This window comes from Psammomys obesus, unplaced genomic scaffold, assembly GCF_907164565.1.
Source record: "Psammomys obesus unplaced genomic scaffold, mPsaObe1.curated_primary_1811, whole genome shotgun sequence".
Classification (NCBI taxonomy): Eukaryota; Metazoa; Chordata; class Mammalia; order Rodentia; family Muridae; genus Psammomys; species Psammomys obesus.
The window spans coordinates 441,381-494,698 of record NW_026596433.1 but is presented as its reverse complement, the minus strand read 5'-3'; the positions used below and the strand labels follow the sequence as shown (position 1 = coordinate 494,698).

At 37.3% G+C, this 53,318-nt stretch overlaps 1 pseudogene; it reads right to left on the bottom strand.

Annotated features, from left to right (window-relative positions):
* Positions 1-8,262: 8,262 nt before the first annotated feature.
* Positions 8,263-49,727, bottom strand: LOC129669595 (40S ribosomal protein SA-like; annotated as a pseudogene).
* Between the last annotated feature and the right edge of the window lie 3,591 nt (positions 49,728-53,318).

Here is a 53,318-nt window from a genome sequence, read left to right as displayed (position 1 = left end):
GAAGGAAGGAAGGAAGGAAGGAAGGAAGGAAGGAAGGAAGGAAGGAAAGAAGAAAGGAAGGGAGAGAAAGATGATTATATTTTATTTGTATGAGTGTTGTCTATATGCCCATGGAGGTCAGAGGTGGTGTGAGATCCCTTGGAACTAGATTTATAGCCTCCTAAAGTGGGTGATGGGATGTGTACTCATGTAATCTAATAAAGTGTTCTCAACTGCTGAGCCATCTCTCCAGCTCCTTTCCTAAAGTTTTCATATCAGTTTTCATAAATATCTTTAGAATACAATGAGTCATTTTTAAAATTTTGTGACAAGAATTAATGCTGCATGAGTGACTCACTGCCTCATACAAAAACTGTGTATATTCTCCCCAGATATTTGTGAAACCAGCTCTTGCACCCATACATACATATATGGTATTAATCAGCTCCTTATGATTGTTCCATAATACCCAAGATAAACAACTGAACAGAAAGAGGACGACCTTTACAGTTTTCAGTTTATGATCACTGGGCCAGTTGGGGCCAATGGTGATACAGTACATCCAGGAAGAACCCTGAGGTAAAGGTCACCACTTGCTTCTTGACAACTCTGAAACAAAGACAGTAAAATGAACAGGCCAGGATCCCGACAGATATGCATTCCACAGGCAATCACCCATTGACCAGACTCTCCCCATTAGTCCTTATTCCTCAAGAATCCAGTCCATCCCAATTGTATCTTAACTGCAAACAAAGCCTGTTATATGATCTTTTTTGCACACTTCAGATGAACTCTGTGGCACCTGTGAAATATCTAAGCCTTTTATCCTGTTTCATTGCTACATTAGCCTTTAATACCCTATTGTAAGATAATGATCAATTCATTAAGAAGCTTTAACGGAATTTGTCTCCTATTCTCCTGCTGTGCTTTCAGAATTTTCTCAATTGTTTAGGCAATGCATTTCCCATATGAAATTGAGGAAACAGTCAAAAACAAATATCTTAAGATCTTGGGTAGAATTGCATTAACCCTGTAAATTAACTCATAAGTAGTTACCTGTATGTTTAAAAGAAGAGTTTTTGTTTTGTTCTTGTGTTTATGAGACATGTTGAATTGGTTCTTACTGCCATTCAACAAAAGAAACAAATTTTCTCTTCAGGAAGTCGGATTGTGATGTGTTGTGTCATGTTAGGTCATGTGTATTATGTTGTGTCATGTTGTGTTTCATATGCTGTGTTGTGTTTTCTGTGTTGTGTTGTTCATACATTCAAGTTCTGGTACTGCAAGTATGAGTTTGTGTATGTTCCATTTTTGTTGCTTTGATAAAATTCCTAAAAATCTTAACATAGAACACAAGCACTGCTGGAAGAAATATCAATTGTATAATTTTTAATGAAAATACTTTATTATATTTTATCTCCATAACTTTACTTAAAAGTTATGGCAGAAACTTAATGCTATAGCATTTTGATTTATAAAAGGAATCATCCCCTTAAAAAGTTTCTATTTTTTCATTGATTGTTTGAATTGTTTTATTTGTTTCTAATTTATTGATTTCACCCTGAGTTTGATTATTTCTTGTTTTTAAATTAAATTTTATTTTTTTCTTATCAGTTACATTTTATTAACTCTGTATCCCAGCCATGTCCCGCTCCCTCATTCCCTCTCAATCCCACCCTCCCTCCCTCATCTCCACCATGCCCCTTTCCAAGTCCACTGATAGGGGGGGACCTCCTCCCCATTCATCAGATCCTGTTTTATCAGGTATCTTCAGGACTGGCTGCAAAGCCCTCCTCTGTGGCCTAACAGGACTGCTCCGTAGTTTCTTATAACTAACTTCTTTTTATAAATTTGGAATCAAAGTGATACCAACCTCACGTTATGAACTGACAGCCACAGTTCTGTTTCTAGTTACTCAGATAATTTGTATATCTATGTGAATTTTTCTTAAGCAATAGGCAGAGGGTGTTGTAAATTTGTCTGGGCATGATAGTCAACCTAAGGACAGACATCTTCTCTGTATAGTAGTCTATATTTTCTCTGCTTCCAAAGCCTCCACAAATACAGAAAGGGAGAAGGAAGAATTATTACTGCTAGATTTTTTTCCTGGGATTTTTCAGAGGATCCTTTGATGAATTGCTAGATACAAACTCAAGACTTAAGTATTTATCCCTAGATACTGGAAAGGTTGTTAACTGAAAGGCTTTAATTGTCAGGCTTCTTGGCTGAAACGCTGCCTCATCCATATCTAAAGCACTTCCTATAGTTATTCAGCATACAAACAGTGGTCAGAGTATCGCTGACCTACCTCCACACAGGTTGGAACATTTTCAAATGCTTACTCTAGCATGAGCTCTTTGAGTTTCTTTGAGACCTTCTCTGAGCCCTTGTTTTTTCAGTATCTTCTTCAGTCTAACTGTGCTTCCTTTTTCTTCCCTTTTATAAATGATTTCCCTGATCAATATCTTCCATGTTAGCCATCATTGTACAGTCTTCCTTCAGACTACAACAGCAGATACTGATATGAGTACACAGAAAGGTAATGCTCTTTTAAGAATGGAGATTTCAAATTGGCTATGAAGGAAAAATAAGACTGAGGTCTAGGACACAATCCTGAGAGTTAACAGAATGACTGAGAAAGAGCAAGTTTCCTAAGCCAAGCTTACCAGCTGTGATAAGGTCTGTTCCACCTTGGGAAATAATGGGATGCTAGTACATAGAATGAAGAAATGAATGTGTCTTCCTATAAATCAGGAACCTACTGATTTCTTTATAGTCTGTGTCTGAAGGAGTCTACTCACCAATTTAAAGAATCATGTCCTTCACATATATCAGGATGGTACAGTGCTTCTTTCTTGATAGAAATTATTTATCAATAAACATCTGCCCTTATTGCCCTTTCTAGTAATTAAACTAACAGGTGATGTAAGTTCTTCCATAAATTGGACCAAGTCGGTTCTAAACAGAAAACAAGATACTGTATTCAAAAGAATCTGTAAAACCTGTCTTTAAAAAAATTCCTGTAGAAAAACTGAGAGTATTCAAAGATTTAATTCTATAAGCAAACCATGAACTGGTTTAAAGGAGATCAAGGTATATCACTGTCCCAAAAAACATGATGCAAAATCTTTAAGGAGACAAAATAAGATAATACAAATGACCTACTGGCCATTTATTACTATATATTATATGTAATACAAATAGTATAATGCACAATGTATAAGATATTTTATTTAGCATACAAAGTAAAAGGTTTCCTTGTAACACACATAACATTTTTACCCATGGAATGATTTGTCTGTCCTAACCCCCATGCAATTACCCCCTTCTTCGATTGTACACTTTTTCTTCAGTTTTCTCGCTTAATTTAATTTTTTATTCCATGTGGTCTTTTGCCTTTTCTTCACCCATTTCCTTAAAGAAAACTGGAAAACACTATATTGATACAGGTCCAGAAAGACAAATACATATGCTGAAAACAGTATGAGAATCCTAGCCTTTAAGCTTCTAGTATGTGTGTCTAGGTGAAAGTAAATTTAGAAAGAGCCAAAAAGACTAGAAATGATTATATGTTAGAACAGCATTGATACAACTTCATTTACACTTTTAAATAATATGTTAATTACATGAAAAGAATGTTCAAGAAAAGGAACTTTGAATAGCAAAGTGGTCAAGACAAATATTCTTAACATCCAGCCATCTACACTATTAAAATATTTATTTAAATATTATCATTCTTATGGTGTCTATGCAAAAAATAGTCAGCGTCCTCTGTCATCATTTATTTGCCATGAAAGAATAAGCACTGAGAATGAAAAGAGATATTCTTTAAAACCATTTAAATATACTTTAAATATCTCAAGGAATTTTCTGCTGAGGTATACTGTATATGGTCATATTTCAGTTAAACATGCAGAAGATTCTCATGAATCATTTTAAAAACCACTTCAAATGTGCACACTCATTTTACTTCTTCAATACAGTAGCACATCAAGGAACAAAAACCTCCTTGAAATAACAGCAGCGTCTAACACTTTCAGGGGTTGCTGCTTCTGAAGTCTCCATAAACACTAAAATGCACAGAACAGTAATAAGCAAGGACAATGTTGATTTTCTTTTTTATTATTTCAAAAGTAGCTTTCTATCCTTGTATCCTATCTCCCAAAGGGAGAGGTTCAGAATCCTTCAGTATCTGAATGGGGCTTAGATTCCTGTAAAATTGTACATATTACAATACAGAGAATGAAGGTGTATTTCAGAAAAACAACTGGTCAATGTACTGTGGTAAGAATGTGCCCCTGTGATAGCACAGTACACATCAAGTTTCCTCAGAGGAAGACTTAGTGTTTTCAACATTCCAATATGAAAGGACTACTGAAGGGCAGTGAACACTAATACTGAATTTGTGCTCTACTGTTTGTGTTCAGGACATCTAGAATGTCATGAAAGAAAGTGAAAACCAGACCTTGAGTAGTTTGTTAGGTCATCTCAAAAATAAAAACAGTCACACATACATCAAATTATGACCTTTCCTGCTATCATGAATCACACTCTTATGTCATACCTAAAATCATGTTAACAAGTATGCACACACACACACACACACACACACACACACACACACACACACACAGAAGCTCTCACTACTGAAACAACTTTCATTCATTTACAGAAAGTCAGGTTATTTTTCTTAACGTTTTCTTTCTACTTTGGTTTAGACCTGGAGTTGGTGACCTTCAGGCCCATTTAGAAATACACAGTATATATGTAATATTTGAAAATATGTGTACACCCCATTTGCCTTTCTAAATGAGGATTGGTCATCTTACCCAGGGTCCTCCTTCTTGCTTAGCTTCTTTAGGTGTACAGATTTTAGTACGTTTATCTTATATTATATGCCTAGTATCCACTTATAAGTGAGTATATGCCCTGTGTGTCTTTCTGCTTCTGGGATACCTCACTCAGGATGATCTTTTCTAGTTCCCACCATTTGCCTGCAAATTTCATGACTGCCTTGTTTTTAATTGCTGAATAGTATTCCATTGTGTAAGTGTACCACAATTTCTGCATCCATTCTTCAGATGAGGGAGAAACAGACAACAGGACAGGAGCCTACCTCAGAGCTGCTCTGAAAGACTCTACCCAGCAGTGTATCAAAGCAGGTGCTGGCCAAACTTTAGGCAGAGTGCAGGGAATCTTATGAAAGAAGAGGAAGATAGTAAGAACTGGAGGGGACAGGAGCTCCACAAGGAGAGCAACAGAACCAAAAAATGTGGCCCCAAGGGTCTTTTCTGAGACTGATACTCCTACCAAGGACCATGCATGGGGATAACCTAGAACCCCTGCACAGATGAAGCCCATGGCAGCTCAGTATCCAAGTGTGTTCACTAGTAAGGGTTCATGTCTCTGACATGAACTTAGTGGCCGGCTCTTTGAATCCCCCCCACACACACACAAGGGGAGCAGTCTTACAGACCACAGAGGAAGACAAAGCAGCCAGTCCTGATGAGACCTGATAGTCTAGGTCAGATGGACAGGGAGGAGGACCTCCTTTATCAGTGGACTTGGGGTGGGGCATGGGAGGAAAAGAGAGAGGGAGGGTGGGATTGTGAGCAGATGAGGATGGGGGCTACAGCTGGGATACAAAGTGAATAAATTACAATTAATAAAAAAATTTTTTTAAAGAACATATGTGTACATCAATACTTACGTCAACACTAAATAAAATATATAACCTACATTGATACTTACCAGCCCATGTTATGAACTTTTCATGTAAAAAACCATTGATACATTTAAAGGTAAAATTGCATAGCCAATGATAACACACTGATTAAATAGTTCAGCATAATTAAACACAGGCTTATGAGGAGTGGCTCAAGACATCTGGCCAACTATCAGTGCACAAATTAAAAAAAAATAATTTAAACTGAACCCAGTTTTCTGTACTGAAAAACAATTTGATACTGGCAAGGCAAATTTTCTAGGCTCAAAGGAAAGGGTCCATAATTATCAGAAATCTCTCCTAAAATACTGGAAAGGAATAAGAAACAAAAATAATATGACTTAAAATACCCAGAGGTATATTCCCTAAAGGGGAAGGCAGTTTTCTAAGTATGTTTGAAGTTTTGCTACACACAGAATACCTCAACATGAAATTGTATTTGCCAAACTCAAAACTCTTCCAGGTTCCCAAGGCTTAACACATAGGCATTTGTATTCTTTCTTTCACTACCCAGGCAGCAGTGAAAACAGCTTTCCAAAAACATGACGGGTATTTCTAGAGACTGACATTTCAAGTCAAATACAAGATATCAACAATTTGAGCTCTGAAGCTGAAGTGGCAATTTGGTAGGATTACTGATGATTGAATCCTGCTTCTTAATAAAAAACAAACAAACAAACAAACAAACAAACAAACAAACAAACACTAATAAGCCATATATCTCCCATTCCAACAGAGCTCATCTTCCCTCTTAGACCATAAACATGGCTCATTTGACTTGACTTTTTCCCCCCCTTTGGGAGAGACCCACTGCTTCCATGTTCATTATAACCCTTAAATGGAGCCCTCAAATGAAAAAATGAGAAAGAAAATGGTCTTCATTCCCAAGAGAATAAAGATTGAACATGAAACTGATAGCTTTTGCCTTAGTCACTTGTCTGTGACTGTTAATATTCTCACACTGGGTGGTATGACTTAGAAATTGGTACTGAGCTCAGAGGTAAAATTTGGAACTGACTGACCTAGAAGCAGTTTGTTTACAAGAATTTCAGTTCTTTGCATACACACTGGGGGGGTTACTCATGTAACTTCTCTTTGTGGGAAAAAATGCTCAAAACAGACTCATAAATTTATATCTATGCTTTTCATTTAGATGTGCTCCTGCAGAAATAAAAATTCTTGTCCCAGGAACAGAATCCCAAAACTAACAGAGCTTTGCCCTAAGAAAGTGTGTTCTGAGTTCTCTGTGAAACTGCTCCACCCCTTTACAGATAAGATAGCTAAAATCCAGAGATATAAGGAAACTTGTCTCAGAGAGAAAGAGGTGAAATTCAACACAGGAAGTTTACAGTCATGGAATAACTTTCAGATCATGTTCATGAGGGAACCACCCTCATTATAATCACCTAACAGACTTTCCAATATAAAATCTGTTTGTTACATTTAAAATGTATTTACTTTTCAGAGATACCTAAATGTCCTTGCCATTGGTTTACCCTTCTCAATGCCGATTTAGTGTGAATCATTAAATTTTGCCAAGTCTCCCTTGCCCCACCCCTCCTGTGTTTCATCTGTTCTAACACTCCTTTCAACATGACATAAGGACTCTCAGCTCCTCCTGGCTGAACTAAGCAGTACCTATCACGTTGGCCTCTAGAATCACTCCCTACCAGAGATATCTTTCAGGAACATGCTTGGTATTGCTGAGAAGAAGAAAAAAACAAAACAAATCAAACACACACTTCTGTCTTCACTGATCTACTTCTCAAAGCGTGAACCTTGGACAACATAGTTATCAGAAAAATTGTTGACCCCATAACCCAATACCAGTTTACTGGAATGTACTCTGGGAAGCTAGAGACATGCGTGCATTTATTTTTATTAATAAGTTGGGTTATTCCTGCAGGCATAACAGCAGAGAAATACTCCCTGCACTTGCGCACACACATCTACACATGGATGCATGCACGCATGCACACACACATGTACTCACACTCCTAGACGTCTGAGTCTTTCCTGTGCCTTACTCTTCTCAGCCTTCTCACTGCCCTATGACCTGAGCTTTGCTATAGATTCCTTTCATTTTTGGACCTAAGAAGTCCAAACCCACAGTTTTCATGGTGACTCAGGCACATATTGAAAGCTTGAGAGAGGGGGCCTTGCACACCAACTTCTGGGATGTGGGTACGGGAGAAGAGTGCAGTGCACATGTGCCTGCAGTCAGAAAGAGTACACAGCATTCTGAGGTGGCTCACGGCAGGAAGTCATTGCTAACTACAGTTGCACACATCTGCGTTGACCTGAACAACACTGCCTTTCTGCTCTGGGTAATTTTTTCTAATAACAATTGCCTCCACAGTCCCTGCCCACTGCTTTTGCAGTTCTCAGATACAACAAGATATGGGTCAATAAAACTAATAAGTGAGTTTATTAAGTATGTTATACAAAGAACTGGCAGAATTTGAAAGGCATAAAATGACCTGCTTAACACAGGGCTTGATGACAAAGGCCTGTGAAGTTCTTGAATTTGCACTTACTATAGGATTTGAACCTCTGTTCTAGGGTGTTGAAATAGCCACAAATCTAACTTCAGGCTCATTGTATTGATAAAATCTTCTACGAACAGTCTTGATAGGTGGAGTTCTTGTTAAAGTAAATATCTCATCAAAAGTCATACAACCATTTCTACAAAGAAATACAACTTGACCAATCATTCAGTTATAGACTTCAATTATTCTAATTTGCAAAACAAAGCTAAAGATAAAATATAACTTCAGAAATCGGAATAACTTGAGCATAACGAGATTTCTACATCAACATAATGAAGGAAATTAAATGCTCAGGTTATGCAATGATAATTGGAATAGACACATTTTTTTTTGATTATGCCTTTAGAGTCTCATTAAAATATACACTACAACCCCTGGAGGTAAAAATTACAACACATGAGGAGGATGAAAACATAAAATGACTCACAAGAGTCACAACTCATGAGCTTCAAGATGGGACCAGAGCTGAGACCTGTGGGATAATATTCAAGCCAGTGCTCTTGTCTTGATTGTGCCTGACCATGAACACACACGCATACACATACTCACACACACCTATACTCCCTCATGCATACACATACATGTTCTAGAGTTTCAACACCCTAGTTCATGTATATCACCGTATTGCTTTCTTAACAGCCTATTCATGATTAACCTCACAACTTGCTGGTTAAACAAAACTTGCTCTATGCAATAAACAACAAACTTAGTAGGATGCAACTATTCTTATACAAACAGCTGGGGAGACCAGTTACTTTCCCAAAATTTTGAAATTTAAAAAATAAAATAAATAAAATGATGAATCAAATTAGCCTCAGAAAAATGTGAGCCACTAAATCCCAGAACATAATTAAACCCAGTCTAATTCCAGAGCCCAAATATTTAGCTATGATTACTTTTCTAATATCTTTCTCTTAAAATGTTAATTCGTTTTAGTATACATACCAAGGCATACCTCGCCACTAAGTGGAAAATTATAATGTTCCCTGCAGGCTCTGAGCCTTGACCATTTGTCCCTCGGCTGGTGTGGCTGTTGAGGAAGTCTGTGTGGGACCTTCAGTATGTGTCCCCTAAGTAGAGGAAGTAAGTTATGAGGGCGGCAGGGCGTGGAAGATGGGGATTAACCAAGCCCTGAATCTTGTTCGTGTCTTCTTCAGTGGTGAATGCATTGGGACAAGTCAGTTTCTTCCTCTTGCGTGCTGCCATGACTTTCCCACCACCACGATGGACTGTTTCCCTCTTGAACTGGAAGCTAAAATAAACTGTCCAAGAAATCATTTTTTTTTCAGACTACCCCATCATAGCAACAAGAAAGTAGCTACAATATACTCTGCCATATTCAGATTGACATCTTGGCATAGAACATGATGCCCTAAAGAGACTCAGGAGGAGTTAATACAACTTTAGCAAAGATGTATTTTAAGCAGGATGTGCTCTTATATCTGCTGATGTTTTTAACAGTGTGCTGATAGACAGGCATGACCATTAGGTTCATTCTGAACCTAAGCAGAGTTACCATGAATCTGCGAACCAGTGAGGCGCTGCCATGGAGACACTCTCCTACCTGGGATGCACACACAGCCTTATCTACTGGACTTACACCATACTCCTCATGGTCCATGAATAAATAGACCTGAGAGCCTTTCAGATTTCCAGTGATCTCTGTGTTTCTGGATTGTTGTTGTTCATTTATTGTTCTTCCGACATCAGTGCCAATATTTTAACAATTGCAGAATAGATACTCAATTGTCCTTGGGCTATGAGGGAAGTATTTCCCCACCCACCCCGGTCAGAGAAAGAAAATATAAAACATGACAACATAAGGGAGTGAAAACACAAGCTCACAGAGAAAGCACGGTGTTTATGGCACACTCTTCATCTAGAATATGTCTTTATAATCTCACTAAATAATCTGAGCTCGACATTTTTTTCATTTGTGATGACCATGGATTCATGTTTCTGCTTCCAGCTCCCAAGTGCTGAGGTTCTCTTTCTGCCTCCTAAATCACGAGATAGAAGTTTTGTGACGCCATACCTTGCTTAGAACCATGGCTCTTACCTCCTTGATACTTAGGTTCATCAATCCCCTTCTTTTGTTGTTACACTTTGCTTAGGTAGGTTTTCCCCTCAATATTATTATTAAGTTCACTGTCCCTATTTCCCAAAATATCAAAATATCTTTAGAGGGAGTTAACTTGTTCAATATAAATGTATTATTCTTCTACTCTTCTCAATTGTACAAATATTCTGACTATTTCAGACGAATAGTTACATTGAATCTTATATAAATATTCTTACAATTCTCATCTTTCCATATCCATTGCCACTCCCCATTTTTACTGCAAATTTCTTGTGGCTCTTTGAAGATTTCTTATTCAAATACAAAATGAGTGAATATTGTAAAGAAACTAGTCATTACTTGTGAAATTGAATAATGATTTCAAATAAAAGATAAGAAAAATTCTATTTGAAAGTCAAAACAATTGTTTAAGTTAGGAATCCCAGGCACTGGAGTAATATTTGAGATAGATAAATTAGCCGAATACTAAGGGTTAATAGCAAAATTATCTTCAAGAAAAGTAAAAATTTGAGAAAATATCATCTCCATTTCAAGTGTTTTTCTCCAGGATTCCTTTTTCTCCACAGACCCTTATATTTTCCATTATAATTGATTTCAGTTATAAAAATCACTTCTCTTCAGTAACATTTTTCCTCCATAAAAGTTGCAAAAAGATAAAAATCAAGAGAAATTGTGTTCTACTATTAAAGTATCCAAATAGCACTCTTTGTCTAAACCAACCAACCAAACAAAAACCCCAATAGTTGTGTATAAAATTCTCAAAAGAAAACCATAAAAAATTGAATTAAAAAAAGAAACTATTATCTCTTTGTGTCTAAATTATTACAAGGAAGAAAAGGAGGGTCAGTCTGAAAGGTGTTTTAAGGAGGACTAAATACCACTGCAGTCAACATCTCTGCAAATGAGAAGCAACAACAAGCCAGCGGGATGCAGCAGCATGAGGTGGTGTATAAATAGATGCTCCATGGAGGGAGCACAGCCTGGAGAGGCAGGTAGAAGCTTGCTTCTGGTGCTGCATTGCTGGCAAAGCCTACCAGACTCCAGATGGAGAAGGAAAGCATGGGGAACCCAAGTGTGTGGGTCCATCTGGCAGGACCTCACGGCTCCTGAAAACTGCGTGATGGGTAAAAAAGCTGTTCTGAACAAATGACAATTAGAAAAAAAGGAATATGTTTACTCTCTAGATCTGCCCCCCCACCCCACACACACTTAATCTTCTGACAGTCAAAGCCACTCTGCAGTGTCCTGGCGAATGTCATTCTTTCTTTCTTCATGGTTCTAGGGCAACATGCAGTCATGCATTATTTTTCTTTGTAGTCACCAGTATTGATGCAAAGAAAAGCCTCTCTCTTTAAGGCTGACAAACATTCTGCTTTATTTTTTAATACATACACATTTAAAATCTTTACTATCTGGCCATTTTCATGGTCCTTCATTAAAAAAAAAAAAAAGCAAAAAAGAAATCTGGTAGCTTCAAGGTCATAAACTCCTTAACAATATTTGAAAACTCAGGCTTTAATGCCTTGCCTATTTCTCCTCCTATGTACATGAATTATTAAAAAAACTTACCAGTTAATGCAAAACTGAGTATTCACTCTCAAACAAGTTTTCAAACCTAGAACAGTTCCTTGAAATATTCCAACTAACTTCTTTAGATCTGAAAGAAACTTACAGTCGGCTATACTTGGTATATAAGACATTACAACTATACTAGGCCAAAACCACAGATGAAAAATAACCTATTAAAATATTACAGAAACTCAGTACAGTAATGTAGAACTTTTCTAATCTAGTGCCAGATCATTTCACATTTTTCTTGACCTGGAAAGAATTGTAGGGCTTTTGAGAATAGTTTAATGAGCAGGAAACTCTTCCTTTTAAATCACATGAAAACTATTTGTACCACAGGTTTTATGTGTAACTTCAGAAATAATCAGGCTTTATCCTTAACTGTTGAGAATGAACTACACACAAAATATGACAAATGAATTCTTCCATAACAAAAGTGTAACAATGAGAACACTACCCAAAGCTGGGCGTTTCATGTCTACCATTAACCTCTTATTTTATACAATTGATATATTTACATATGTTAATATATTTATTTTGGAATGAATTTAACAAATTTAGTTAGTAAAAATGTTTGAAAGGAAAGTTCCATGTGTATGGAATGTACAAGGACATTTTTCCCTAACAAGAACAATAGATGCAACTCTAACAACAGAAAGGTAACAGTCCCTTAGGTTACATGCAAACACAAGGCTTTCTTTCATTCTTCCTTTTTCCTTCTTTTCTTTCTTTCATTCTTTCTTTTCTTTTCCTTTTCTTCCCTCCCTCTTCCTTCCTTCCTTCCTTCTTTCCTTCCTTTCTCTTTCTTTCCTTCCTTCCTTCCTTTTTCCAGCTTTTAGGAATTTTATTTTCCTCCCACCTTTTTTTTTTCCTTTGCTCAGGTGTCTGCAGAGGAGCTCCAGACCATTCAGGGTGGCTCCAACCCACTCAGCTGCCTGCACTGTGGGAGCTGCTGACCAGTGGCTGGCTGAGCACTCCAGTCTTCAGTAGGGACTTCTGGATGGTCATAGAGGGCATCTGCTTACCCTCAGACCAATTTGTCACCTCTGGCTGAGCAACAGTGAATGCAGGAGGTGGTGTAGTCCACATTTGCCTTGGAATGCCTCCTTGGTCACGGCCTTCTCAGCAGCAGCCTGCTCCTCTTTCTCAATCTACTTCTGTGTCTCTGTAGAAGTAAAGACCAGGTGTAACATCCCGTGGGTGCTCACGGGAGATAGTGCCATGCAGGCAGAGTACTTCCAGGTCAGCATCCACATCAGACCCACTGAGTGAGTTCCCTTGTTGTTGCTTGGGATGGCAATGTCCACACAGCGCAGAGGAGAATCTGTGGTGCACAGAGCAATGGTGGGCAGGTTGACATAAGATGCCTCCGTGAGGGGCTGGTGGTCAGCCCTGGGATCAGTCACCACTAGAAGCTGTGGCTCCCCAAAAGCTGCCTGGATCTGATTAGTGAAGGTCCCAGATGTGAAGTGGCCAGCAATTGGAGTGGCTCCAGTGGCAGCTGCAAACTTAAGCACAGTTCGCTGGCCAGGGTTCCTGGAGGAGATGCTTCTGCCATCAGCAGGGTTCTCAATTGCAACAATAGCCTGAGCTGCAAGCAACAGCTTCTCCCCAGGTCCTATTCTGATTTATGATGTAGATTCCATCATTTCTTTTTGTAGACATATTGCTCCATCTCAAAGTCAAGGTTGGTGTCACCTAAGTGGATTCCTGCGGCAAGGAATTTGAGGATAGCCTCCTTCTTCATCTGCAGGACATCAAGGGCTCTAGACTTTGGGTAAGTTTCCCTTTAAGTTAGACTCAAGAAAGACGCCTTATGGACCCATCAAGGCTTTTTTATGTAACGAACTTTAGGATCACAAATTTTATGTTGTCTGTTGGGGGCAGAAAAGTTCTGAAATCAATTTCTTGAGGATACCAAGAGGCAATTTTATGTACAAAGTACAAAATAGCTTTGGGATACTCAGACACTAGGTTTTTGAGGGTTTTATTTTGTTGTTGTTTTAGATTTATTTTACGTGTATGAATGTTTTGCCTACATTTTTGTAATGTGTAGCACTGGCAAGCCTAATACTTACAGAAAAATAGGGCTTTTGACCACCTATATCTGGAATTTCTGGTGGTTGTAAGCCACCGTATGAGTGCTGTGAATTGAATCTGGGTCTCTAAAAGATCAGCAAGTACTGTTAACCAATGAGGCATTAACTGTCTAGTTTTATGTCAACTTGACACAAGCTGGAATCACAATTGAGAAAATGCCTCCATAGGATCAGTCTGGAGCCAAGCCTACAGGGTACTTCTTAATTAGTGATTGATGTTGGTGGACCAAGCCCATTTGGGGTGGTACCTCCCTGGGCAAGTAGTTCTGAGCTTACAGAGCAAGCAGCACCTCCTCATGGCTTCTGATCAGCTCCTGCCTCCAAGCTCCTATTCAGTCTGAGTTCCTGCCTTGTCTTTCGTCAGTGAACTGTGTGACCCAGGACATGTAAGCCAAGTACACCCTTTCTTCACCAAGTTGCTTTTGGTCATGGTGTTTTCACAACAGCATTAGTAAACCTAATTGAAAAAAGCCAACCCTTACTTGGCTTTTATTTCCTGTTTGTTTGTTTTTAAAGATCAACAAAATGTCAATAAAAAGAGAGAAAACAGATCATCAGCAGCAATCAGCTGGCCTAGCTGGATGTGGTAGCACACGCTTTTAATCCCAACACTCAGAGGCAGAGGCAGGTGGATCTCTAAGAGTTCTGGCCAGCCTGGAGCTGCTAATAAAGTCCAGGACAACCAGAGCTATACAGAGAAGAAAAGAAAAAAAAAAAAAAAAAAAAAAAAAAGGAATTAGTTGACCTGAAGAAACAGACCATTGTTTACAATACCATGCAAACTCTGGATTCCAGCAAGATGCCTCTTCTGGCCACCAATGTCATCTAAGATCTGCTTATGGAATTTAAAGTGTAACTCAGCATGAGGAGAGTCTTTGCTATTTATCACCAACTCCTAAAACTTCATGCACATTTGGTAAAGTCTGCCACAAACCTGTTGTTTCACTAGGGTGAGTCATGTAGTACAGTCTTTTTTTTTTTTTTCCTCTGGAGACTGAGCTTTCTTAAAATAGCCTCTGCCTAGTCTTACCTTGTAAGGTACAAGGAGTCACATTAGAAATATAAACTGGCATTAACTATACAGGAGCCAACCAAGACAAGCACAGACCGGGGTCAGGAATGTGTTCCCTTCCTGCCCCCACTCGGGTGCCTCTTCATCTACTACCTATGTCTCTTTCCCTTTATTTTGTTATTTCAATCCTGTAATTCCCAGTCCTCTCCCATCTTTCTTTCTTGAAATATGTTACCGGTAACTTTATTTCGTTAATAAGTGTAGGCTATTTAGATTATTATTTCTTCTTAGATGAGATTATAAAATAGTTTGTGAATGTTCAAGGATTTGGTCCGTTTATCAAAGCTTCCATATTTATTCCAGAACTTTTGTAGCATTCCCATTTCATGATTCTGAAATCAGAAATGACACCCTCAATTTTCATTTCTGGTGTCCATGTTGTGTGTGTGTGTGTGTGTGTGTGTGTGTGTGTGTGTGTGTCGCCTTAGTCTCTCTGTCTAGAATTTTATTGATTTTTATGCCCAATGAGCCAGCTTTTAGTTCCATTGATTTTTTTCTGTCTGCATCTTTTAAATTTAAACTACTTCTGTGCTGATCTTTATGATCTTTATTCCTTTTGGTAGCTTTAGATTTTTTTTTTTTCCACATCTGAAGGTAAATTCTCAAATTATTAACCTTAGAATATTCTCAGTAAGATCATGTGTTACAAATTATACCAAATTTACTTGAAAATGTTAAAATTTTTATATTTAGCATACTTTCTTTTTTCTTCCTTCTTTTTTAATTTATTCACTTTACATTTCAATTATAGGCCCTCTCTTGTGTCCTCTGGTTCCATGTTCCTCCTTCTTCCCCTGTCCCCTTCCCCTACTCCTCAGAAAGGGGAGCCCTCCTCCTCTACCAACTGACCCCAGCCCATCAAGTCTTATCAGGACTGTCTGCATCCTCTTCTTCTGTGACTTGGAAAGCCCACCCTAACAGAAGGAAGTAATCAAGGAGCATTCAGCAGAGTCCATGTCAGAGAGAGTCCCTGCTCCCCTTACTTGGGATCCCACATGGAGACTGAGCTTCCATGGGCTATACCTGAGCAGGGGGCCTAGATACTCTCCATGCTTGGGCCTTGGTTGGTGCATCAGTCTCTACCGGCACCTCCTTGGTCCAGATTTGTTGGCTCTATTGGTCTTCATACTTTCTTTCAGTTTAAATATAACTTAATTCTCTCTAACATTTCTTTTGTGACCAGCGAATTACTTATTGGTGAGTTATCTACAACACCTACTGTTTCCAAATATTTTATTATTTTCATTTTACCCTTCTGCTATTAATTCCTGCTTTAATTGTTTTATAATCAAAGAAAATGCTTCAAAATTTAATGAAATTGTGTTATGACTCCCAGTGTAGTCTATCCATATTCTGGGTATGGTTAAAAAGAATATCCTCTGTGTATTGTTAGGAAAATGTTCTAAACTGTGTGCTTTCTATTGTTGACTTATGACATGTAGTATACACTAAAAAAAGCCTGTATACATTTTTATGTTTTATAATGAGTTGACTTTTATCATAATAATGTCCTCTTTGTCTTTGGCAATGTCCTGTTGTCTGAAGTCTACTTTATCATAAATTACTATTACCACTCCAGCAAGAGGCATTCATAACACCAACAGAAATGAAACTCCTTGCCTCTATTATTGTTAAATTACTAAATATACAGAACAAAAACATACCATCAACAGTATTTCTTATTTATGAATCCTGTAGATTACAATATTGTGTGACTCTGTTAAGGTTAAATGAAGTTGTAAGAATGGGATAAGCTCTGATTGAATTAATGTCTTTAAAAGAAAGAAAGACTAAGTAAAATAGCAGACTGAAAACTATGTCAGGGAAGGTAGCAAATTACAGTTTGGTAATTAAGGGATCAGAAACATATATGATAAAACCCTGTCAGCTAATATAAAATATGTCCATGGATACTATAATGGCATGAATGTAATAGGGACAACTTGCTGATTTCTGACTAGATTTAAGGCCTGACCCATAGGAAGACACACATGTATGGTCCTAAAAATTTTTTCAAGAACCTGTGGTTGGGGAGCTCACAGGCTCCAGGGTGAGCCTACTACTACTATTCTATTAAATTGGCACAGTGCTCTGTGCATTTCTACAAGTGTATATTATTATAGCTCTCAAGCCTCATCATAGTAATTTTCTTTTGTGGCAGTGGCCTCTTAGCAAAGAGATACATTATTTAAATTAAGACATGCATGGTAGAAATGAAACACCTAAGTAAATGTACCAACAGCATTTAAACAAAGAAATGTAAAGTTTCTATAATAAGGTTAGAGATACTATAATATTTTAAAGAGCAGATAAGAAATAAATAAGCAGATATCTGAAGGTCAAATTAGGAGGCAGGATAATTATTATTACATGGAACATACGCTTTCTAAACAAGAGAATGACAAAACTTGATACATAAAAATGATATTAATAAAATATACTTTAGAACCTCTCCCCTTGTAATGTAGCTCAGAATCAACTGTTGAGGTCAACAAAAGAACATCTCAAAATACAAAATGAGCCTCCAAAGAAGTATTTAAATCTTTTTTTACGTAGATATATTAGAAGGCAGCTTATTCCCAGAAAGCTGAATCCATGAACACTGAAGCAAATATTTATTTGAAACAGCTAAACTATGAATGGACACGTACACAAAGGGTGAGTCCCCAAGAGAAATGGAAGCTAGCTGGCCTTAATAATGTGATGGGCAGAAGCCAACATAGGTGGACCCATTCAACAGCAATAAAACATTTCTAACTGACAATGTGCTATTACAAATAAAATATATGGAAAAGTTCAGAAATTAAAAGTTTGTTTGCAGTTTGTTTGCAGCCTTATTTATATGGCATATGCATTTTCCCATAGCTTTAAATAGTGGAGTGAGTAATAAATAATTTGCTTCACTTTTTCCAAAGAGTAAATGTGGCTTACAAAGACTAGAAGAAACAATTTCCAAGAAACCCCAGCCAGAATTCATATCCATAATCAACTTAATACTTCTGGACATGAGTATTTTAAAGATGGAATTTTTAAGGCAATAAGCAGTTTCATTTCAAAAAGCCTGTACAAGAATTTAATCTACTCTTAAGAAAAGCTACAATAGGAAAATAAAACAATGAAATCTGAACTGTCACCAAGAGAGAAGAATTGGTGAGCTTTTAAAATTTGGCACACTCAAACTCTATGGAGCTTTCTAGAATCATAAAGAAAACTAATGTTATGGTATATGCTATTAATGAGCATTTTCTTCCTTATCAAAGACATAACTCCTAAGAAACTTGACAAATATATTTTCATTATGGTAGCTTAAATTTCTTGTTTAGAACATTAGTTTTTAAAGTTGCTAAATAGATTATAGAAGAAAATAATGATTTTAAGCAATTGCATGAGCTAGCAAATCATTTTGTATATGCTGAGTATAGTCAATGAATAATGCAGCTAATCTTTGGAGTGCAATTCATTTTTATTTCAGGAACCCAGATAAATAATACAGGGAACTTGGATGTCCTAGCAACCTTTAATGATGAGACAATTATTTTTCTGTTATTTTTAACCTTTAAATGAAATAATCAGACAGTAAAAATACCTTCCCCAAATGAAATTACTGTAGAAGAAAATTAAGTAATGAGCTTTACATCTTGATTCCCTGATAAAACCTACACAGTAGAGGAGAAATCTAAGCTACTAAAGAAATGAAAACACAACTCATTCACTCAGTAAGCTGCTGACAGTGTAAATATGTTTATAACAAATTGTGCTCCAATAATAAAACTATATTGAACTCTACCTAGATTTATTATAGAAAACATACATATTCATTCAGTTTTCAAACTATTAAGTTTATAATTATATATATTTGCAATCACTGCCCTATTTAACATGGAAAGTTGCCCAGCTAGATTATGTTCTGTGACACAAAGATAGGCTGTAACTTGTGCCTCAGGGTAATCATGAAGATCAACAAATCAGGTATATAACTATTATAAAATAGAGTTCATAAAACAAAAATATATCAATAAGAACAGTTTAAGTGATGATAAGAGTTACTAGGAAAAGAGTTACTCGACAATAAGAATTACTAGGAAAAGGAGAGGGGCTAAAGGGAGGCCCTGCAGAAAAGTGCTAAGTGAAAATACAGACATGTGAAGTGGCTGGATTTCTTTCCATAGTTGCCAGTGCCAAGGTTATCAGGACCACGAGACTTGTGGGGAGATAACTGAAAAAAAAAAAAAAAAAAAAAAAAAAAAAAGGAAAGACACTGGCAGGCATTTCTAGTGGAGAAACAGAACTTAACTGCTCTTGAGAAAGTGACTATAGTCATCTGTAAAATGGATTAACAATATCTGCGATCTCAAAACCCCTAAATGATTCAATTACTCTAAGTTAAATGAAAATAGGCCAAGCTTTATATATATTCAGTTATGTGTGTTTTGTGCTCATTAGAAGAAGAAAGAAAGAAAGAAAGAAAGAAAGAAAGAAAGAAAGAAAGAAAGAAAGATGGAAGGAAAGACAGGATGTTGATCGTACATTGTGCTCTGTGCTCTGTCTAGGACCTAAACTAACACTGCAGAAATAAATGTAGGCAAACATATCATATTATCTAGAAAAACACAAGGAACTAAGTATTTAATTATTAATATAGGTGGGTGCTGGTTTAAAAATTGTATCTTTAATTACTTAAACTATATTTTAGCACATTTTTATATTAACATTTACCTACAAAAATCTTAATAATTTGTTAGGTGAAATTCGAGAGGGATAGGGAGGAAGTAGGAGGGAGGGTTGGACCAGTAGGAGATGAGAGAGAGGGCTTCAACCAGTATACAAAGTGAATAAATTAAAAAATATATATTATATGTAATAAATAAAATACTTTAGCAACAATAAATTACAAAATAAATCTTTTCCTTCATTCAGTAGCCTTAACTTGGGTTTTGTACTTGTGAATTGTAAGCCTTGCTGTAACTGTTTGTACTTTAGCTTCATAATTCATGTTACCTGATACCTTTGTGCTTCAAAACAATATTTACTCTTCATTTCAGCTCTCTTCTTTCCTAATTTCAAAATCTTGGTTTTTTAATATGACAATACCAATTTTTGCAGAAAAGCATCAGAAGCCCCTTCAAGAGTGTCTTTATCAATAACAATAGCGCCTGCTTCAGTTTATCAAAGTGCAAAATCTCACTGAATGAATGTCATGTGTTTAGAAGAAAGTAGACTACTAGTCATAAGAAACAAATTGATCACATTTTTCAAACTAAAGGACAAAGAGAACATTTATTTTCACTTTTATGTAACCTGGACATAATTACAAAGAGCTAAAGGTTTAATATATATATATATATATATATATATATATATATATATATATATGTATACATATACTGAATATGTACCTTCTCAGATGTAAATGTTATAAAGTGATCTTGAATCTCTCATAACGAAATCATGTCAAGTCTGAGTTAACATGTGCACAGAGTTAATAAAACAAGCATTCCTAAGAAACAGGATTGAGCAAACTATGACATTTTAGCTGAATAGCAGGATATACAACACCAGGAAGATGACCCCAAAATGGTGATAGCTGAAAGAACGTAAGCAAGCTTTCCCTTGCTCAATACTGTTCTTGGTCGGGAAACTAGATAACAAAGGTTGGCCATGTGCATTTTGCTCTTTAGTAAAATAGACAGCATAAGAGAACGAAAAGGTCACATGTCCACTCCTGTCTTTCCTAACCAAAACACAGGCAGGAACAACTCAGAGAGGAAGGGGAATCTCATGGTATTTTGCTTGGAACTATGTCTACTTTGCACATTTTAATGTTAGTGACCAACTTTATTTCTTGGAACAATGTAAGAAACCTACTTTTTTTATATCACAAACTCAGTCACCATAAAATTACCAATTTCAGCTGAGTTTATGCTTCCATGGCATAAGCTTGCATTTATATGTCTATGAATATTGTATTGTGTATATACAGAAATTATAATTCCTAATATTTTGACAAAAATAATGTAGAAAATACACTAGACACATTGATAAAAATATATAATTATACACAATTTTACATTACTAAAATTTCAAGTTGTTTAACTAGACAAAATAGTTCACCTGGATTCTTGCCAGGGAAAAGTAATCATTGAATAAAATCACCCACAATTTTGAAGAAAACCTAACTTATTGACCTAAGTGCCAATTAAGCACATATTCTGTAGCAAATGGTAATTCTAAAAGATACAGTTTGAACAGGACAGCTATAGTGTCATGAAAATAAATGAAAGCAAAGAGAAGCTGACTTTGGTGAGGAATATAGCTTTTCTTTTATGATCTGTGCTTCATGGACATGAAAACAACACATAAATGGGAGGGAAGGCTATCAAGAAGATGTATACATGAAGCTGCAGCTGGTCCAAGCCGCATGCTGCACTTGGTACAGCCATGGTTAGAAGGGCAGTAGAGAGAGACCAATAAACCCCTGACAGTACCATGGATGAATTCAGCAGGGGAAGAAGAAAAGAAACCACTATGGGCCTTAAAGAAAAAGAAACTCTAGCATACAGCTAAAGTGACGATAACAGCACTAGATCATATTTGATGACTGGAACAAAACTTTAGCACTTTCTTTGACAGTTAGGATTGTGATATTTGAAAGTAGGAAAAGTAAACACATCTAGGTGGAAGTAAAGTTCCATAATTCACTAAGTGCAGTGAAACATAGTTGGCTGTAACATGTCACAGACACATTGTTGCAGAGAACAAGCTATGAAACCTACACAAATCAACACAGTGAAACCTCAGAAATAAATAAATAAATAGATAGATAAATAAATAAATAAATAAATAAATAAATAAATAAATAAGATGAATTTCTAATTGTTTTGACTGGATTTAGACACATTAAATATAAAAATCACTCAATTCTTTTTAAATTTTTATTTATTATTTATTACAGTTTATTCATTTTGTATCCTGGTTGCAGCCCCCTTCCTCATCCCCTCCCAATCCCACTCACCCTCCCTGTTCTCCCCATATGCCCCTCCCTTAGTTCGCTAATGGGGGGGTCCTCCTCCCTTTTATCTTACCCTAGTCTATCAGGTCTCATCAGGACTGGCTTCATTGTCTTCCTCTGTGGCCTGGCAAGGCTGCACCACCCAGAGGGAGGTGATCTTAATGGTACTTAAAAATACTAATTTGGAGGCTGGAGAGATGGTTCAGCAGTTAAAGAAATAGTGTGGTTTCAAGCACCCATGTTGGGCAACTCACAAATGCCTGTAAATCCAGCTCCAAGAGATCTGAAGCTATTTTCTGGCGTACCCCAGCACCTACATGCCCACAAACAAAGATGCACATAACAGACAATAAAAATATTAAAAATAAAAAAACAATCTGTCACTTTTTAACAATGACAGTTAATGAAACTGTTACTTTTTAAATTATGAGATAAAAAAATAATCACTTCTCTTGTTTTCCAACATGAAGTTTTCCTCAGGAGAACCAAATAGTAGAAGTTGTAAAATATCTAGGTAAAATTATGTAACATAAATTAAAATCAATGATGGAATATCATTTCCCAATACTCATTGGATTAATCATTTAAACATTAAGCACAAGTAGCTGTAAATGTTTTTTTTAATGCTAAAACTAGACATTATGTATGTTCTGTCTAAATGGCTCACCACCACCCAAGAAGTACTGAAGTCTAATGATAGTCTAATGATACAGCCTGCATCTAAATGTTCACTGAAAAAGCCACAGAAGGGAGAGGGATATGGCAAGTGCACCAAACACCCAGATCAGAAAACCGTGGACTGGGATGAATTTCACCATTTGAAGACAGATTCGAATCTCTCCTTTGGATAGATTATAAAGAAATAGACTGGGGAGGAGGCTTTGGACTTAAAATTTTTAAGACTGGATTTTTTTTAAATGAGCCAAGCTATCTGTAGTATCTAGGACACTAGAACAAAGAGAAGTTATTTTTTAAAAAATCAAGACAGTAGGAACATGTGGGAGGATTGGAGAAACCACTGACCAGTACAGGGTTTAAGGGCCCCTTTTGAACCAGCATAAAGTTTTATTGCTGGAAACTGAAATTAGTGGCTCATGCATACTAGACAAGCACTCTCTCACTGAGCTATAGTGTTAGCTATGTAAATACTCTTGATTTGGGCCATGGTTATACAGTTATTCAGCTTACAACTAACTGAGATGATTTATTTGATTTCCCGAATCTGATCCTCAGATTTATCATCTACATGTTAAAATTTAACTGAATAAACACAGATCCTCAACAGTAAGTTAATATTCCATTAAATTTCTATACGGCCACGTCACAAAGACAGATGCCAGACAAACAGCATTCACTCTTTTAGCACAGCTTTTCCAGTGTGTTCCTACAGTAACTAAGCATTAAACAATTTGTATTTATGATATGATTTCGGTACCACGGTACTTCTAACATGATCTATTTAGTAAATCTAATTTGAAAGGCGTGTGCATAGACCTGAGACAAGATTAAATTCTAATCCCAACTCCACTTCTTTTAGTTTTAAGATTTGCCATTCTGATTCTGTCTCAAAAACAGAAAGCACAGCTGGATAGTATTGCTTTTATAACAGGCAATATTTTATGTAAAATGTCTAGGAATAGGTTAGGCAACCAGAAACCATTACCTGTGATTTTATTGAATAAAAGAATTTTTAAATTCTAAGAATCACTTCACCAAAATAAAACCCATGACTGATTATCCCCAGAAGTAACCAAGCTACAGTAAAGAAAACAAGTCTCTTGACATTTTCTACTTTCTTCTGTTGGTTTACATGCATTCAAAACTAATATGAAGTTATAATCAGCTCCTCAACACAGGAACCTCGACCATGTTGACAACCATGTTGAAGTGACAACTTGAGAACCATGTTGAAGTGCACCAGAGGCCACTAACAGAAAAGGCCAAAGGGAAATGAGCCAGTGGTGGCCCGAGAATCTGTTGAAGGAAACCAAAAAGGTACAAGGGTAAACACAGGGCACTGTAATATGGGAAACCCTTAATTAGCTCTGATGTTTGCCATCAAAGGGACTTCTCTCTTTCTCCACTGCTCTCAGGCCACCTGGACATTCTCTGGACCCTGGATATGAGTTCTTTGTGTCTTCTCTATAATACTGTACACTGTACTTTGATGAGGCATTAGAACGGTGACTTGACACAGAAGGTCCTTCCTTTACTGTTTATTTGCCAGGATGGAGCCATTATAAGTCACAGGTCAGAGGATACTATTTCCCAGTAGTCCTCTGCACTTAGAAAAGGAAGGTGACTCTACTGTAAGAAGGAGGGGGATGTGACACACAGGAATTTCCAATAATATATCAAAACAATGAAAGATGCCCACTGCAGCAGCAAAGATATGAGGAGCAGGAAAAGAGTCAAGTGTCTCTATTCCCACACTGAATGTTGAAAGTGTTAATGGTTTGGGGGCAAGGAAGTTGTTGAGATATAGCAACAAAAAAAAAAAAAAAAAGAAGAAGAAGAAGAAGAAGAAGAAGAAAGGATAAAGTAACAGGGTAGGCAGAACTATGAACTGTTGGGGGGGGTAGAGTGCCTTTGGAGGAGATCTGCTTTATTGGGGTGTTGCTACCTCGGACTTAATAGCACCCAGTTCTAGTTATATGGAAATTCATATTAACACTTCTAAGCCAAGCATATCTAAACTCATGAATCAGAAAACACACTCAATAACTTGCCTATGACCAATGAAGGATTGCAGATGGTAGCTGGCAGAGCTGGGCAATATCCACAAGGAATCACTGCAATAGTGGCAAAAGCTGTGTGACATTTAGACCAGAAACATTCCTTCTTTCACGTTATTTCAGCAGTTACACTTTAAAGGATTATCCTGAGTATTGCAAAGCAAATGTAGTAACAATATTTTTTTTTTAAGATGAAGAGATTTGCAGGGGATGGATAAATGATAGAAGTTGTTGATAATAATGAAGATAGATAGATACACAGATAGATACATAGATAAACGATAGATATGTAGCTAGGTAGGTAGATGGATGGATAGATAGATAGATAGATAGATAGATAGATAGATAGATAGATAGATACATGCATACATACATGCATACATACATACATACATACAGACAGACAGACAGACAGACACAGATAGATACATAAGTGATAGGTATCTTTCCAGCTTTTTTTTTTTTTTGCAATTATTAAATGGTCAGTTTGCCACAAAGAGTCAGAAACTAAATGGAATGAATGAGTTCAGCAGTGTTTCAGTAATTTATTTTTCTGCGTAAAGTAATTTTCTCTCTCTTTTTATCACTTTGAGAGCAAAATCTAATAGGTAATCAAAAAAAAAAAATGTTTGGCCCTATTACATAAAAACCTATCCTTAGAAAATCAATACTAAAGTCTCACATATCACGAGTAAAACGGCTTATCCATTAATCTTCATTATAGTTCTACTGTTGCTGTGTATTTTCACAACAGAGGGGAAAATGGTAGCCTTGAATGCAATTAGTCGCCACTCTCTTCTCTCCCTCAGAGATAGCTGAGCTTCAGAGATTTCTGGGAGAATGCATCCAGGCTGTGATTTCTAACATCACCCTCTTAGCTCATTTCAGATTAAAATAGTGCTGGCTTCATTTTGAAGCCAAATTCGGGAAGCTGCACCAATTCAGCTCCAGCCAAATCTGCTCTTTTCTAGGGTATTTACCAAGATAAGTAAAGTTGTGACAAACGCATAATGAGCGGTTAATGAGGAAATATTACTTTTTGGTCAAAGAAAAACTCAGGTTGCCAAGTGTCAAACCACTCAGAATTTAATCATGTAAATGGAAAAACTGCTGTTCATGGTCAAAGAAGGTTTTCTTGTGTGCTACACACACTTTTTCTTCTTACACACTTTGAAGACATTACTTCATATGTCCTGAGCAAAGAATAGTAGGTATTCTTAGATTTATTTCTAAGAAGAGTTCAGACATCAAAAAATGGAGTGTCACGGTAATTCAGCTGCTTGGCCGGGAATAGAGTATAGATTTATTAAACTCTCCTGAAGCCATTGTGATAGGTGTTATATAATTTCTTATGGTATCTGGATATTTCCAAAGGTAAACCACACAAAGCCAGGTCTTACATAAACTCTCTTCTCTTGATGACCATCAGGGGGACTAAGGGGAAATTCATACAACATTTATCTACTTCTTTGTAGACAACAGAAAAGTAATTTCCTTCTGAAGACTCTTCCTTCTGTGGCACACAATGAGGGAAGATTCTTATTTTTAGCTACAAAAGAAATCTGAGTATAGTCATGTAGGTTCTGACCATTGTCGATTTATCACACAAGTTTTAGTACTATTTCTGCTGTCAGATTCTCTATTTTAGAAAGTATATATTGTGTGATATCACTCTTGGTTCATATCAACTTTGAATTAATCAGTAACTTTTAATGACAACTCTTTTGTTTCAAAGGGGTTATTAAAATTCATAATTATTTCAATGGGAATTTCATAAGGAAAATATCAGTCACTTTTTTCCTAAATTGGATTTGCTGTACTTGAGTTCTCAAAGTAAGTCCCAGTATTAACAATGGAATAGTCCATTAAGCAAAGGTTTAGGCAAACAAGAAAGAAGTGACAGAGCTAAGGGGACCTGGGATAGTAGCTAAAGCTGGATGCTCCTGAGGCATACACTCAAAGTGAGTGTCAAAACTGGTTTGTCGTGGCTTTAAGCATTTTTTAATATGTTAATAATCTAAGGAAATACAAGAAGAGAATTGTTTTGAGTAAAGACCTTATGTAGACCAGTGTCCTAGGCCATGAAGCTAAGGATGACCTTGAATTGCTTCTAGCTGCAAAGTGCTGAGCAAGCATTCTACCAGCTGTAATTATATCCCCAACCCGCTAAGGGAGTATTTTTATTCAATACTTTTCACGTCTCCAACATACTAAACATATTCAACATTACTAAGCATTGCCTGTGTTCTTCCTATGGCCATTGCTTTCCTTCCCATCTGAAAAGCCCACACTGCCTTTTGTTATACAATTCTACTCTTTCTTCAAAACCCAAACCACATCTGTGTTTTTCCAGAGTACTTACCCAACACACCTTGAGACAGCAATGGCTGACCTCTCTCTGTACTCAAGAACTACAGTCATGCTTTTGTGGAATGCTCATCAGGGTACATGGTCCTTTCTGCTCTGACTCCCCAGCTAAACTCTAAGAAACCAGAAACAAGAACTACAACCTTATTATCCTGTTACTCTTGGCTCATGGTCTGACCCAGAGACGCTGGAGTTGGGTAGAATCAATGATATTGTGATTGTCTTGACTGTATTTGTACTAAAAGAAACATTAGATCTTTTCTAACAGTAAAAGAACGAAAGACAGAATGACATGACCAAACCATACAGCTGCAATGTAAACCTCAACTGTGTTTTCGCTCTATGCCACATCACAGCTTGAAAAATGGCTCTGAAAATACCACATTAAGCACAAAACAGAGCCACTTGCTCATCACCACACCAAGTGGCACAAACTTCTCAGGAAAGAAAACGAAGGGAATGTAGATTGAAAGATGTTAGAAGCCAAACTATGTGTTCTCCTTGTTGTCTCAACTTTAAAACAATTGATATTGTAGGTGAGATAATTCTTTGTTGTGGAGAATTTTCCAGAGTGTTGTGAGATGGCTACATCTTTAGCCTCTGTTCACTAGATGCTAATAGCAAACATTCCGCTTCTAGTAAATACAGTTTAAAATGTCTTAAAGCATTGACCTGTGATCCCTGAGTGTAAGACTGTTTCTAAGAACTACAGACCCTGCTGAACCTTCACAGCTGAGGCAATCTCCCGCATTACTTCAAACAACCCATCAATCAATTAGCATGTATAGCACACTGGCTCCAAACCAATATTCTTTTATTAAATGTAGAAGCCAAACCCTGAAAGGCTTAATCCTCTTACATTTTTATTAATCCTTTTAATTAAAAACAATGATGTTGTCACTTGGCCTGTGGCTACATATGCAATAGTCAGAGGGGGAAAAAAAGAAAACCTAACTGTAACTCTTCCAGTTCTGAGGGAAATAAAACACACTTAATAAGTTTTAGATATAAGGTTATTTGTTTTTTTACTTAGCTTTACTTTGGACTTGATTAAAGCTTCTTTATGAACATCAAATATAAGAATCACAAGTGTTGGGTTGACTGTAAAAAAAAAATTATAGCATAAGCAAATAACTTTCCTTGACTTCGACAGATACATTACAAAGCCTGTTTTCTTCTTTGGCATGGCATACCAATGTTTCTAAGGGAAATTTTTACATGTTTCCTTGCTTTGGAATTTGGGACTGTCCCCCTTCTTTCTCTTAACCCTGATTTATATTTAATTAATTCTGTTACTGTTTGCTTTCAATTTGTTTCTATACTTTTTAGTTCTGGTATTCACTTCCAGAGTTCTGCTCTTGTTTCTAGATATGAAGCCTGATGCTAATTGACTTTTCAAAACTCTCATTACAAACATGAATACTGAAGGGCCAGAACTATCTGCAACTTAGATAACAGATTTAAAACTGATAAATTTTTTTTTCGTTGTGAGCCTATCCTTTAACAGCTGAGCCATTTCTCCAGACCAAAATTTATACAATATAAAGCAGCAAAAACCTAGTACACATCATTTGGTACAATAAAACTTTATTATGCCATAGTGGGTGGAGCCCAAACTGAATAAACCATGTTTTCTTTATTGTTGTGTTAATGAAAACTAGTGAGCTGGTGTTCTTAGTGTCTTGCTGCCAGCTTCTATCTGTGCCATGGCACTGCTGGGTAGCAATTTTCCATATTCAGTGAAGACCTAATGGCAAAAATGCATGGTAATTGTACCATCTATAAGGTCCAGCAAACAAAGGGACCTATGAAACCTGGGTAATACCATTTTGTTTATATCAATTTGACACAAGCTAGCGTTATCTGAAGGGAAGGAACTGAGAAATGCCTTCATAAAATTGGCATTTTCTTAATAAGTGATTGATGGCAGAGGGCCCAGCCCTTTGTGTGTGGTACCACCAGGCTGATGGTCCTGGGTTCTATAAGAAAGCAGGCTGAACAAGCCATGATTAGCAAGCCAGTAATCAGCACCTCTTCATGTTCCTGTACTGACTTACTTCAATGATGGACTATGATGTGTAAGTGTAAGCCAATAAACCCTTTCCTCCCAACCTGCTTTTAGTCATGATGGTTTTACCACAGCAATAAAAGCCCTAACAAAGACAACTATATCAAGGAGCCAAAGCTTCAGCTTCTTGAAAGAGTAGCTATATTTATCTCACCCAACAGCCTTTCTAGCTAGATAAAGCATTGAGGCACAAGATAATCCAAGAACCAAGGAAAAAAACCAAACACAAATGGCAAAGGAAATTCATTTAAATGATTCCTAATGATATTCTGCTATAGTCATAGATTGGTGCCTAACCCAGTTGTCATCAGAGAGGCCTTATCTAGCAACTGATGGAAACAGATGCAGAGATCTACAACCAAACATTAGGCAGAGCTTGGGAAATCCTGAAAAAGAGGGGAAGGAAGGATTGTAGGAGCTTGAGGAGTCAAGGACACCACAAAGAAATACACAAAATCAACTAATCTGGCTTATAAGGCCTCACAGAGACTGAACCACCAACCCAGCAGCATGCATGGGATTGACTTAGGAACCTCTACATATATGTTATAATTGTGTAGCTTGGTCTTCTTGTGGGACTCCTAAGAGTGAAAGTACATAGTGTCTCTGACACTGTTGCATGATTTTTTGACTGTTTCCTCCTTCTGGATTGCCTCATCTGGCCCTAAAATGAGGGAAAGTACCTAATCTTACTGCAACTTGATATACCATGGCTGGTTGATATCCATGGGAGGCCTGCCCTCTTCTAAAAAGAAAGGAGGAGGAGTGGAAGGTGGTAGGGAGAGAAAGAAAAGGGGAAGGACTGAGAAGAAAGGATGGAGGAGAAACTGTGGTCAGGATGTAAAAATTAATTAATTAATTAATTATAGAATAGAAATAAGTACAAATCAAGTCAGATCCACATAGCAGTTTTCTTAGTCATCTAAATACAGTTACTCATGGTTTTAAATTCATCAAAAGAGGAACATTATATGTTCAAGTATGAAGATTTAATCATTCTGATTGTTACAGCTTCAGAATAGTCTTAGTCTTGAATTAATATGTTAAAAATGAAAAACGACAAGAAGAAAGAAAGAACCAGGCACACGTGTTTGATATCTTCCACTGCATAGCTTCTGAAGTTGTCTGGGAAGTTGGGGATCTGGGGTACCAGGGCTAACAACCTACAGCTTAAGGTCACTAACTCATTGATCCATGTCAGGATACATAAGTTTAAATTTTCTTTTAAGTTACATTGTCTAATGCTCCCACAAAACTCTTTAAATATTATTGAAATAACCCTTATACTTACGATTCATATTTCTAATAATTATTTTTCATGAGTAAAAATAAACTTATTATATTTAAAACTACTAAAACTTCACAGACAAAGTACTGATGATCTTATTCCAAATGTCAGCAAACTTCATTGCCAGAGACTATAAAAATATATGTATTGCATTTTGAAGACTTGCTTCTTTATAAATAATAACCCTTTGTGGAGAATATACACATTTTCCCACATCTACCACACATAACTTTACTAAGAAAATGTAACTTTACTAAGGCCAAGCACTAGGTATCAATGGGAGTATTTACTCCCAGACCAATTATAATGCCGAGACAAACCTGGAATGGAAAGTCCCTTGCTGTAGTCCTAAGGGATGCTTAAGATAATGCTTCATTAAATTATTTTTATTACAATTTATTCACTTTGTATCCCATCTGTAGCCACTTCGCTCATTCCTTCACAATCCCACCCTCTCTCCTTCTCCTCCCATGCCTCTCCTTAAGTCCACTGATAGGGGAGATCCTCCTCCACTTCCATTTGACACTAGCCTATCTGGTCTCATCAAACCTGGCTGCATTGTTTTCCTCTGTGACCTAATAAGGTTGCTCTCCTATCAGGAAGAGGTGATCAAAGAACCAGCCAATAATTTCATGGCAGAGACAGTTCCTGTTCCCCTTACTAGATGACCCACTTGGACACTGAGCTGCCATGGGCAAAATCTGCGCAGGGATTCTAGGTTATCTCCATGAATGGTCCTTGGTTGGAGTATCAGTCTCAGAAAAGACCCCTGGGCCCAGATTTCTTGGTTCTGTTGCTCTCCTTGTGCAGCTCCTGTCCCCTCCAGGTCTCCAAAGACATATACAAACTCTTGGGGATAGGTAACCTTGCATGAAAGAACAGGTGCATGCCAGCTATAAGTCATCACTTGAGGGTTGAAGAAGCAGATCAAGTGAGCAAAGACCAGTGCACTCAGAAGCTCTCCTGGAAGCTGGATGCTAAACTAAATCCTGAGCAAAGAGCTGGTGCTTTCCAAATATCATCCTATGTTCTCAACAAATTCAGTGTTCACATACATAAGAACCCCACAATCCAGCTATGGACATAGTAAGTGGTTCAGCATGTGCCTAGTGAATACAGTGAAGAGTTCAATCCCCAGTAATTCTAAATTGAAAATAACTTGTAAAATTATAAGATAATACAGACAAATAACTCCCCAATTCCTTTTCTGAGTAGATAAAAAAATGTTTCAGTCTATTGCATCAGCAGAAACTTGAAAATACAGTGTGGCTAATGAACAAGAAAGAAAAGAAAGAAAAAAAGATAGATGGGAGCAAAAATGATCTTTAATATTTTTTAAATGAGAAAAAGGATTGAAAGAACCACAAAAACAGAAATAAAAAAACAACCACCACCACCAACAAGAAAACAACCAACCACCACAAACAACAACCATAACAACAGAAAAACCAACCAACCACCCCTACTAACAACAACAAAACCCAGCCAACCACTACCACCATCAACAACTAATCAACCAATCAACAACAACTACAACCACAGACCAACGGACCAACAATGATGACAAAAAACAACCAACCAACCATCACCACCAATAACAATAGCAACAAACCAACCAACCAACAATAATGAAGACAAAAAAAAAAACAAACCCAAAACAACCAACCACCAACAACAAACAATATAAACCAGCCAATGCCTACTACCATCACCACCACCACCACCAACAACAAAAATGATCCCAGTTTTTATCAGATTTTGGGGAATTAGAGAATACTGAACAATGTTCACACAAACACAAACAATGTACACCTCTCTTTCCACTGTAGGTTTCCAAAAGAGCCAGCCAATTACAAAGAATGCCAGCAAGGATTTGAAGCTATCCAGTCAAAAATCCTTTTAAATTATATATTCCTCTTGAATTTATGATGTTTAAACTGTTAACAGCAAGATAAACATGTTCTTTGCCTCCTGTTACATTTTCACTTTTATCTTTTCCCCCAGCCCATTGTTCTTGGCGTAGATCTATTGGAGTGTACATTTTCCTAGTGACCCAGAGTGGCTGTCAGCATTTTTTGAGATCATTCCTGATCAGCCACAGCAGAAATAAAGGAGTTTCTTTGTCCTTCTCATGCAACATCCTTTTGCACCTAAAATTTCCCCAGTTAATGTTTTTGTTTTTTTTTTCTTTTTACGATTTCTACATTTTTTTTTCTCAAACTGTTTGGTTTCCTTTCAGAAAGTACTTCTATGCTTCTGTTCATCTCTGAGTTACTTCATGTGAAACATGTGGTGTGGCTTTAGAAAGGTAATTGAAAGTATGGCTAACTCAGCTGGAGATTTAAACCACAGAGCCGCCTCAGCTCAAGTGTGACCTTACACACCTGTCAGCACTGCACAGCTCACTGGCGATCAATGACTGCTGTCCTTTTTTTCTGGTCCAGCAACTTACACCTTCACCTTGTCTCACTATAAACTATCAAGGGAGAGACGTCAAAATATTTTTTGCAGAAAGTCTGCCAGAGCATATATAAGTAACATGATTCTGATAGACAAGGATCCGTAGGGTAAAACCTTAAGATCCACAGACAGAGTGGAAAATTCTATTAAAGCTGAGAAACAGTAAAGTGGAAGGAATAATGGAAAGAGAGGAGGAGGAAGTAGAAGTTATAGAGAAGAGCAGGAACAACTTGATTCTAAGACATATAACTAAAGCTGCTTTTCATACATATTTTGATGCCATTCCACACATTCTGTATAGCACACTATATGTTAGACACTTTTTTCTTGCTGAGTTTTAAAGTGAAACCATATAAAGTGAATAGTTACATCTCTAAAGTTCTTGTAAAAAACATACAGATAATTTTAAGTTTTTCTATGTGTCACATCCAAAAGATTTTTTTTTTAAATCAGGTTTTAGAGTTAACAAAAGTTCTTTCACAGATGTGCTCTCATTTGCTCCTCACAACAGTACAGCATAGGTGGCAAGGCAATATCTTCAAGCTAATGCCTAAGAGGTGTGAAAACAGGAACCTGCAGTGTACCTGGGCATCTTAGTATAACTCGCATGCTATGCCCAGTCCATTCTACTCTAATGTATTACTTGGCAGAATCATTAAGGAAAGTATGCATGAGGAAAACGTTCGTTTGCTTCACACTAGTACCTCAAATCCATTTAAAAGTCAGATCCAAGTAATTAGAAGAGGTGAGGCTAGTGTACACCTTTCTTGAAGAATTTTGTTTTTCCTTCAGACAGTCAAAATGTCTGATATTACACAGAAATTCCGGAGTCCATCTTCATGACGGCATGTTTCCACATAATGTACAGTCACATAATCGTTTGCAAAGAGACATAGAGTGCTAGAACTTGATGAAAATCATACTTGATGGTATTCTAGTATTTCCCAGTTCTAGGTCTGTTTTTTAATGAGAATTACAATTAAATGTAAACACCCAGCGTAATTATTTTTTTCTAAAAGGAAGACCTTGATTCTGGTCTCATGCAATTCATCACAAGCAAACATTTTTTCCAGTTGACTATTTATTTATTTTGAAGGTACCAGGGATTGAATCCAGGGCCTTAACATATGCTTTTCAAATACTCTGTTACTGAGGTCCATTCCCAGCCCTGCTTTCACTGAGAGCTACAGTCTCACTAAGTTACCCTGGATGCCATGAACTCACTCAGCAGCCAAGGCAGAGCTTGACCCTGTAACCCTTGTAAGTCATCCTCTGAGTAGCTGGGGTCACTGGCCTGTGTCAATGGGCTCAGCTGCTTTAACTTTGGGAAGTCCTTTCATGATTCGGACTCCATCAACTAACATTATTGCAGACACAGAAGACTGCACCGAACAACAATGCTTAGCAACAATATTTTACTTGCTGTGAACTTTGATAGTTACTTAAAAATTAAAATTCCCCACTTTTGCTTTTTTTTTCAGACTTCAGAAAAGTGAAAATAGTCTGACTAACACAAAAGGAAACAAAACCAAGTGTGTCCTGGTTTAAACTATGCTTTTCACCAGAGAGACAGCAAAGAAACTCTTCTAAATCTGACACCAGTGCTAACTTTTCAGGGCATGATGATGACATTAAACACAAAGGCAATGACCACCTCTATGGATAACATCATCGTACAAACCTCAGCCACTGAAGGGATTTGGTGTCCTCCCCCCAAATTAGGAAGTCACGTACATGGCCTCTGACCTTCCATCATGAGAAGTACAGGTGTTCCTTCTTGAACATCAAGGGCTTAGGCTGCCCAGGCATTGTCCCAGCCCTGCTTAGAGCAGTGGTCAGCCTGGAGGTAAAGAAGCACAGGAGTAGTCCAGGGTGAGCCTTTTAAACAAGGCCTACAAAAGGCACTGACTCTGCATCCATGTTTGGCCACATGCCTTTTGGACCACACCATCATCCCACCACAGTCAGAGTGGTTAACCCTAGAATGAACCGTACACCCCAAAGGATGAGTCAGTATTGAGTTATAAGCCCATTCTTTATGTTGTTGTCCAATCTGAAAATTTAACCTTTAGGCCATGATACATATCCTGGTATTAAATGTGCTACTGGAGTAAACAGACAGTCAGTTCATTGTTTTATGAAATATGGATTTTATAGGCTAAGATAACTAAGATTAAATAATATTATTATTTGAAAAATATTTACTTAGAGTATATTGGTTTTTGTTTATCCTATGGTGACTTTTATAAAAATCTAATATCTGCTGGTAGCTGAACTGGTTGAATGTAAATATACTATTTTATTATGAAGTCCAGAAAGGAATTAATATGTATTGCTTAAACTTGGAGTAGCCAGATAGAAGGGCCAGTGTACTTCTCTTCAGCTCCACTTAAGACTGACTGACTAGTCTAGTTCAAAGACACTGAAAAAAATCCAAGTTTGACACTCCCCATTCCTAGGAAATGTGAATTCTTACTTTGTTTTGGATTATTTTCTGTAAATGAGTGTTTCGCCTGTGTGCCGTGGACTTAACCAGTGCTCAGGGAAGCTAGAAGAAGACATGAGATGCCCTGAAACTAGTGCGAGAGTTGGCTGATGCCTGTGAGCCACCATGTGGATGTCGGAAACGGAACTTGTGTTCTCTGCAAGAACAGCAAACACTCTTAACTTCCACGGCAGTGGTTCTCAGCCTTCCTAATTCAGCAACTCTGTCATATAGTTTCTCCTGTTGCAGTAATCCCCCATCCACAAAATTATTTTTGTTGCTACTTCATAACTGTAATTTTGCTACTGTTATGAATCATAATGTAAATATATGATATGCAGGCTATCTGCTCTGCGACCCCTGTGAAAAGCTCACTTGACCCTTAAAGAGGTCTCGACCCACAGGTTGAGAACTACTGCTTGAAACCCCCTCTCTCTAGCTCTAGTAAATGTACAGCCTTAATAGCTCTGGGGCTTATCCACTAAAAGGAGGTTTAATTTCACATCATAAGCTAACCCAAGCAGGTTTGGGGAAGCCACACAAACTCAAAACACAAACTGGAGAAAACAAATCAATGGGTTTAAGAGACCAAGGCTGTTCAGAGATTTAATACTATTACTTCACATAGGTCTGACGCAATTCTGTTTCCTCTTTAAGTTACTTCACTGTGGAACCCTGCTATTAAGGTTGAAATCTGGCATTTGGGGATAGCCTCTGAGCTTGATAAAATATGATGGACTCCCTTTCTCAGCAACGTTCCTCCTCTGCCTTGGTCTGAGGATTTCCAGATCTTCTAAGGAGCATCACGTAGCCCCGAAAGAGATTACAAGCCCAACCCTTTCCTGATAAGAAGCCTGTTCAACACGCACACATTTTCATTCCTCTGAATCTCTACCCCATCTTCAGCTATGCAGCTGCCTGAACACACTGCTGGAGCTGCCTACTAACTGAGACCCTAACTTACAAGGTATGCCTGTTAGTCTTTTCTTCACTTCCAGCCTTTAGAAGACTTCCAGAATTTATAGCCTGCATGCCTCATTGTTTTTTTATTAAACTTAAATAAAACTATCCTTGGGCCTAAGAAAAAATTACAAGAGTGAGGGAGAAACCATTTTAGGCAATTCTTCACCATGACATTTTGATCTGACCTCAGAAGGAAGGACTTTTAATTTCTCTCTATGCAGAAAGCACAGTGGGGGAATCTGTACAATATCCATGGACCTTTTCTAGTGCCATTTCCTGCTTTTCTATACTATGGGACAAACACATTCATCAAGGCATACCAACACACTTATGAATATGTAAACAAAAAACAATGAAGAGCTGTCCTTTACCTTCCAAAGAACATATAAACTGACATTCAATTCTAATTCATGAAACTATAAACACACACACACATACAAACAAATAAATATAAAGCTTTACTACCACAAGAGTAAAAGATAGCAAAAGTGATGGAAGTAGCCTAAGAAAACGAAAGTGTTGGTAATTTTGTAGACATCTGTTTTTCTTTAGAAAAACTCACGATTTTTGTTGTGAGATAGGGTCTATAATGTAGTCCTATCTTCCCTGGAACTCACTATGTAGACAAGGTTGGCTTTAAACTTATCAAAATCTGCCTGCCTCTGCCTCCCAGGTGCTGGGATTAAGGGCTCGTGCCACTGCTTGCAGCCTAGACTCAGATATTTTAATACTTGTGTAATGATAGGTTAAATGAAGGCTTAACTATGAACAGAAACAATGCCTTCTGGGTCCCACTTCTCACTCTGCAGATGCCTTTAATCTTACTCTGCAGAAATTCCCCTATATTCAGCTGTCATCATCAGCAACAACAAAAACAAAAAAACTATGTTGAGTTTTTCTTAATAATTTATTGAAATTGAAATAACTGAAAAACTGAAATAATTATATAATAAACCACATATACCCTCCTCGTGGATTTTACCCTGCTATTTTTCCCCATTTGCTTCATTGTGTATCTGTCTTGTATATATCAATCCCCATTGGTTTAGGCACTTTTCAAAGTATATCAAATAGCATCAGCATACTCCTAAATATCCCAATATGACATCTGCCTTTCATTACAATCTGTTTTCCCATATTACATAAACTTCAAGTATTTAAAACTTACAGGTGTTTAAGGTGAGTTCTCTTACCTTTAGTTGTCTTCCAAATAACAGAAGCCAAGAAGGGACCCAAAACAAAGGAGAACAGATGTATTACAGACAGGGAACAAGGAATGTAAAAAAGACTTTTGTTCTCAGAGGGTCCTCCTTGTCTTGGAAAGGTTCCCAGAGTTTGGAGCTCCTTCACTGGGGAGGCAAGTACCATCACCACTGATGCTCTCTCGGATGCTCTGGCACCATCCTGCTGATGCTCTCTAGGCTCCTATAGCATCACCCCCACTGATGCTCTCTAGGATCCTGTAGGATCTTATAGGATCATCTGACTGGGGATGCAAGCAGCTGAATCACTCCACCTCTCACCATTCCAGGCCAATTGCTGCAAGCCTGAAAGCTTCACTAGTTAATGGGAATTGGCTTGTTTTTATTTGTTTGTTTGTTTGTTTGTTTGTTTGTTTTTTCCTTAAGGCTACCCTGGATTTGCAGCTCAGACACTTGTCTTTTGAAAGTCATTTTTAAATAGCAATCCATATTTTTCTCTACAGAGGGCCAAGTTCTAGTCACAAACTGAAGTGAGCCTTACTACATTCTGGCCACTTCCTTTCCAAATAAGATGTCAACATAGGACAGACATCTACTGTAACAGTGAAGTTGTCTATGTATAGAAGAATGATCATTCCTACTAAATATCTCTCTTTTTCTCAATTTAAGGAAGATACCCATTAGCAATATTTCTTCATGACATACAATTTCTAGAAAGTGTTTTAGCTTTCCCCAGCCTCGTTCCTTTCATTGATAAGGTTGAATGGGAGAGGAAGAAGGCAATATTAGTAACCTCAATGATACAATGAACACAAAATTCAACTCAAAATAACATCTTTCTGCCAGCCATTAAGTGCCTGGCAAAGAAAAATATAAACTTGTAGTTTATCAGATTACCCCATCAACATGAAGCTCCAAGGCTAGCCACAGCATTAACTCTGATTGCAGAAGCTCAAGCTTCTCATGGCTTGCAGAGATCTTGGTTCTCTGACACTTGTTGTTTCCTTTATTTTGCTTTAAATTAAATTTATTAAGAGAAAATTCCACCTGGCGTTATTAAATATTAACCACCCCTAATCCAAAAGGCAGAAATCCTAATGATTCCAAATCTGAAACTTTTTGATTACCAATGTGCAATGAGGGAATTTCTATATCTGACATTACATGCCAAGCAACAGTCAAAACGCAGAGTACCGAACACATTGTATAAGTTATTATTAGGCATTGTATACAATGTGTATTGTGAACAAATGGATTTTTGTGATTTAGCTAAGGTCCCATGCAAACTATCCCATTATACATCTGCAAACATTCCCAAATTTGAAGTGAATTCTAAATAAAAAAAAACTCTGAATTCTATTATTTAACATGCTTAAATAAGTACACAAACACAATTAGGCAGATGGTTCAGTAAAAAAGCGGACTCACAGCTTTTTTAAGTTTGGTTCCCAGCACCCACACTGACAAGTGAAGGTCTCACAACTTCCTGTTACTCTGGCTCCAGAACATCTAAAAGCTCTGCCCTCCTCGGCATCTATACTCATGTGTATGTACACACACACACGTGCACATAACTAAAATTAAATATTAAACTGAGAACCTCACAGAGGCTGCAATACTCAGAGTGTGGCACATTTGGATAGAAAGGAGTCTGATCTATTGTGAATTCTCCTCTGCACCCGTTTAGTTATTGTAGTTTGAGAAATGATCACCAATATTGCCTAAAACAGATTTTACAAACAGGGGTGTTCCACACTAATGCTGAATATCTAAGAGTAACAGGCTTAGCTACTCCTTTTTCTGGGACAGTTTAAGCCAAGAGCATATTCATTGTTCAGGCCTGTGGAGAGCTAATTCTTCAAGTGTTTGTTGAGTTGCTTAACAGTTCTTCAGAAGAAATGCTAATGTCCTTTGCTCTGGATTATCTTCTTATGAAGTTTTTTCACAAAGAACAGGTCACCCAGAGATGGCAGAGGACAGACTAATTGCTGTCCAGTGTATGTCTCTCTCTCTCTCTCTCTCTCTCTCTTACTGTGTGTGTGTGTCTATATATCCATCTATCATCTACCATTGTCTATCATCTATTGATCTATCTCTCTAGGGTAAAGCTTGGATAGGTTTGCTTACAGCCGATCTGCAGAATTCCCTAAACTCAGTGCCCTTTAAGGTCTCTGAAAATCCTCTTCCTCCCTAGGATCTGCCTAGTCTACTCTGTGTCATCCCCAGAAGATTCAGAGTGCAAGAATGATTCCACAGACACAAAGTCCACACCATTGGCAGTACCAGGCATAATAAAAGTTTGGTGTCAAAAATTAAAAAAAAAATCAAAAGTATGTCTGCCTGAACCTATTAAGTGGTAGCAGCTCACTAATCTACAGGTAAGGTCTGAAATACTGCAGCTCTGCACTGACAGTGTCAGGATCCATACTAGATAACCTTATGTGAAAGCACATCACTAAATTTCTCTCATAACCCTGAGCTTGTTTGGTCATCATGTCCTTACATGACCTTCTAGAAATCAGAGTACTCTGTGCGTCTGAATGACAGTATCAACATTCACAGATGCTCCTAAGGTCTTTCCATTTGCATGTGTTCTTTATTAACTGGTAGTTCTATTCTGCAGGTGGACATATGCTCATCCTTGCCCTAATATATATTTTCTTTTATATTGATTTATCATTTATTACAATTTATTCACTTTGAATCTTGGCTGTAGTTCCCTCCCTCATCTCCTCCCAGTCCCACCTTCTCTCCCTCTTCCACTCCTATGTTCCTCCCGGAGTCCACTGATGGGGGAAGTCCTCTTCCACTACTATCTGACCCTAGCCTGTCAAGTCTCATCAGGACCCCCGAGAAGGCAGCCTTGCCAGGCCACAGAGGAAGAGGATCCCTATGCACAGTATGCACGTGCAAGTGTGCACAGGCAAAAATCCTTGTGAGTAGAACCCTCGGTGCTCTGAAATAACAAGAAACATACAGCCTTATAAATATTTTACACATACCAGAGACTGCAAAAACAGACAGAAAACATTATCTAATGAATACAGTGAAAGTAAAGATAATTAGACATCTTGGAAGTCTACATAATAAATTTTTGCTGTTGCAATAAACTATTAAATATGGGGGAGAATTGTAGAGATTTAACCAGTTGGCTTTCTTGAGATTCGGTAATTTACCCATTGATGCTATAAATCTGGAATAAACTGATACATAAATCATTTCTATAACACCTCAGTTTAATTGGCAACTGTTTTGTTTTGTTTTTTTCATGACTGCAAATTAAGGGTGAAATGCAGGGTGGGTGGGCTCAGTAAAACAGGATAGAGCCTGGGAACACATATTAACATAGTTTTAAGCTAGATCTTCATGCCTAAGCAAGATCTGCTTTGACCTGTGTGTTTCTCAGGTAGGCAAATTATATGTCATTTTATATGATTTTTGGAGCTCTCTGTAATTAAGGCAATAGTTCAAAAGTAATCTTTGTGATTTGTCACAGAAGAAAAAAAGCAAGGAGAGCCATACACATAAACTCTGTTTTAAAAAGGCTCTCTCCCTCTGCCAACATAGTTAGGAAAATGAAGACAGTTTCTCTAGCATCTAAATGATGTTTAGCATACGGAGACATTTATTAAACATTCACTAGGTCAGTTAATACCATTAGTTTTAGTTTCTTGTTTTAGGTTTAGTTTAGTTATATTCAGTTTTAGTTTGTTGTTGTTGTTGGATTTGGGGGAGTTGTTGGGGGGTGTCTGTGTTTTATTTGTTTGGTTGTTTTTTGTTATTGTTTTTTGTTCATTTGTTTTTTTAAATTTTTTATTAATTACACTTTATTCATTTTGTATCCCTCCATAAGCCCCTCCCTCCTCCCCTCCTGATCCCACCCTCCCTCCCCTTTCTGCATGCATGCCACTCCCCAAGTCCACTGATAGGGGAGGTTCTCCTCTTCTTTCTGATCTTAGTCTATCAGTTCTCCTCAAAAGTGGCTGCATTGTCCTCTACTGTGGCCTGATAAGGCTGCTCCCCCCTCAGGGGGAAGTGATCAAAGAGCAGGCCAATCAGATTATGTCAGAGGCAGTCCCTCTTCCCATTACTATGTAACCCACTTGGACACTGAACTGCCATGGGCTACACCTGTGCAGGGGTTCCAGGTCATCTCCACGAATAGTCCTTGTTTGGAGTATGAGTCTCTGGGAAGTTCCCTGTGTTCAAATTATCTTGTTCTGTTGCTCTCTTTGTGGATTTCCCGTCAGGGATTCTCTGTGTAGTCTTGGCTGTCCTGGACTCGCTTTGCAGAGGAGGCTGGCCTCAAACTCACAGAAATCCACATGCCTCTGTGCCTGCCTCTGTCTCCCTGAGTTCTGGGATTACAGGCATGCGCCACTATGCCCCACGGAAGATTTTCATAACCTCAAACACAGAGCACTATTTTTTGTCTGTTTTTTTTATATTTATTTATTTATTTATTTATTTATTTATTTATTTATTCACTTTACATCCCCGATCATAACCCCTTCCCTCCTTTCCTTCTGGCCCCATCCCCCTTCCTATTCCTCCTTACCCTACTCTTCAGAAAAGGGGTTCCCCTCTGCCAACCCACCCAAGTGCATCAAGTTGCAGCAGGACTGAGTACATCCTCTTCCCCTGTGGCCTGTCAAGGCAGCCCCACCGGGGAAAGTAATGGAAAAGCAGTCAACAGAGCTCATGTCAGACACACTGCCATCTCCCTTTACTAGGGCACCCACATGAAGACAGAGGTGTCCATTGGCTACCTCTATGCAGGGGGCCTAGGTCTGGTCTATGAATGGTCTTTGGTTCAACATTATTTTTTGTTTAATGATTAATTTGTTATTAATTTGTTATTCAAATAAGATAAGTATCTATTGGTAAACTTGGCTAAAATCTTAGTTCAGAAATGGTTTGGAAGGAACATGCGATTGTTTCACACTGTGTGTGGCATAATGATTATTTAAATAAAAGTCTTGCTTTTGGATGCCAAAGCATAATTAAAATAGTTCACTGATTAGAGAAAGAAAAAGGCAGGAATTCAACCCAAAGGAGTTTTATTCATTATATGGTAAGATGAGGACCACTATGGGACATACAATTCCAAACTTAATTAACTCTGATATCCTTACACAATTTCTAAGTGTAAACAGATACACTCTCTGCTTACAATGCATTCTTGTTATATTCACTCTCAACACTAAAGTTTCTTAGCAAGATGCCATAATTAAATGACACACAGTAATATAATTTATGATAATATTTTTACTTAGTCTTTCCTTCCCAATCTCTCAGATCACTGGACTAAGAGAAAATCTACATGGGATCTTACTTCAGGTAGAGCAAGCATTCCTGGACTAGATAGGCACAAAGGCATGCCTTTCAAAATCTCTGGGTCTGATCCAAGCAGAAAGCCTGTATTCTCATCTACACTTGAGAACGTACTGCTTTAAGGAGCTTCTCCAGGCAGATTTTGAAATGATGCATGTGAGTTACAGAGATAGTGTAAAGCACGAAGGATTAGGCCAAAACTAAAAGGCCTCCCAGAGTGATAATTTAAAAAAAAAAACAAAAACAAAAAAACTGCAGTCAGAGTTTCAGGTCCAGCAATCTAAATAAGATGATACAATAGGACCAGAAAAGTCCTCAGGAAACTTGATATTTAGGCTCATAAATTGTTAAATCAGAAAAAAAAATATTGTTTTGTTTTCTGTCTATGGAGAAAATGTCATGTTTAATAATTCCTTAACTTAAATGTTTTTGTAGTAAAAAGAAATGCTCTTAAATCAACCCATGTACATTTAAACTTCGGGGCATTAAAGTTGAAGTAATGCACTTACATGGAAGACTGTGAGAGTGGATTATTTCATGTAAAGCATGAATTGAACTATTACCCTGAAAAGAAAGACATGATGATTAAAAATGAAGAAACTTCACCAAAGTTAAACTGAGCCTGATTTCTCTCTCTGAACAACATAAGGTGAATCATCAAATGCCCTGTGTCAGTGAAGGTATACAGCATCAAAGACAAAACGGGGATGTATTCAGCAGTCAAGATGGGGGTGAGAGATGGCTAGAGAGAGGGCACAGTGGGTTAGAGTGCATGTATGCTATGGTTGTGTAGCTTTGTGCATTGTGCGAATCCTAACAGTGGGAGTGTGGGCTGTCTCTGACTCTTTTGCTTGCTCTTGGGACCCTTTTCTACTTACCGGGTTGCCTCATTCAGCCTTAACAGAGAGAGTGTGCCTAGTCTTACTGCAACCTGATATGCCATGTTTGACTGATATCCCTGGGAGGCCTGCCCTTTTCTGAAGGGAAATGGAGGAAGAGGCGTGGATCTGTGGGACAGAGGGACTGGGAGGGAAGGACTGGAAGAAAAGGGAGGACACATTGTGGTTGGGATATTATATGTGAGAGAATAATAATAATTTTTAAACTATCCTAGCTTGATTCCCAGCACTCACGCTGTATAGCTCACAATTACCTATAGCTCCAGCTCCAGGATGACTCTGATACCTCTATCCAGTGTGGGCACAGAACTCGTGTACATATCCACACACATACACAAAATTAAAAGTAATAAAAATAAATCTTTAATAGTTTTGATTTTCATGAGGTAGCAGCTGTAAAGTCAGGGGGATATTACTTAGTAAATTATAAAGTCTTCATAGGAAAATTGGATAATGGGTAATAAATAACAAGAACTATTTCAAGTGACCAATATGATTATTTGAAATAATGTAAGTACTAAAAACTTATTGCTGAACTGCATTATAATATAGCAGTAGGTTATATCATGGAATTTGTGGCACCTGATTTTCTTAACACATTACTACAAACATTTGCTTATTTTACTATAGGTTCAAAAACCTACATCCTGGAACTTGTGGCCACTCAGGTCTGTACAGTCTACAGGAGAGGAAGTACAATCGAGGAAACTGAGCTGAGCTCCAGCTCCTCTCGTGACCACTCATAGCTGATATGTGGCTTTGCATATTAGAACTCAAATATTTTTTCTTCAATCTAATACTCCCTCTTTGTGGTTATGTACTTACTGGCAAATATCCATTTATTCAATAAATAAAGTGCAAAAAGAAATCAAAGGTTGTAAACATTATTTTCAGGGACTCTGGTCAATCTACCAAACTGTATAATAGGAGAAACTAATATTTAGAGACCAAAGAGATATGGGCTGAATCTTTCTCTGGATGTCTGGAAAGTGAATTTTTACTTCAGATATTTCCTGCTTTTCATTTTGTTATGAAATTAAAGGGAGTAATACATCCTAACCATAAGCAACCCAGATGTTCTAAAGATGTGTTCTTCTTCCCACTCTCAGCTTAACCTGGACCCGAAAGTAAATATGGACTCTGTGCCCTCTCAGACTTTTTAATGCGCATGAAAATCCTCTCCTTGTGGAAGTCGTGTGCTCAAATTTCAGAAACCTAAGCAGTTAGGACCAACACCCCATGTTTCCTCTCAGCTAAGGCTGAACCCTACAATTGCCTCTATCCTTGTAGACCACATGAGCATTGTGGTCTACGCACTCTCCTGCGATTGTCCCTAGGGTCAGTCACTTCTCTAATGTTCTCACTGTTGATTATTCCCGCTTACAAAGTACAGCAATTGAGAAATTTATTGATACCTTTGTCAGCATGGAGCAGTGTATATGTTATTAGGATAAAGAATGTGCCGTTACTGTAAAATATCATGCAACCTTTCCACTTTCTTTTGTCTCAGTTTCATCAATCCACCTACAAAACCCGCAATCCAAAATTTATCCTGTTTACAAGACGTGCTGAGAAAAAGATAGAGACTGGCCCAATGCCTTGCCCTACCTGAGACCCTGGGAGAGTCAACCCCTGATATCATTAAGGATACTCTGCTATGTTTACAGACAGGAGCCTAGCATAACTGTTCTCTTAGAGGCCCCACCCAAAAGATGACCGAATTAGATGCTGAGACTCACAACAGCACATTAGGCAGTGCTCGGGGAGTCCTGTGGAAGAGTTAAGAGGAAGGATAGAAGAATCTGGAGGAGACAAGAACTCCACAAGAAGACCAACAGCGTCAACTAACCTAAACCCATGAGGGCTTACAGAGATGGGAACATCAACTGAAAACCATGCACGGACTAGACCTAGCCCCCTACACATATGTAACCAATGGGAAATCTGATCTTCATGTGGGTCCCCTAGTAAGTTGAGTGGGTGTTGTCTATGACATGGAACTCTGCTGCCAGCTTTCAATGACTTCCACCTAATGGGGTGCCTTGCCTGTCCTCAGTGGAAGCAAATGAGCTCAGTACTGATGTGACTTGATGTGCTGGGGTAGTTGATGGAGGGGGCCCACCCCTTTTCTGAAGATAATGAGAGGGGGTGTAGGAGAAGTAGGGTGAGAAATAGGGACCAGTAAGAAAGGAGAGAGGGGCTATGATTGGGATGTAAAGTGAATATATAAATTGAGGAGGAAAAGGAGGACGTGGTGGTGGTGGGTCTTATTATTAATTTTTTACTGTCATTGTAAAAGAACAAATAAACATTCTTTCAAACAACAAGTAAAAGTGTTTATCACTGTGGTATACAGAAAAGATGGACTTTCCTTACATGTATCAGTGTTTGTTATTGCATGAGGCTCAGGGCATGCTCTGTGGAAAAGATTGTCTATATTTTTCATAGCTGTACAGTTTTTTCCGTTCTGACTGGCTTCATTTCAGCTTATCTTAAAACAATTTTAATAATATCAGGCTCCTTATTGGTTCCCTCCTCATGCTCAATATCCAGAGCATTGTCACATTCCACAACAAAGACCCTGGACCATTTATCTTAACACCCATCCCCACACATTGAAGAAGCCAAACACTGCCGCCACAAGTACCTACATTCTAAGTTCAGACCTCAAGCCCAGGTTCTCCTATAAATTTTTGACTCAAATGTTCAGTTGTCTACTTAGCATCAACATTACCATTTATGACTCTACCTTTTAAAACCCTGTATTGGGTTCATTAATATATTCAGGTGTTTCTGCCTTCAAACCATATCCAGGATCTAAGTAGTTCCCCGAGCTGTGACACTGATGTCTTAATTTGTACCACACTCATGTGCAGTCTGCTCACACATAGCCTTTCTTGACTCTGCCACTGTCCCTGCTCCACCTCACATATATTCTTTGACAAACAGGGAGCTTCAAAATCTAGCCCCTCCTTGGCTGAGTCTAATTTCCAACATTCTTTATCAGATTTCATTACAATTGACATTTGGTGGTCCTTTCTTCTCTTCCCTTTAAAGGATGCTACAGTATGAGAAAACAGGTGGTTCAAAGTTGGAAGCCCTGGCTACCAGTTGTGCATCAAAGCCATTTAGTTTCTCTTTTAATCAAAAATTATACTATTTGACATAAAAGGTTGAAAACTGTACTTGATGTATGAAAGGTTTTATTAAATATGAATTACTAGGGAAATACTTAGTTTTCATTGCAGTCCAAAATAATTTCATCATACTCAAAACCAGTTCATAACTATTTATGAGATATTTACAGAGCATACATATACACACATATGTTCAAAACTAACGTTATCTCAAAAATAACTATGCCATCAGAATTTTTGAGTCTGTTTTGTTTCATATGCTTTAGCATCAAGCAATTACTGAAATGAATGTTTACTGATTTCTGCAGAAAATATAAAACAGCTTTAAGGCAAAATCACAGCTATGAAACTGAAATTTTGGAAGTGATTCTGATTCCTTGATTGAACCATTCCATGGGCAGAATGACACTGGGGAAAGGGAGAATTAGAGAAGCTGACAAACATGACTCTCAGTCACCTCCCTGTAACCTTTACTGAAATTTGGACCTGATTCAAAATGAGAATGCACTAAATGCAAAAAAAAAAAAAAAAGTACTTGGCATATTACAGTTCTTTCATTGAGAAGTTATATTAATTAAATTAAAAGTAATTAAAAGACCTTAACTTCTTCCTTATGATTTAAATAACACTTCATTTTTCTCCTAAATTATTTACCTGCCAACCAAAAATTTATCATACATTTGATATGGTGTATTTTTTTAATTGAGAAAATAATATAATTACATCATTTTCTCACCCCCTTTGATTTCTCAAATTCAAAACAAATGAAAATCAAAGCAGTATATTGCTCTTACTTCCCTAGCCTTTATAACATTGTTGCTATCTTTTATAACTTCATAGTGCATTGGGTTTGTTTTACTTTATACATTCGAATATCTTCTAAGACACACCTACTTATTTTATTAAATTTAGAAACTTGTTAGTCTATCTCTCTAAATGTGTGTGTACATATAATAGTGTATGTATCTGCATAAAAATGAACACATACATATATGTATAGCACAAATATAACACACACATACACAAATGTGTAAAACAAGCATGCACATACCTAGATCTACAAAAAAAACCTCTGCAGTTTTATTAGCTCATGTATTTATATGTGTCACTTTTACAATTATAACCTAACCATTTATTCAAATGAAAAATTCCATGCTACAGTTGTGCATTATAAAATACTTTGTATTTCTACAAAGTGTTTATTATTATTTTCTTAAGAATGTTAAGTTGTTGAAAATGTTTGAAATAATTTATATTTACCTCTTCAAGTAAAACATTATAGTTACACGATTCCTTTTTTAAGTGACAAAACTTCCAGGCTATACTGATTCCATACTTGCACAAATCACCTTTCATGTCTTTTGTCTATCATTCATAAATAAACAACATAAATATAAATATTTTATTATAAAATACAGATCTTAGAAAACTCTATCTCTCTAATGTACGGGAAGGTCCTCACAGATCAAAACAAATACACTAAACGAATTATGTCTATTTTTTCTTTCATTTCTTAGCGACTATAATGTAATTATATCATTTCTCCTTTCCCTTCCCCCTCCCCAGCCCTCTTATGTACCCTTATTTGCTTTCATTCAAATTCATGGCCTCTTTTTACATTAATTGTTGTTACATGCCTATATGTACATGCATATTTATATTTTTCATAGACACATATGGGTATTCATGTTCATATGTATATATAACCTTTTCCGTCTGTATAATGATGTTTTCATGGCAAAATGGGTGGAGCAAGTCCCACAAGGCCTCAAACCTATGCAGAAAACTATAGGCAACTAAGGAATGCTGAGAGTGAGAGAAATAGTCTTCCCCAAGGATGAGCCTACCAACTGATTATCTGATATAAAGTAACTATTTTTTTTTGTTAATGTTGCTTGTTTTTCTAAACACAGTTTGTCTGTGTAGCCCTGACTGCACTGGAATCACTTTGTTGGCCAATCTGGCCTCGGACTCACAGAGATCCTCCTGCCTCTGTCTCCCTGAGTGCTGGGGTTACTGGCATGCATCACTGAGGCTGGCTAAAATAACTAATTTTTAAAATACCTTTCTTATGGTTCCTCCTGAAAACGTAACTTAATTTAGTCAACTATTTACCTCATGATAAACATTGCTAGCCTGTCCTTGGTTTTGTCTTTTAAAACAATGAGTGCTTCAATACTGAATGAACATCCTACGAATGAACACACATTCTAATAAATATTCTCGAGTTTTGTTCTGAAAAGCCACTGGGTCATTTGGATGTTTCTTTGTGATTTTTTTTTTCTTTTTGTAATTTGTTTAAATTTACCTTATGGAAGTCTGCATATACTGTCTTTGCACATTCTCAGTTGTGGCTAACTCCCTCCTCTCTTCTCACTAAACTTTACCATCTCATACTCACTTTGCAATCATTCACTCAAGTTCCACTGTTGGTATTGTTTTTTAGTGGTCCCTTCACATTTCCTAGGTGTGAAAATTTCTAGACGAGGAACTTTCTTTGTCTATAACCAACTCCGGATCAATGGCCATGATGACTGGCCTTGTGTTACATGCAGGCAACAATGGAGACAATACAAGAGTTTAAGACAAGAGCATTACTGGGGTACATGGAGCAAAGCAGGCTAGTTTCCTTTGGGGTTTCTTTCCCAACATCCTTATTCTTATGGACACTGATGAACAAATCTGATCTTTCATGTTCAGGACTCATGTTCACGCAGACAAGAACATTTGTGTTTCAAAAGAGAGAGAACAATCTTAACTGAAAGAGTGGCAGAACACAATGACATAGTTCACAGGGAACTATAATTAATTCATTAACTGCGCAGTGTGGGTCAGTGAGCGACCTGTCTCATTAACCCCTATTCATGTACACAAATCACTGCTACTAACTCCACTTATTTGCATAATCTGCTTCAAATGGATTAAATATGATAATTGGGATTGTTTTAAGACTTCAGAATGTCATTATTCTATGAGGGGTTGAGGGTTATAATCCCTTAGCATTCACTGTTAAGTTTCCACAAATTAAAAGAATAAAATTTTCTTTGAGGCCATGTAAGTGAAAGACAATGTTGAAAAAAATTTGAGTAAATACACAATTTAGTTGAGGTTGGAAGATTATCAATAGGCGTGGAGATACATGTAAGGCCAGCTACATGAGGCTAAGGCAAAATACCACAAGTTCATGTTGATGAATAAATGTTTGTAATTATACAATAATAAGTAAAATTGCATGCAGTTTAAAATGCAAATTTAAAACTTGCAGTATTCCTTAATTTGATAAATGGTAGCTATAGTTTTAAAAGGACAATATGGTGTCTGATAAATAATTGAAAGCTCCTCTTTGAAATTTAGACCAGGGCAGTTATCAGACAACAAGAAAAGTTAATAAACTAAAAGACTTGGAAATGTCAAAGAAGAAGCAAAACTATATTATTACTTCCAATGACCTGATTTTATATGTGCGATGCATAGGGAGAGGAGCAGGAAATAGTGGAACACACCTCTCAGCCAAGTACTCAGGAAGTAGAACCAGTAGAATCAAGAATTCAAGATCCTCCTCAGACACCTGGAGAGTACAGGGCCAGCCTGGGCTAAAGGAGGTTCTATCTCAAAATACAAGACAAACAAATAGCAGCAGAAGAAAAGAAAAGAAAAAAAAAACGAAAACCTGTAACATTAATTTAAAAATACTTTATTTAGTTAATGAGAAATTGCTAGAGATTTGAAAGAAGAATAAATGTAGCAAAGAAAAAAATACAGTTCAGGCTAGAGAGGTGACTTCGTGGTTAAAAGCCCTTGCTGCTCCATCAGAAGAGACAAATTTAGTTCTCAGCAACCATATTGGGTAGCTCAGAACCACCTGTAACTCTAGCTCCAGAGAATTCAATCCCTTCTTCTAAACTCTGTATGTACTGCATTCTCATATACACAAACCTACACAGAGACACATTAAAAATGAAATAAATTTGAAATCAGATATATAAAAGAGAAAAAAGAAAGATATAACATAAAATAGAAAATACATTACTAAATCTAGCAAAACTCACAAAATGTCATAAACTACTTTTTCAAAGTATATGAATAGATTATGTTCATGTGTTTGTTAACCTGTGTGCAAAGGTACCGAAGCATGTATGTGTACCTATGTGTGGAGGCCAGGAATACTTTAGAAATGTTCCTCAATTCCCATCAGTCTTCTTTGTGGAAACCAGCTCTTTCACATTGAACTAGAAGCTCATTTGCTTGGCTAGGCTAGATGGCCAATGAACTTCAGGGACCCAGCTCTCTTCACTTCCAGACTGTACCATTCTGTTGACATCATGTCAGTACAAATTTAGATTGCACAGAAGGTACTTTATCAACTGAGCCATCTCCTCATCCCCTTAAAGAAGGCATGAACAAATACTGATTACATGCAATACTCATTAACAGATTATCCTAAAAGTAATTCTTTCTAAATTAACCCATAATAATATGACTCCAGTCAAATGTAAACACTGAAACTTTTCAATCTGCTCTCAAGGATAACATGGAATATAGAAGTCCATATATATCCAGTATAGTCCTGAACATAAAGAGGCTAGCAAGAGCAACTCTGAAGAATTACATCTAAGTCAAATGGACCTTAAAACCAAATGCATTTGCTTGCAAATCACAAGTATAACTTTCATATTGTTTCTTACTCTGCTTATTTCTCCCAGCTCCACCCTCCTTTCCTCACTTCCTCCCTCCCTCCCTTCCTTTTCTGTTGTCTTTTTTGATTATATATGGACATATCTGTGGGTATGTATCTGTGTGCATGTGGTAAAGTATGTGTGTGTGTGTGTATGGAAAGCAGATTGGTGTAGGCTGGTTGTTCACTTGCCCTCGGGCATCTGCCTGTCTCTGCTTGCCCAGCTTTGGGATTACAAGGGTATATCATCGCTGCTTTACATAGGAATGCTGGCAATGGAACTCAGGTCCACATACTTGCCAGCACCTTTCTGACTGAGACAGGCCCAGCCCCTAGATCATTGCTTTGACTCTGCCGAACGTCACTCTCTGTCCTCTGTGATGTCTCTGGCCTTTTAAATCCAATCTTTTCCTTCTGTGACCCAAATGCCAGCATGCATTAGTACCATCTTGTCCTTCCCTAAGCCAATGGCCACACTGTTCCCTCTCACCCTCCACCCACCACGCCAGGCCACTCACTCGCTCACATTATCTTGATATGACTGCAATAGAGGCAAGAGTCTGCTTTAAATCCTCCATAAGGCCCCTCCTCAAAACAAACAGGATCAAAGTTTGCATGTTAAACACCCTAGACACTGTATCATCCAGAATTATTTCTTGCCAAAGTATAAACTTTTATGTACCCTCTAGTCCTTTCACATTGAACTAATCTCCACTTCCCATACTTCCATAAAAGTCATGAACTTCCACAGCTTCAGCTTTTATCTTAGTTATTTGGCTCTAAATTGTCACTCCACATTTTTACCAGGAAAAGGAAAAAAAAAAAAAAAAAAAAAAAAAAAAAAAAAGGACAATGTCAAGATCCAGCTCAAATGTCAGCCTTCTTGAGAAGCCTTCTTTATTCCATATGTAGAGAATTCCATCTTTAGTACTGACACAATATTTTGCTTTTTACATTTTGATATTTACAGTTGAAGAATTTAGTGCCCCATTCCCCAAGTATGTAATGAAATCCTTTCAGGAAAGGCACAGAACTGTTTTGAATCCACCACACATGTTCTTGAAACCTATCAGGTCGAATATACTGTTTATGTTCGTCTACATCATACAGTGTATCAGCTTACACAGACTTGTGTATCTAGTCCATACCTCATTATCCCCATGTTACAACGGAAAGGACCTAGCTTCAAAAGCATTGTAAGGAGAGCAAGTTCATATAATTTAGCACCAAGAGCTATGATTTGCACGCAGCATTTACTACATGATGCCTGGTGTTCTTTATATTAAATTACACTACTTACATTTCTGTTGTTAATTTCTATTGGACTTCTTTAGCTACTGATATAAAATCCTCCAGAATAAAACTTTCTTTGACGACAGTTTAAGAATTTTGTTCTTTCATTTTAAAGCATGTTTTACGTAAAATAAGTAACAGAACAGAGAGTAACTGTTTACTAGGCAAGTCAGATAAAATGAAGCTTTTTGAAGTTCAATCTCACAAAGATAGTTAATAGAATATGCTTGTGCTAAGTTGAAGAATGTATACGTACAGGTGATTAGTTAAAGCATATATATATATATATATATATATATATATATATATATATATATATATATATATATA